Raw genomic sequence first — 72,089 nt, 5'->3', positions numbered from 1 at the left:
TCCCACCGCAACTCGAGAAAACCATGAGACGTCCCCCTCGCCGCAAAATGAGGCCCGATACCCTGCACTCCGTGCAGAGCAATTCCGTGTTGCACATCACACATGAAAGGAGACTTGATTTCCTTGATGGCACTCCAGAGAAACCCCAAGAACACTGTTTCAAGGCTAGAGGGATCCTGAGGTCACTGTAGCAACACGAAAGAGCTCCGTGGACCAAAAATCAACTCGAAATGAGAGGTTAGTCCCTGGCTTCGACTCCAGAGGAATACCACCTTACCACAAGCACCTCAAGAGGAGGCTTCTCTCAGCTCTAGGTATGTGAGAGGGACCCTGAGTTTGCGGCCTCAAGTGGAATGCACACCACGATGCCCTGACTCGAAATAAGGCCGGATATCCCTGCAGTGACTTGAATGCAGGCTCGTCTTGCATCTCCCAAGATGAAAGGATGTCTGAATCTCCTGTGGAGACCTCAGAGAAAGACCTAGTTCCCCACCTCATCGCGACCGGAGGCCTCACATCCTTTGAAAACTTCAGAGGTACGCGGAGATCAGTGCCTCCAAAGGAGACGATGCCTGACTCCTCGTGAAACTTGATAGGAGTCCCAGGATTCCTGTGGCACGTGGAAAGGGACCCTTGGTCTCCCGCCTCAGCTGGAGAGGCGTCCCAATTGCCCTGTCAAGCCTCGAGGAGAATCCCGAGTTGTCCCTCGCAACTAGGCAGGAGTCCTGACGTCCCTTAACAAACACGTGGGTGAAAGGGCCATCCCTGTCATAACTCGAGAATATACCCCAGGTTTCCGTCGCAACGCGAGAAAAACCATGAGACGTCCCCCTCGCCACGAGATGAGGCCCGATTCCCCTGCACTGCATGCAGAGCAATTCCGTGTTGCACATCACACATGAAAGGAGCCTTGATTTCCTTGATGGCACTCCAGAGAAACCCCAAGAACACTGTTTCAAGGCTAGAGGGATCCTGAGGTCACTGTAGCCACACGAAAGAGCGCCATGGACCAAAAATCAACTCGAGATGAGAGGTTAGTCCCTGGCTTCGACTCCAGAGGAATACCACCTTACCACAAGCACCTCAAGAGGAGGCTTCTCTCAGCTCTAGGTATGTGAGAGGGACCCTGAGTTTGCGGCCTCAAGTGGAATGGACACTGCGATGCCCTGACGCGATAAGGCCGGATATCCCTGCAGTGACTTGAATTCAGGCTCGTCTTTCATCTCCCAAGATGAAAGTATGTCTGAGTCCCCTGTGGAGACCACAGAGAAAGACCTAGTTCCCCACCTCATCGCGACCGGAGGCCTCATATCCTTTGAAAACTTCAGAGGTACGCGGAGATCAGTGCCTTCGAAGGAGACGATGCCTGACTCCTCGTGAAACTTGATAGGAGTCCCAGGATTTCTGTGGCACGTGTAAAGGGACCCTTGGTCTCCCGCCTCAGCTGGAGAGGCGACCCAATTGCCCTGCCAAGCATCGAGGAGAATCCCGAGTTGTCCCTCGCAACTAGGCAGGAGTCCTGACGTCGCTGAACAAACACGTGGGTGGAAGGGCCATCCCCGTCGTAACTCGAGAATATACCCCAGGTTCCCGCCGCAACTGGAGAGAACCATGAGACTTCCCCCTCGCCGCGAGATGAGGCCCGATTCCCCTGCACTGCGTGCAGAGCAATTCCGTGTTGCACATCACACATGAAAGGAGCCTTGATTTCCTTGATGGCACTCCAGAGAAACCCCAAGAACACTGTTTCAAGGCTAGAGGGATCCTGAGGTCACTGTAGCAACACGAAAGAGCTCCCTGGACCAAAAATCAACTTGAGATGAGAGGTTAGTCCCTGGCTTTGACTCCAGAGGAATACCACCTTACCACAAGCACCTCAAGAGGAGGCTTCTCTCAGCTCTAGGTATGTGAGAGGGACCCTGAGTTTGTGGCCTCAAGTGGAATGGACACCGCGATGCCCTGACTCGAAATACGGCCGGATATCCCTGCAGTGACTTGAAAGCAGGCTCGTCTTGCGTCTCCCACGACGAAAGGATGTCTGAATCCCCTGTGAAGACCACAGAGAAAGACCTGGTTCCCCACCTCATCGCGACATGAGGCCTCAAATCCTTTGAAAACTCCAGAGGTACGCGGAGATCAGTGCCTCCAATGGGGACGATGCCTGACTCCTCGTGAAACTTGATAGGAGACCCAGGATTCCTGTGGCACGTGGAAAGGGACACTTGGTCTCCCGCCTCAGCTGGAGAGGCATCCCAAATGCCCGGCAAGCCTCGAGGAGAATCCCGAGTTGTCCCTCGCAACTAGGCAGGAGTCCTGATGTCACTGAAAAAACACGTGTGTGGATGGGTCATCCCCGTCGTAACTCGAGAATATACCCCAGGTTCCCGCCGCAACTCGAGAGAAACCATGAGACTTCCCCCTTGCCGCGAGATGAGGCCTGATTCCCCTGCACTGCGTGCAGAGCAATTCCGTGTTGCACATCACACATGAAAGGAGCCTTGATTTCCTTGATGGCACTCCAGAGAAAACCCAAGAACACTGTTTCAAGGCTAGAGGGATCCTGAGGTCAATGTAGCAACAAAAAAGAGCTCCGTGGACCAAGAATCAACTCGAGAAGAGAGGTTAGTCCCTGGCTTTGACTCCAGAGGAATACCACCTTACCACAAGCACCTCAAGAGGAGGCTTCTCTCAGCTCTAGGTATGTGAGAGGGACCCTGAGTTTGCGGCCTCCAGTGGAATGGACACCGCGATGCCCTGTCTCGAAATAAGGCCGGATATCCCTGCAGTGACTTGAATGCAGGCTCGTCCTGCATCTCCCAAGACGAAAGGATGTCTGAATCCCCTGTGGAGACCACAGAGAAACACCTAGTTCCCCACCTCATCGCGACCGGAGGCCTCACATCCTTTGAAAACTCCAGAGGTACGCGGAGATCAGTGCCTCCAAAGGAGACGATGCCTGACACCTCGTGAAACTTGATAGGAGTCCCAGGATTCCTGTGGCACGTGGAAAGGGACCCTTGGTCTCCCGCCTCAGCTGGAGAGGCGTCCCAATTGCCCTGCCAAGCCTCGAGGAGAATCCCGAGTTGTCCCTCACAAGTAGGCAGGAGTCATGACGTGGCTGAACAAACACGTGTGTGGAAGGGCCATCCCCGTCGTAACTCGAGAATATACCCCAGGTTCCCGCCGCAACTCGAGAGAAACATGAGACTTCCCCCTCGCCGCGAGATGAGGCCCGATTCCCCTGCACTGCGTGCAGAGCAATTCCGTGTTGCACATCACACAGGAAAGGAGCCTTGATTTCCTTCATGGCACTCCAGAGAAACCCCAAGAACACTGTTTCAAGGCTAGAGGGATCCTGAGGTCACTGTAGCAACACGAAAGAGCTCCGTGGACCAAAAATCAACTCGAGATGAGAGGTTAGTCCCTGGCTTCGACTCCAGAGGAATACCACCTTACCCCAAGCACCACAAAAGGAGGCTTCTCTCAGCTCTAGGTATGTGAGAGGGACCCTGAGTGTGCGGCCTCAAGTGGAATGGACACCGCCATTCCCTGACTCGAAATAAGGCCGGATATCCCTGCAGTGACTTGAATGCAGGCTCGTCTTGCATCTCCGAAGATGAAAGGATGTTTGAATCCCCTGTGGAGACCACAGAGAAAGAACTAGTTCCCCACCTCATCGCGAACGGAGGCCTCACATCCTTTGAAAACTCCAGAGGTACGCGGTGATCAGTGCCTCCAAAGGAGACGATGCCTGACACCTAGTGAAACTTGATAGGAGTCCCAGGATTCCTGTGGCACGTGGAAAGGGACTCTTGGTCTCCCGCCTCAGCTGGAGAGGCGTCCCAATTGCCCTGTCAAGCCTCGAGGAGAATCCCGAGTTGTCCCTCGCAACTAGGCAGGAGTCCTGACGTCATTGATCAAACACGTGGGTGGAAGGGCCATCCCCGTCGTAACTCGAGAATATACCCCAGGTTCCCGCCGCAACTCGAGAAAAACCATGAGACTTCCCCCTCCCTGCGATATGAGGCCCGATTCCCCTGCACTGCGTGCAGAGCAATTCCGTGTTGCACATCACACATGAAAGGACCCTTGATTTCCTTGGTGGCACTCCAGAGAAACCCCAACAACACTGTTTCAAGGCTAGAGGGATCCTGAGGTCACTGTAGCAACACGAAAGAGCTCCGTGGACCAAAAATCAACTCGAGATGACAGGTTAGTCCCTGGCTTCGACTCCAGAGGAATACCACCTTACCACAAGCACGTCAAGAGGAGGCTTCTCTCAGCTCTAGGTATGTGAGAGGGACCCTGAGTTTACGGCCTAAAGTGGAATGGACACCACAATGCCCTGACTCGAAATCAGGCCGGATATTCCTGCAGTGACTTGAATGCAGGCTGGTCTTGCATCTCCCAAGACGAAAGGATGTCTGAATCCCCTGTAGAGACCACAGAGAAAGACCTAGTTCCCCACCTCATCGCGACCGAATGCCTCACATCCTTTGAAAACTCCAGAGGTACGCGGAGATCAGTGCCTCCAAAGGAGACGGTGCCTGACTCCTCGTGAAACTTGATAGGAGTCCCAGGATTCCTGTGGCACGTGGAAAGGGACCCTTGGTCTCGCGCCTCAGCTGGAGAGGCGTCCCAGTTGCCCTGCCAGGCCTCGAGGAGAATCCCGAGTTGTCCCTCGCAACTAGGCCGGAATCCTGACGTTGCTGAACAAACACGTGTGTGGAAGGGCCAACCCCGTCGTAACTCGAGAAAATACCCCAGGTTCCAGCCGCAACTCGAGAAAAACAATGAGACTTCCCCCTCACTGTGAGATGAGGCCCGAATCCCCTGCATTGCGTACAGAGCAATTCCGTGTTGCACATCACACATGAAAGGAGCCTTGATTTCCTTGATGGCACTCCAGATATACAACAAGAACACTGTTTCAAGGCTAGAGGGATCCTGAGGTCACTGTAGCAACATGAAAGAACTCTGTGGATCAAAAATCAACTGGAGATGAGAGGTTAGTCCCTGGTTTCGACTCCAGAGGAATAGCACCTTACCACAAGCACCTCAAAGAGGCTTCTCTCAGCTCTAGGTATGTGAGAGTGATCCTGAAATTGCGGACTCAAGTGGAATGGACACCGCGATGCCCTGACTCAAAATAAGGCCGGAAATCCCTGCAGTGACTTGAATGCAGGCTCGTCTTGCATCTTCCAAGACGAAAGGATGTCTGAATCCCCTGTGGAAACCACAGAGAAAGACCTAGTTCCCCACCTCATCCCGACCGGTAGCCTCACATCCTTTGAAAACTCCAGAGGTACGCGGAGATCAGTGCCGCCAAAGGAGACGATGCCTGACTCCTCGTGAAACTTGATAGGAGTCCCAGCATTCCTGTGGCAGGTGGAAAGGGACCCTTGGTCTCCCGCCTCAGCTGGAGAGGCGTCCCAATTGCCCTGCCAAGCCTCGAGGAGAATCCCGAATTTTCCCACGAAACTAGGCAGGAGTCCTGACGTCGCTGAACAAACACGTGTGTGGAAGGGCCATCCCCGTCGTAACTCGAGAATATACCCCAGGTTCCCGCCGCAACTCGAGAAAAACCATGAGACTTCCGCCTCGCTGCGAGATGAGGCCCGATTCCCCTGCTCTGCGTGCAGAGCAATTCCGTGTTGCACATCACACATGAAAGGAGCCTTGATTTCCTTGATGGCACTCCAGAGAAACCCCAAGAACACTGTTTCAAGGCTAGAGGGATCCTGAGGTCACTGTAGCAACACGAAAGAGCTCCGTGGGCCAAGAATCAACTCGAGATGAGAGGTTAGTCCCTGGCTTCGAGTCCAGAGGAATACCACCTTACCACAAGCACCTCAAGAGGAGGCTTCTCTCAGCTCTGTGTATGTGAGAGGGACCCTGATTTTGTGGCCTCATGTGGAATGAACACCGAGATGCCCTGACTCGAAATAAGGCCGGATATCCCTGCAGTGACTTGAATGCAGGCTCGTCTTGCATCTCCCAAGACGAAAGGATGTCTGAATCCCCTGTGGAGACCACAGAGAAAGACCTAGTTCCCCACCTCATCGCGACCGGAGGCCTCATATTCTTTGAAAACTCCAAAGGTACACGGAGATCAGTGCCTCCAAAGGAGACGATGCCTGCCTCCTCGTGAAACTTCTTAGGAGTCCCAGGATTCCTGTGACACGTGGAAAGGGACCCTTGGTCTCCCGCCTCATCTGGAGAGGCGTCCCAATTGCCCTGCCAAGCCTCGAGGAGAATCCCGAGTTGTCCCTTGCAACTAGGCAGGAGTTCTGACGTCGCTGAACAAACACATGTGTGGAAGGGCCCTCCCCGTCGTTACTCGAGAATATACCCCAGGTTCCCACTGCAACTTGAGAAAAACCATGAGACTTCCTCCTCGCGGCGAGATGAGGCCCGATTCCCCTGCACTGCGTGCAGAGCAATTCCGTCTTGAACATCACACATGAAAGGAGCCTTGATTTCCTTGATGGCACTCCAGAGAAAACCCAAGAACACTGTTTCAAGGCTAGAGGGAACCTGAGGTCACTGTAGCAACACAAAAGAGCTCCGTGGACCAAGAATCAACTCGAGATGAGAGGTAAGTCCCTGGCTTCGACTCCAGAGGAATACCACCTTACTACAAGCACCTCAAGAAGACTCTTCTCTCAGCTCTAGATATGTGCGAGGGACCCTGAGTTTGCGGCCTCAAGTGGAATGGACACTGCGATGCCCTGACTCGAAATAAGTCCGGATATCCCTGCAGTGACTTGAATGCGGGCTCGTCTTTCATCTCCCAAGACGAAAGGATGTCTGAATCCCCTGTGGAAACCACAGAGAAACACCTAGTTCCCTACCTCATCGCGACCGGAGGCCTCACATCCTTTGAAAACTCCAGAGGTATGCGGAGATCAGTGCCTCCAAAGGAGACGATGCCTGACTCCTCGTGAAACTTGATAGGAGTCCCAGGATTCCTGTGGCACGTGGAAAGGGACCCTTGGTCTCCTGCCTCAGATGGAGAGGCGTCCCAATTGCCCTGCGAAGCCTCGAGGAGAATCCCGAATTGTCCCATGCAACTAGGCAGGAGTCCTGACGTCGCTGAACAAACACGTGTGTGGAAGGGCCATCCCCGTCGAAACTCGAGAATATACCCCATGTTCCAGCCGCAACTCGAGAAAAAACATGAGACTTCCCCCTCACTGTGAGATGAGGCCCGATTCCCCTGCATTGCGTACATAGCAATTCCGTGTTGCACATCGCACATGAAAGGAGCCTTGATTTCCTTGACGGCACTCCAGAGAAAGCCCAAGAACACTGTTTCAAGGCTATAGGGATCCTGAGGTCACTGTAGCAACACGAAAGAGCTCCGTGGACCAAAAATCAACTCGAGATGAAAGGTTAGTCCCTGGCTTCGACTCCAGAGGAATACCACCTTACCACAAGCACCTCAAGAGGAGGCTTCTCTCAGCTCTAGGTATGGGAAAGGGACCCTGAGTTTGCGGCCTCAAGTGGAATGGACACCGCGATGCCCTGACTCGAAATAAGGCCGGATATCCCTGCAGTGACTTGAATGCAGGCTCGTCTTGCATCTCCCAAAAAGAAAGGATATCTGAATCCCCTTTGGAGACCGCAGAGAAACACCTAGTTCCCCACCTCATCGCGACTGGAGGCCTCACATCCTTTGAAAACTCCAGAGGTACACGGAGATCAGTGCCTCCAATGGAGACGATGCCTGACTCCTCGTGAAACTTGATAGGAGTCCCAGGATTCCTGTGGCACGTGGAAAGGGACACTTGGTCTCCCGCCTCAGCTGGAGAGGCGTCCCAATTGCCCTGCCAAGCCTCGAGGAGAATCCCGAGTTGTCCCTCGCAACTAGGCAGGAGTCCTGACGTCGCTGAACAAACACGTGGGTGGAAGGGCCATCCCCGTCGTAACTCGAGAATATACCCCAGGTTCCTGCCGCAACTCGAGAAAAACCATGAGACTTCCCCCTCACCGTGAGATGAGGCCCGATTCCCCTGCACTGCGTGCAGAGCATTTACGTGTTGCACATCACGCATGAAAGGAGTCTTGATTTCCTTGATGGCACTCCAGAGAAATCCCATGAACACTGTTTCAAGGCTAGAGGGATCCTGAGGTCACTGTAGCAACACGGAAAAGCTCCGTGGAACAACAATCAACACGAGATGAGCGGATTGTCCCTGGCTTTGACTCCAGAGGAATAACACCTTACCACAAGCACCTCAAGAGGAGGCTTCTCTCAGCTCTAGGTATGTGAGAGGGACCCTGAGTTTGCGGCCACAAGTGGAATGGACACCGCGATGCCCTGACTCGAAATACGGCCGGATATCCCTGCAGTGACTTGAATGCAGGCTCGTCTTGCCTCTCCCAAGACGAAAGGATGTCTGAATCCCCTGTGGAGACCACAGAGAAAGACCCAGTTTTCCACCTCATCACGACCGGAGGCCTCACATCCTTTGAAAACTCCAGAGGTACGTGGAGATCAGTGACTCCAATGGAGACGATGCCTGACTCCTCGTGAAACTTGATAGGAGTCCCAGGATTCCTGTGGCATGTGGAAAGGGACCTTTGGTCTCCCGCCTCAGCTGGAGAGGCATCCCAATTGCCCTGCCAAGCCTCGAGGAGAATCCCGAGTTGTCCCTCGCACCCTCTCAACTAGGCAGGAGTCCTGACGTGGCTGAACACACACGTGTGTGGAAGGGCCATCCCCGTCGTAACTCGAGAATATATCCCCAGGTTCCCGCCGCAACTCGAAAAAAACCATGAGATTTCCCCCTCGCCGCGAGATGAGGCCCGAATCCCCTGCATTGCGTACAGAGCAATTCCGTGTTGCACATCACACATAAAAGGAGCCTTTATTTCCTTGATGGCACTCCAGAGAAACCCCAAGAACACTGTTTCAAGGAAAGAGGGATCCTGAGGTCATTGTAGCAACACGAAAGAACTCTGTGGACCAAGAATCAACTCGAGATGAGAGGTTAGTCCCTGGCTTCGACTCCAGAAGAATACCACCTTACCACAAGCACCTCAAGAGGAGGCTTCTCTCAGCTCGAGGTATGTGAGAGGGACCTTGAGTTTGCGGCCTCAAGTGGAATGGACACCGCGAATCCCTGACTCGAAATAAGGCCGGATATCACTGCAGTGAATTGAATGCAGGCTCGTCTTGCATCTCCCAAGATGAAAGGATGTTTGAATCCCCTTTGGAGACCACAGAGAAAGACGTAATTCCCCACTTCATCGTGACCGGAGGCCTCAAATCCTTTGAAAACTCCAGAGGTACGCGGAGATCAGTGCCTCCAATGGAGACGATGCCTGACTCCTCATGAAACTTGATAGGAGTCCCAGGATTCCTGTGGCACGTGGTAAGGAACCCTTGGTCTCCCGCCTCAGCTGGAGAGGCGTCCCAATTACACTGCCAAGCCTCGAGGAGAATCCCGAGTTGTCCCTCGCAACTAGGCAGGAGTCCTGACGTCGCTGAACAGACACGTGTGTGGTCGGGCCATCCCCGTCGTAACTTGAGAATATACCCCAGGTTCCCGCCGCAACTCGAGAAAAAGCATGAGACTTCCCCCTCGCCGCGAGATGAGGCCCGATTCCCCTGCACTGCGTGCAGAGCAATTCCGTGTTGCACATCACACATGAAAGGAGCCTTGATTTCCTTGATGGCACTCCAGAGAAACCCCAAGAACACTGTTTCAAGGCTAGAGGGATCTTGAGGTCTCTGTAGCAACACGAAAGAGCCCCGTGGACCAAAAATCAACTCGAGATGAGAGGTTAGTCCCTGGCTTCGACTCCAGAGGAATACCACCTTACCACAAGCACCTCAAGAGGAGGCTTCTCTCAGCTCCAGGTAAGTGAGAGGGACCCTAGATTGCGGCCTCAAGTGGAATGGACACCGCGATGCCCTGACTCTAAATAAGGCCGGATATCCCTGCAGTGTCTTGAATGCAGGCTCGTCTTGCATCTCCCATGAAGAAAGTATGTCTGAATCCCCTGTGGAGACCACAGAGAAAGACCTATTTCCCCACCTCATCGCGACTGGAGGCCTCACATCCTTTGAAAACTCCAGAGGTACGCGGAGATCAGTGCCTCCAAAGGAGCCGATGCCTGACACCTCGTGAAACTTGATAGGAGTCCCAGGATTCCTGTGGCCCGTGGAATGGGACCCTTGGTCTCCCGCCTCAGCTGGAGAGCCGTCCCAATTGCCCTGCCAAGCCTCGAAGAGAATCCCGAGTTTTCCCTCGCAAGTAGGCAGGAGTCATGACGTGGCTGAACAAACACGTGTGTGGAAGGGCCATCCCCGTCGTAACTCGAGAATATACCACAGGTTCCCGCCGCAACTCGAGAAAAACATGAGACTTCCCCCTCGCCGCGAGATGAGGCCCGATTCCCCTGCACTGCGTACAGAGCAATTCCGTGTTGCACATCACACATGAAAGGAGCCTTGATTTCCTTGATGGCACTCCAGAGAAACCCCAAGAACACTGTTTCAAGGCTCGAGGGTTCCTGAGGTCACTGTAGCAACACGAAAGAGCTCCGTGGACCAAAAATCAACTCGAGATGAGAGGTTAGTAACTGGCTTCGACTCCAGAGGAATACCACCTTACCCCAAGCACCACAAAAGGAGGGTTTTCTCAGCTCTAGGTATGTGAGAGGGACCCTGAGTTTGCGGCCTCAAGTGGAATGGACACCGCGATGCCCTGACTCGAAATAAGGCCGCATATCCCTGCAGTGACTTGAATGCAGGCTCGTCTTGCATCTCCGAAGATGAAAGGATGTTTGAATCCCCTGTGGAGACCACAGAGAAAGATCTAGTTCCCCACCTCATCGCGACCGGAGGCCTCACATCCTTTGAAAACTCCAGAGGTACGCGGTGATCAGTGCCTCCAAAGGAGACGATGCCTGACACCTAGTGAAACTTGAGAGGAGTCCCAGGATTCCTGTGGCACGTGGAAAGGGACCCTTGGTCTCCCGCCTCAGCTGGAGAGGCATCCCAATTGCCCTGCCCAGCCTCGAGGAGAATCCCGAGTTGTCCCTCGCAACTAGGCAGGAGTCCTGACGTCGTTGATCAAACACGTGGGTGGAAGGGCCATCCCCGTCGTAACTCGAGAATATACCCCAGGTTCCCGCCGCAACTCGAGAAAAACCATGAGACTTCCCCCTCGCCGCAAGATGAGGCCCGATTCCCCTGCACTGCGTGCAGAGCAATTCCGTGTTGCACATCACACATGAAAGGAGCCTTGATTACCTTGATGGCACTCTGGAGAAACCGCAAGAACACTGTTTCAAGGCTAGAGGGATCCTGAGGTCACTGTAGCAACACGAAAGAGCTCCGTGGACCAAGAATCAACTCGAGATGAGAGGTTAGTCCCTGGCTTCGACTCCAGAGGAATACCACCTTACTACAAGCACCTCAAGAAGAGTCTTCTCTCAGCTCTTGATATGTGAGAGGGACCCTGAGTTTGCGGCCTCAAGTGGAATGGACACTGCGATGCCCTGACTCGAAATAAGTCCGGATATCCATGCAGTGACTTGAATGCGGGCTCGTCTTTCATCTCCCAAGACGAAAGGATGTCTGAATTCCCTGTGGAGACCACAGAGAAACACCTAGTTCCACACCTCATCGCGACCGGAGGCCTCACATCCTTTGAAAACTCCAGAGGTACGCGGAGATCAGTGCCTCCAAAGGAGACGATGCCTGACTCCTCGTGAAACTTGATAGGAGTCCCAGGATTCCTGTGGCACGTGGAAAGGGACCCTTGGTCTCCTGCCTCAGATGGAGAGGCGTCCCAATTGCCCTGCGAAGCCTCGAGGAGAATCCCGAATTGTCCCACGCAACTAGGCAGGAGTCCTGACGTCGCTGAACAAACACGTGTGTGGAAGGGCCATCCCCGTGGTAACTCGGGAATTTACCCCAGCTTCCCGCCGCAATTCGAGAAAAACCATGAGACTTCCCCCTCTCTGCGAGATGTGGCCCAATTCCCCTGCACTGCGTGCAGAGCAATTCTGTGTTGCACATCACGCATGAAAGGAGCCTTGATTTCCTTGATGGCACTCCAGAGAAACCCCAAGAACACTGTTTCAAGGCTAGAGGGATCCTGAGGTCACTGTAGCAACATGAAAGTGCTCCGTGGACCAATAATCAACTCGAAATGAGAGGTTAGTCCCTTGCTTCGACTCCGGAGGAATAACACCTTTCGACAAGCACCTCAAGAGGAGGCTTCTCCCAGCTCTAGGTATGTGAGAGGGACCCTGAGTTTGCGGCCTCAGTTGGAATGGACACCGCGATGCCCTGATTCGAAATAAGGCCGGATATCTCTACAGTGACGTGAATGCAGGCTAGTCTTGCATCTTCCAAGAGAAAAGGTTGTCTGAATCCCCTGTGGAGACCACAGAGAAAGACCTAGTTCCCCACCTCATCGCGACCGGAGGCCTCACATCCTTTGAAAACTCCAGAGGTACGCGGAGATCAGTGCCTCCGAAGGAGACGATGCCTGACTCCTCATGAAAGTTGATAGGAGTCCCAGGATTCCCGTGGCACGTGGGAAGGGATGCTTGGTCTCCCGCCTCAGCTGGAGAGGCGTCCCAATTGCCCTGCCAAGCCTCGAGGAGAATCCCAATTTGTCCCTCGCAGCCAGGCAGGAGTGCTGACGTCTCTGAACAAACACGTGGGTGGAAGGGCCATCGCCGTCGTAACTCGAGAATATACCCCAGGTTCCCGCTGCAACTCGAGAAAAAGCATGATACTTCCCCCTCGCCGCGAGATGAGGCCCGATTCCCCTGCACTGCGTGCAGAGCAATTCCGTGTTGCACATCACACAGGAAAGGAGCCTTGATTTCCTTGATGGCACTCCAGAGAAACGACAAGAACACTGTTTCAAGGCTAGAGGGATCCTGAGGTCACTGTAGCAACACGAAAGAGCTCCGTAGACCACAAATCAACTCGAGATGAGAGGTTAGTCCCTGGCTTCGACTCCAGAGGAATACCACCTTACCACAAGCACCTCAAGAGGAGGCTTCTCTCATCTCTAGGTATGTGACAGGGACCCTGAGTTTGCGGCCTCAAGTGGAATCGACACCGCGATGCCCTGACTCGAAATAAGGCCGGATATCCCTGCAGTGACTTGAATGCAGGCTCGTCTTGCATCTCCCAAGATGAAAGGATGTCTGAATCCCCTGTGGAAACCACAGAGAAACACCTAGTTCCCCACCTCATCGCGACCGGAGCCCTCACATCCTTTGAAAACTCCAGAGGTACGCGGAGATGAGTGCCTCCAAAGGAGACGATGCCTGACTCCTCGTGAAGCTTGTTAGGAGTCCCAGGATTTCAGTGGCACGTGGAAAGGGACACTTGGTGTCCCGCCTCAGCTGGAGAGGCGTCTCAATTGTCTGCCAAGCCTCGAGGAGAATCCCGAGTTGTCCCTCGCAACTAGGCAGGAGTCCTGCCGTCGCTGAACAAACACGTGGGTGGAAGGGCCATCCCCGACGTAACTCGAGAATATACCCCAGGTTCCCGCCGCAACTCGGGAAAAACCATGAGACTTCCCCCGCGCCGCGAGATGAGGCCCGATTCTCCTGCACTGCGTGCAGAGCAATTCCGTGTTGCACGTCACACATGAAAGGAGCCTTGATTTCCTTGATGGCACTCCAGAGAAACCCCAAGAACACTGTTTCAAGGCTAGAGGTATCCGAGGTCACTGTAGCAACACGAAAGATCTCCGTGGACCAAAAATCAACTCGAGATGTGACGTTAGTTCCTGGCTTCGACTCCAGAGGAATACCACCTTACCACAAGCACCTCAAGCGGAGGCTTCTCTCAGCTCTAGGTATGTGAGAGGGACCCGGAGTTTGCGGCCTCAAGTGGAATGGACACCGCGATGCCCTGACTCCAAATAATGCCGGATATCCCTGCAGTGACTTGAATGCAGGCTCGTCTTGCATCTCCCAAGACGAAAGAATGTCTGAATCCCCTGTGGAGACCACAGAGAAAGACCTAGTCTCCCACCTCATCGCGACAGGAGGCCTCACATCCTTTGAAAACTCCAGAGGTACGCGGAGATCAGTGCCTCCAACAGGGACGATGCCTGACTCCTCGTGAAACTTGATAGGATTCCAAGGATTCCTGTGGCACGTGGAAAGGGACCCTTGGTCTCCCGCCTCAGCTGGAGAGGCGTCCCAATTGCCCTGCCAAGCCTCCAGGAGAATCCCGAGTTGTCCCTCGCAACTAGGCAGGAGTCCTGACATCGGTGAACACACACGTGTGTGGAAGGGCCATCCCCGTCGTAACTCGAGAATATACCCCAGGTTTCCACCGCAACTCGAGAAAAACCATGAGACTTACCCCTCGCCGCAAAATGAGGCCCGATATCCTGAACTGCGTGCAGAGCAATTCCGTGTTGCACATCACACATGAAAGGAGCCTTGATTTCCTTGATGGCCCTCCAGAGAAACACCTAGAACACTGTTTCAAGGCTAGAGGGCACCTGAGGTCACTGTAGCAACAAGAAAGAGCTCCGCGGACCAAAAATCAACTCGAGATGAGAGGTTAGTCCCTGGCTTCGACTCCAGAGGAATACCACCTTACCACAAGCACCTCAAGAGGAGACTTCTCTCAGCTCTAGGTATGTGAGAGGGACCCTGAGTTTGCGGTCTCAAGTGAAATGGAGACCGCGACGCCGTGACTCGAAATAAGGCCGGATATCCCTGCAGTGACTTGAATGCAGGCTCGTCTTGCATCTCCCAAGACGAAAGGATGTCTGAATCCCCTGTGGAGACCACAGAGAAAGACCTAGTTCCCCACATCATCGCGACCGGAGGCCTCACATCCTTTGAAAACTTCAGAGGTACGCAGAGATAAGTGCCTCCAAAGGAGAGGATGCCTGACTCCTCGTGAAACTTGATAGGAGTCCCAGGATTCCTGTGGCACGTGGAAAGGGAAACTTGGTCTCCCGCCTCATCTGGAGAGGCATCCCAATTGCCCTGCCAAGCCTCGAGGAGATTACCGAGTTGTCCCTCGCAACTAGGCAGGAGTCCTGACGTCGCTGAACTAACACGTGAGTGGAAAGGCCATCCCCGTCGTAACTCGAGAATATACCCCAGGTTCCCGCCGCACCTCGAGAAAAACCATGAGACTTCCCCCTCGCAGCGAGATGAGGCCCGATTCCCCTGCACTGCGTGCAGAGCAATTCCGTGTTGCACATCACACATGAAACGAGCCTTGATTTCCTTGATGGCACTCCAGAGAAACCCCAAGAACACTGTTTCAAGGCTAGAGGGATCCTGAGGTCACTATAGAAACACGAAAGAGCTCCGTGGAACAAGAATCAACTCGAGATGAGAGGTTAGTCCCTGGCTTCGACTCCAGAGGAATACCACCTTACCACGAGCACCTCAAGAGGAGGCTTCTCTCAGCTCTAGGTATGTGAGAGGGACCCCGAGTTTGCGGCCTCAATGGAATGGACACTGCGATGCCCTGACGCGAAATAAGGCCGGATATCCCTGCAGTGACTTGAATGCAGGCTCGTCTTGCATCTCCCAAGACGAAAGGATGTCTGAATCCCCTGTGGAGACCACAGAGAAAGACCTAGTTCCCGACCTCATCGCGACCGGAGGCCTCACATCCTTTGAAAACTCCAGAGGTACGCGGAGATCAGTGCCTCCAAAGGAGACGATGCCTGACTCCTCGTGAAACTTGATAGGAGTCCCATGATTCCTGTGGCACGTGGAAAGGGACCTTTGGTCTCCCGCCTCAGCTGGAGAGGCGTCCCAATTGCCCTGCCAAGCCTCGAGGAGAATCCCGAGTTGTCCCTCGCAACTAGGCAGGAGTCCTGACGTCGCTGAACAAACACGTGGGTGGAAGGGCCATCCCCGACATAACTCGAGAATATACCCGAGGTTCCCGCCGCAACTCGAGAAAAATCATGAGACTTCCCCCTCGCCACGAGATGAGGCCTGATTCCCCTGCACTCTGTGCAGAGCAATTCCGTGTTGCACATCACACAAGAAAGGAGCCTTGATTTCCTTGATTGTACTCCAGAGAAACCCCAAGAACACTGTTTCAAGGCTACAGGGATCCTGAGGTCACTGTAGCAACACGAAATAGCTCCGTGGACCAAAAATCAACTCGAGATGAGAGGTTACTCCCTGGCTTCGACTCCAGAGGAATACCACCTTACCACAAGCACCTCAAGAGGAGGCTTCTCTCAGCTCTAGGTATGTGAGAGGGACCCTGAGTTTGCGGCCTCAAGTGGAATGGACACCGCGATGCCATGACTCGAAATAAGGCCGGGTATCCCTGCAGTGACTTGAATGCAGGCTCGTCTTGCATCGCCCAAGACGAAAGTATGTCTGAATCCCCTGTGGAGACCACAGAGAAAGACCTAGTTCCCCACCTCATCGCGACCGGAGGCCTCACATCCTTTGAAAAGTCCAGAGGTACGCGGAGATCAGGGCCTCCAAAGGAGACGATGCCTGATTCCTCGTGAAACTTGATAGGAGTCCCAGGATTCCTGTGGCACGTGGAAAGGGAACCTTGGTCTCCCGCCTCAGCTGGAGAGGCATCCCAATTGCCCTGCCAAGCCTCGAGGAGAATCCCGAGTTGTCCCTCGCAACTAGGCAGGAGTCCTGACGTCGCTGAACAAACACGTGGGTGGAAGGGCCATCCCCGACATAACTCGAGAATATACCCGAGGTTCCCGCCGCAACTCGAGAAAAACCATGAGACTTCCCCCTCGCCGAGAGATGAGGCCCGATTCCCCTGCACTGCGTGCAGAGCAATTCCGTGTTGCACATCACACATGAAAGGAGCCTTGATTTCCTTGATGGCACTCCAGAGAAACCCCAAGAACACTGTTTCAAGGCTAGAGGGATCCTGAGGTCACTGTAGCAACACGAAAGAGCTCCGTGGACCAAAAATCAACTCGAGATGAGAGGTTAGTCCCTGGCTTAGACTCCAGAGGAATACCACCTTACCACAAGCACCTCAAGAGGAGGCTTCTCTCAGCTCTAGTTATGTGAGAGGGACCCTGAGTTTGCGGCCTCAAGTGGAATGGACACCGCGATGCCCTGACTCGAAATAAGGCCGGATATCCCTGCAGTGACTTGAATGCAGGCTCGTCTTGCATCTCCCAAGACGAAAGGATGTCTGAATCCCCTGTGGAGACCACAGAGAAAGACCTAGTTCCCCACCTGATCGCGACCGGAGGCCTCACATCCTTTGAAAACTCCAGAGGTACGCGGAGATCAGTGCCTCCAAAGGAGACGATGCCTGACTCCTCGTGAAACTTGATAGGAGTCCCAGGATTCCTGTGGCACGTGGAAAGGGACACTTGGTCTCCCGCCTCAGCTGGAGAGGCGTCCCAATTGCCCTGCCAAGCCTCGAGGAGAATCGCGAGTTGTCCCTCGCAACTAGGCAGGAGTCCTGACGTCGCTGAACAAACACGTGTGTGGAAGGGCCATCCCCGTCGAAACTCGAGAATATACCCCATGTTCCCTCCGCAACTCGAGAAAAACCATGAGACTTCCCACTCGCCGTGAGATGAGGCCCGATTCCCCTGCACTGCATGCAGAGCAATTCCGTGTTGCACATCACACATGAAAGGAGCCTTGATTTCCTTGATGGCACTCCAGAGAAACCCCAAGAACACTGTTTCAAGGCTAGAGGGATCCTGAGCTCACTGTACCAACACGAAAGAGCTCCGTGGACCAAAAATCAACTCGAGATGAGAGGTTAGTCCCTGGCTTCGACTCCAGAGGTATACCACCTTACCACAGGCACCTCAAGAGGAGGCTTCTCTCAGCTCTAGGTATGTCAGAGGGACCCTGAGTTTGCGGCCTCAAGTGCAATGGACACCGCGATGCCCTGGCTCGAAATAAGGCCGGATATCCCTGCAGTGACTGGAATGCAGGCTCGTCTTGCATCTCCCAAGATGAAAGGATGTCTGAATCCCCTGTGGAGACCACAGAGAAAGACCTAGTTCCCCACCTCATCGCGACCGGAGGCCTCACATCCTTTGAAAACTCCAGAGGTACGCGGAGATCAGTGCCTCCAAAGGAGACGATGCCTGACTCCTCGTGAAACTTGATAGGAGTCCCAGGATTCCTGTGGCACGTGGAAAGGGACCCTTTGTCTCCCGCCTCAGCTGGAGAGGCGTCCCAATTGCCCTGCCAAGCCTCGAGGAGAATCCCGAGTTGTCCCTCGCAACTAGGCAGGAGTCCTGCCGTCGCTGAACAAACACGTGGGTGGAAGGGCCATCCCCGTCGTAACTCGAGAATATACCCCAGGTTCCCGTCGCAACTCGAGAAAAACCATGAGACTTCCCCCTCGCCGAGAGATGAGGCCCGATTCCCCTGCACTGCGTGCAGAGCAATTCCGTGTTGCACATCACACATGAAAGGAGCCTTGATTTCCTTGATGGCACTCCAGAGAAACCCCAAGAACACTGTTTCAAGGCTAGAGGGATCCTGAGGTCACTGTAGCAACACGAAAGAGCTCCGTGGACCAAAAATCAACTCAAGATGAGAGGTTAGTCCCTGGCTTCGACTCCAGAGGAATACCACCTTACCACAAGCACCTCAAGAGGAGGCTTCTCTCAGCTCTAGGTATGTGAGAGGGATCCTGAGTTTGCGGCCTAAAGTGGAATGGACACCGCGATGCCCTGGCTCGAAATAAGGCCGGATATCCCTGCAGTGACTTGAATGCAGGCTCGTCTTGCATCTCCCAAGACGAAAGGATGTCTGAATCCCCTGTGGAGACCACAGAGAAAGACCTAGTTCCCCACCTCATCGCGACCGGAGGCCTCACATCCTTTGAAAACTCCAGAGGTACGCGGAGATCAGTGCCTCCAAAGGAGACGATGCCTGACTCCTCGTGAAACTTGATAGGAGTCCCAGGATTCCTGTGGAACGTGGAAAGGGACCCTTGGTCTCCCGCCTCAGCTGGAGAGGCGTCCCAATTGCCCTGCCAAGCCTCGGGGAGAATCCCGAGTTGTCCCTATCAACTAGGCAGGAGTCCTGCAGTCGCTGAACAAACACGTGGGTATAAGGGCCATCCCCGTCGTAACTCGAGAATATACCCCAGGTTCTCGCCGCAACTCGAGAAAAACCATGAGACTTCCCCCTCGCCACGAGATGAGGCCCGATTCCCCTGCACTGCGTGCAGAGCAATTCCGTGTTGCACATCACACATGAAAGGAGCCTTGATTTCCTTGATGGCACTCCAGAGAAACCCCAAGAACACTGTTTCAAGGCTAGAGGGATCCTGAGGTCACTGTAGCAACATGAAAGAGCTCAGTGAAACAAAAATCAACTCGAGATGAGAGGTTAGTGCCTGGCTTCGACTCCAGAGGAATACCACCTTACCACAAGCACCTCAAGAGGAGGCTTCTCTCAGCTCTAGCTATGTGAGAGGGACCCTGAGTGTGTGGCCTCAAGTGGAATGGACACTGCGATATCCTGACTCGAAATAAAGCCGGATATCCTTGCAGTGACTTGAATGCAGGCTCGTCTTGCATCTCCCAAGACGAAAGGATGTCTGAATCCCCTGTGGAGACCACAGAGAAAGAACTAGTTCCCCACCTCATCGCGCCCGGAATCCTTACATCCTTTGAAAACTCCAGAGGTACGCGGAGATCAGTGCCTCCAAAGGAGACGATGCCTGACTCCTCGTGAAACTTGATAGGAGTCCCAGGATTCCTGTGGCACGTGGAAAGGGACCCTTGGTCTCCCGCCTCAGCTGGAGAGGCGTCCCAATTGCCCTGCCAAGCCTCGAGGAGAATCCCGAGTTGTCCCTCGCAACTAGGCAGGAGTCCTGACATGGCTGAACAAACACGTGGTTGGAAGGGCCATCTCCGTCGTAACTCGAGAATATACCCCAGATTCCCACCGCAACTCGAGAAAAACCATGAGACTTCCCCCTCGCCGCGAGATGAGGCCCGATTCCCCTGCACTGCGTGCAGAGCAATTCCGTGTTGCACATCACACATGAAAGGAGCCTTGATTTCCTTGGTGGCCCTCCAGAGAAACCCCAACAACACTGTTTCAAGGCTAGAGGGATCCTGAGGTCACTGTAGCAACACGAAAGAGCTCCGTGGACCAAAAATCCACTCTAGATGAGAGGTTAGTCCCTGTCTTCGACTCCAGAGGAATACCACCTGACCACAAGCACTTCAAGAGGAGGCTTCTCTCAGCTCTAGGTATGTGAGAGGGACCCTGAGTTTGCGGCCTCAAGTGGAATGGACACTGCGATTCCCTGACTGGAAATAAAGCCGGATATCCCTGCAGTGACTTGAATGCAGGCTTGTCTTGCATCTTCCAAGACGAAAGGATGTCTGAATCCCCTGTGGAGACCACAGAGAAAGACCTAGTTCCCCACCTCATCGCGACCGGAGGCCTCACATCCTTTGAAAACTCCAGAGGTACGCGGAGATCAGTGCCTCCAAAGGAGACGATGCCTGACTCCTCGTGAAACTTGATAGGAGTCCCAGGATTCCTGTGGCACGTGGAAAGGGACCCTTGGTCTCCCGCCTCAGCTGGAGAGGCGTCCCAATTGCCCTGCCAAGCCTCGAGGAGAATCTCGAGTTGTCCCTATCAACTAGGCAGGAGTCTGCAGTCGCTGAACAAACACGTGGGTGGAAGGGCCATCCCCGTCGTAACTCGAGAATATACCCCAGGTTCCCGCCGCAACTCGAGAAAAACCATGAGACTTCCCCCTCGCCGAGAGATGAGGCCCGATTCCCCTGCACTGCGTGCAGAGCAATTACGTGTTGCACATCACACATGAAAAGAGCCTTGATTTCCTTGATGGCACTCCAGAGAAACCCCAAGAACACTGTTTCAAGGCTAGAGGGATCCTGAGGTCACTGTAGCAACAGGAAAGAGCTCCGTGGACCAAAAATCAACTCGAGATGAGAGGTTAGTCCCTGGCTTCGACTCCAGAGGAATACCACCGTACCACAAGCACCTCAAGAGGAGGCTTCTCTCAGCTCCAGGTATGTGAGAGGGACCCTGAGTTTGCGGTCTCAAGTGGAATGGACACCGCGATGCCCTGACTCGAAATAAGGCCGGATATCCCTGCAGTGACTTGAATGCAGGCTCGTCTTCCATCTCGCAAGACGAAAGGATGTCTGAATCCCCTGTGGAGACCACAGAGAATGACCTACTTCCCCACATCATCGCGAACGGAGGCCTCACATCCTTTGAAAACTTCAGAGGTACGCAGAGATCAGTGCCTCCAAAGGAGACGATGCAAGACTCCTCGTGAATCTTGATAGGAGTCCCAGGATTCCTGTGCACGTGGAAAGGGACCCTTGGTCTCCCGCCTCAGCTGGAGAGGCGTCCCAACTGCCCTGCCAAGCCTCGAGGAGAATCCCGAGTTGTCCCTCACAACTAGGCAGGAGTCCTGACCTCGCTGAACAAACACGTGGGTGGAAGGGCCATCCCCGTCGTAACTCGAGAATATACCCCAGGTTCCCGCCGCAACTCGAGAAAAACCATGAGACTTCCCCCTCCCTGCGATATGAGGCCCGATTCCCATGCACTGCGTGCAGAGCAATTCCGTGTTGCACATCACACATGAAAGGAGCCTTGATTTCCTTGGTGGCTCTCCAGAGAATCCCCAACAACACTGTTTCAAGGCTAGAGGGATCCTGAGGTCACTGTAGCAACACGAAAGAGCTCCGTGGACCAAAAATCAACTCGAGATGAGAGGTTAGTCCCTGGCTTCGACTCCAGAGGAATACCACCTGACCACAAGCACCTCAAGAGGAGGCTTCTCTCAGCTCTAGGTATGTGAGAGGGACCCTGAGTGTGCGGCCTCAAGTGGAATGGACACTGCGATATCCTGACTCGAAATAAAGCCGGATATCCCTGCAGTGACTTGAATGCAGGCTCGTCTTGCATCTCCCAAGACGAAAGGATGTCTGAATCCCCTGTGGAGACCACAGAGAAAGACCTAGTTCCCCACCTCATCGCGACCGGAAGCCTTACATCCTTTGAAAACTCCAGAGGTACGCGGAGATCAGTGCCTCCAAAGGAGACGATGCCTGACTCCTCGTGAAACTTGATAGGAGTCCCAGGATTCCTGTGGCACGTGGAAAGGGACACTTGGTCTCCCGCCTCAGCTGGAGAGGCGTCCCAATTGCCCTGCCAAGCCTCGAGGAGAATCCCGAGTTGTCCCTCGCAACTAGGCAGGAGTCCTGACGTCGCTGAACAAACACGTGGTTGGAAGGGCCATCTCCGTCGTAACTCGAGAATATACCCCAGATTCCCACCGCAACTCGAGAAAAACCATGAGACTTCCCCCTCGCCGCGAGATGAGGCCCGATTCCCCTGCACTGCGTGCAGAGCAATTCCGTCTTGCACATCACACATGAAAGGAGCCTTGATTTCCTTGGTGGCCCTCCAGAGAAACCCCAACAGCACTGTTTCAAGGCTAGAATGATGCTGATGTCACTGTAGCAACACGAAAGAGCTCCGTGGACCAAAAATCCACTCTAGATGAGAGGTTAGTCCCTGTCTTCGACTCCAGAGGAATACCACCTGACCAGAAGCACTTCAAGAGGAGGCTTCTCTCAGCTCTAGGTATGTGAGAGGGACCCTGAGTTTGCGGCCTCAAGTGGAATGGACATTGCGATTCCCTGACTGGAAATAAAGCCGGATATCCCTGCAGTGACTTGAATGCAGGCTTGTCTTGCATCTTCCAAGACGAAAGGATGTCTGAATCCCCTGTGGAGACCACAGAGAAAGACCTAGTTCCCCACCTCATCGCGACCGGAGGCCTCACATCCTTTGAAAACTCCAGAGGTACGCGGAGATCAGTGCCTCCAAAGGAGACGATGCCTGACTCCTCGTGAAACTTGATAGGAGTCCCAGGATTCCTGTGGCACGTGGAAAGGGACCCTTGGTCTCCCGCCTCAGCTGGAGAGGCGTCCCAATTGCCCTGCCAAGCCTCGAGGAGAATCCCGAGTTGTCCCTATCAACTAGGCAGGAGTCCTGCAGTCGCTGAACAAACACGTGGGTGTAAGGGCCATCCCCGTCGTAACTCGAGAATATACCCCAGGTTCCCGCCGCAACTCGAGGAAAACCATGAGACTTCCCCCTCGCCGCGAGATGAGGCCCGATTCCCCTGCACTGCGTGCAGAGCAATTCCGTGTTGCACATCACACATGAAAGGAGCCTTGATTTCCTTGATGGCACTCCAGAGAAACCCCAAGAACACTGTTTCAAGGCTAGAGGGATCCTGAGGTCACTGTAGCAACACGAAAGAGCTCCGTGGACCAAAAATCAACTCGAGATGAGAGGTTAGTCCCTGGCTTCGACTCCAGAGGAATACCACCGTACCACAAGCACTTCAAGAGGAGGCTTCTCTCAGCTCCAGGTATGTGAGAGGGACCCTGAGTTTGCGGTCTCAAGTGGAATGGACACCGCGATGCCCTGACTCGAAATAAGGCCGGATATCCCTGCAGTGACTTGAATGCAGGCTCGTCTTGCATCTCGCAAGAGGAAAGGATGTCTGAATCCCCTGTGGACACCACAGAGAATGACCTACTTCCCCACATCATCGCGAACCGAGGCCTCACATCCTTTGAAAACTTCAGAGGTACGCAGAGATCAGTTCCTCCAAAGGAGACGATGCCTGACTCCTCGTGAATCTTGATAGGAGTCCAGGATTCCTGTGCACGTGGAAAGGGACCCTTGGTCTCCCGCCTCAGCTGGAGAGGCGTCCCAACTGCCCTGCCAAGCCTCGAGGAGAATCCCGAGTTGTCCCTCGCAACTAGGCAGGAGTCCTGACCTCGCTGAACAAACACGTGGGTGGAAGGGCCATCCCCGTCGTAACTCGAGAATATACCCCAGGTTCCCGCCGCAACTCGAGAAAACCATGAGACTTCCACCTCCCTGCGATATGAGGCCCGATTCCCCTGCACTGCGTGCAGAGCAATTCCGTGTTGCACATCACACATGAAAGGAGCCTTGATTTACTTGGTGGCACTCCAGAGAAACCCCAACAACACTGTTTCAAGGCTAGAGGGATCCTGAGGTCACTGTAGCAACACGAAAGAGCTCCGTGGACCAAAAATCAACTCGAGATGAGAGGTTAGTCCCTGGCTTCGACTCCAGAGGAATACCACCTGACCACAAGCACCTCAAGAGGAGGCTTCTCTCAGCTCTAGGTATGTGAGAGGGACCCTGAGTGTGCGGCCTCAAGTGGAATGGACACTGCGATATCCTGACTCGAAATAAAGCCGGATATCCCTGCAGTGACTTGAATGCAGGCTCGTCTTGCATCTCCCAAGACGAAAGGATGTCTGAATCCCCTGTGGAGACCACAGAGAAAGACCTAGTTCCCCACCTCATCGCGACCGGAAGCCTTACATCCTTTGAAAACTCCAGAGGTACGCGGAGATCAGTGCCTCCAAAGGAGACGATGCCTGACTCCTCGTGAAACTTGATAGGAGTCCCAGGATTCCTGTGGCACGTGGAAAGGGACCCTTGGTCTCCCGCCTCAGCTGGAGAGGCGTCCCAATTGCCCTGCCAAGCCTCGAGTAGAATCCCGAGTTGTCCCTCTCAACTAGGCAGGAGTCCTGACGTCGCTGAACAAACACGTGGTTGGAAGGGCCATCCCCGTCGTAACTCGAGAATATACCCCAGGTTCCCACCGCAACTCGAGAAAAACCATGAGACTTCCCCCTCGCCGCGAGATGAGGCCCGATTCCCCTGCACTGCGTGCAGAGCAATTCCGTGTTGCACATCACACATGAAAGGAGCCTTGATTTCCTTGGTGGCCCTCCAGAGAAACCCCAACAACACTGTTTCAAGGCTAGAGGGATCCTGAGGTCACTGTAGCAACACGAAAGAGCTCCGTGGACCAAAAATCCACTCTAGATGAGAGGTTAGTCCCTGTCTTCGACTCCAGAGGAATACCACCTGACCACAAGCACTTCAAGAGGAGGCTTCTGTCAGCTCTAGGTATGTGAGAGGGACCCTGAGTTTGCGGCCTCAAGTGGAATGGACACTGCGATTCCCTGACTGGAAATAAAGCCGGATATCCCTGCAGTGACTTGAATGCAGGCTTGTCTTGCATCTCCCAAGACGAAAGGATGTCTGAATCCCCTGTGGAGACCACAGAGAAAGACCTAGTTCCCCACCTCATCGCGACCGGAGGCCTCACATCCTTTGAAAACTCCAGAGGTACGCGGAGATCAGTGCCTCCAAAGGAGACGATGCCTGACTCCTCGTGAAACTTGATAGGAGTCCCAGGATTCCTGTGGCACGTGGAAAGGGACCCTTGGTCTCCCGCCTCAGCTGGAGAGGCGTCCCAATTGCCCTGCCAAGCCTCGAGGAGAATCCCGAGTTGTCCCTATCAACTAGGCAGGAGTCCTGCAGTCGCTGAACAAACACGTGGGTGTAAGGGCCATCCCCGTCGTAACTCGAGAATATACCCCAGGTTCCCACCGCAACTCGAGAAAAACCATGAGACTTCCCCCTCGCCACGAGATGAGGCCCGATTCCCCTGCACTGCGTGCAGAGCAATTCCGTGTTGCACATCACACATGAAAGGAGCCTTGATTTCCTTGATGGCACTCCAGAGAAACTCCAAGAACACTGTTTCAAGGCTAGAGGGATCCTGAGGTCACTGTAGCAACACGAAAGAGCTCCGTGGACCAGAAATCAACTCGAGATGAGAGGTTAGTCCCTGGCTTCGACTCCAGAGGAATACCGCCTTACCACAAGCACCTCAAGAGGAGGCTTCTCTCAGCTCCAGGTATGTGAGAGGGACGCTGAGTTTGCGGTCTCAAGTGGAATGGACACCGCGATGCCCTGACTCGAAATAAGGCCGGATATCCCTGCAGTGACTAGAATGCAGGCTCGTCTTGCATCTCCTAAGACGAAAGGATGTCTGAATCACCTGTGGAGACCACAGAGAATGACCTACTTCCCCACCTCATCGCGACCGGAGGCCTCACATCCTTTGAAAATTCCAGAGGTACGCAGAGATCAGTGCCTCCAAAGGAGACGATGCCTGACTCCTCGTGAATCTTGATAGGAGTCCCAGGATTCCTGTGCACGTGGAAAGGGACCCTTGGTCTCCCGCCTCAGCTGGAGAGGCGTCCCAATTGCCCTGCCAAGCCTCGAGGAGAATCCCGAGTTGTCCCTCTCAACTAGGCAGGAGTCCTGACGGCGCTGAACAAACACGTGGTTGGAAGGGCCATCCCCGTCGTAACTCGAGAATATACCCCAGGTTCCCACCGCAACTCGAGAAAAACCATGAGACTTCCCCCTCGCCGCGAGATGAGGCCCGATTCCCCTGCACTGCGTGCAGAGCAATTCCGTGTTGCACATCACACATGAAAGGAGCCTTGATTTCCTTGGTGGCCCTCCAGAGAAACCCCAACAACACTGTTTCAAGGCTAGAGGGATCCTGAGGTCACTGTAGCAACACGAAAGAGCTCCGTGGACCAAAAATCCACTCTAGATGAGAGGTTAGTCCCTGTCTTCGACTCCAGAGGAATGCCACCTGACCACAAGCACTTCAAGAGGAGGCTTCTGTCAGCTCTAGGTATGTGAGAGGGACCCTGAGTTTGCGGCCTCAAGTGGAATGGACACTGCGATTCCCTGACTGGAAATAAAGCCGGATATCCCTGCAGTGACTTGAATGCAGGCTTGTCTTGCATCTCCCAAGACGAAAGGATGTCTGAATCCCCTGTGGAGACCACAGAGAAAGACCTAGTTCCCCACCTCATCGCGACCGGAGGCCTCACATCCTTTGAAAACTCCAGAGGTACGCGGAGATCAGTGCCTCCAAAGGAGACGATGCCTGACTCCTCGTGAAACTTGATAGGAGTCCCAGGATTCCTGTGGCACGTGGAAAGGGACCCTTGGTCTCCCGCCTCAGCTGGAGAGGCGTCCCAATTGCCCTGCCAAGCCTCGAGGAGAATCCCGAGTTGTCCCTCGCAACTAGGCAGGAGTCCTGCAGTCGCTGAACAAACACGTGGTTGGAAGGGCCATCCCCGTTGTAACTCGAGAATATACCCCAGGTTCCCACCGCAACTCGAGAAAAACCATGAGACTTCCCCCTCGCCGCGAGATGAGGCCCGATTCCCCTGCACTGCGTGCAGAGCAATTCCGTGTTGCACATCACACATGAAAGGAGCCTTGATTTCCTTGATGGCACTCCAGAGAAACCCCAAGAACACTGTTTCAAGGCTAGAGGGATCCTGAGGTCACTGTAGCAACACGAAAGAGCTCCGTGGACCAGAAATCAACTCGAGATGAGAGGTTAGTCCCTGGCTTCGACTCCAGAGGAATACCACCTTACCAGAAGCACCTCAAGAGGAGGCTTCTCTCAGCTCCAGGTATGTGAGAGGGACCCTGAGTTTGCGGTCTCAAGTGGAATGGACACCGCGATGCCCTGACTCGAAATAAGGCCGGATATCCCTGCAGTGACTTGAATGCAGGCTCGTCTTGCATCTCCCAAGACGAAAGGATGTCTGATCACCTGTGGAGACCACAGAGAATGACCTACTTCCCCACCTCATCGCGACCGGAGGCCTCACATCCTTTGAAAATTCCAGAGGTACGCAGAGATCAGTGCCTCCAAAGGAGACGATGCCTGACTCCTCGTGAATCTTGATAGGAGTCCCAGGATTCCTGTGCACGTGGAAAGGGACCCTTGGTCTCCCGCCTCAGCTGGAGAGGCGTCCCAATTGCCCTGCCAAGCCTCGAGGAGAATCCCGAGTTGTTCCTCGCAACTAGGCCGGAGTCCTGACGTTGCTGAACAAACACGTGGGTGGAAGGGCCATCCCCGTCGTAACTCGAGAATATACCCCAGGTTCCCGCCGCAACTCGAGAAAAACCATGAGACTTCCCCCTCCCTGCGATATGAGGCCCGATTCCCCTGCACTGCGTGCAGAGCAATTCCGTGTTGCACATCACACATGAAAGGACACTTGATTTCCTTGGTGGCACTCCAGAGAAACCCCAACAACACTGTTTCAAGGCTAGAGGGATCCTGAGGTCACTGTAGCAACACGAAAGAGCTCCGTGGACCAAAAATCAACTGGAGATGAGAGGTTAGTCCCTGGCTTCGACTCCAGAGGAATACCACCTGACCACAAGCACCTCAAGAGGAGGCTTCTCTCAGCTCTAGGTATGTGAGAGGGACCCTGAGTGTGCGGCCTCAAGTGGAATGGACACTGCGATATCCTGACTCGAAATAAAGCCGGATATCCCTGCAGTGACTTGAATGCAGGCTCGTCTTGCATCTCCCAAGACGAAAGGATGTCTGAATCCCCTGTGGAGACCACAGAGAAAGACCTAGTTCCCCACCTCATCGCGACAGGAGGCCTCAAATCCTTTGAAAACTCCAGAGGTATGCGGAGATCAGTGCCTCCAAAGGAGACGATGCCTGACTCCTCGTGAAACTTGATAGGAGTCACAGGATTCCTGTGGCACGTGGAAAGGGACCCTTGGTCTCCCGCCTCAGCTGGAGAGGCGTCCCAATTGCCCTGCCAAGCCTCGAGGAGAATCCCGAGTTGTCCCTATCAACTAGGCAGGAGTCCTGCAGTCGCTGAACAAACACGTGGGTGTAAGGGCCATCCCCGTCGTAACTCGAGAATATACCCCAGGTTCCCGCCGCAACTCGAGAAAAAGCATGAGAATTCCCCCTCGCCGCGAGATGAGGCCCGATTCCCCTGCACTGCGTGCAGAGCAATTCCGTGTTGCACATCACACATGAAAGGAGCCTTGATTTCCTTGATGGCACTCCAGAGAAACCCCAAGAACACTGTTTCAAGGCTAGAGGGATCCTGAGGTCACTGTAGCAACACGAAAGAGCTCCGTGGACCAAAAATCAACTCGAGATGAGAGGTTAGTCCCTGGCTTCGACTCCAGAGGAATACCACCTTACCACAAGCACCTCAAGAGGAGGCTTCTCTCAGCTCTAGGTATGTGAGAGGGACCCTGAGTGTGCGGCCTCAAGTGGAATGGACACTGCGATATCCTGACTCGAAATAAAGCCGGATATCCCTGCAGTGACTTGAATGCAGGCTCGTCTTGCCTCTCCCAAGAAGAAAGGATGTCTGAATCCCCTGTGGAGACCACAGAGAAAGACCTAGTTCCCCACCTCATCGCGACCGGAAGCCTTACATCCTTTGAAAACTCCAGAGGTACGCGGAGATCAGTGCCTCCAAAGGAGACGATGCCTGACTCCTCGTGAAACTTGATAGGAGTCCCAGGATTCCTGTGGCACGTGGAAAGGGACCCTTGGTCTCCCGCCTCAGCTGGAGAGGCGTCCCAATTGCCCTGCCAAGCCTCGAGGAGAATCCCGAGTTGTCCCTCGCAACTAGGCAGGAGTCCTGACGTCGCTGAACAAACACGTGGTTGGAAGGGCCATCCCCGTCGTAACTCGAGAATATACCCCAGGTTCCCACCGCAACTCGAGAAAAACCATGAGACTTCCCCCTCGCCGCGAGATGAGGCCCGATTCCCCTGCACTGCGTGCAGAGCAATTCCGTGTTGCACATCACACATGAAAGGAGCCTTGATTTCCTTGGTGGCCCTCCAGAGAAACCCCAACAACACTGTTTCAAGGCTAGAGGGATCCTGAGGTCACTGTAGCAACACGAAAGAGCTCCGTGGACCAAAAATCCACTCTAGATGAGAGATTAGTCCCTGTCTTCGACTCCAGAGGAATACCACCTGACCACAAGCACTTCAAGAGGAAGCTTCTCTCAGCTCTAGGTATGTGAGAGGGACCCTGAGTTTGCGGCATCAAGTGGAATGGACACTGCGATTCCCTGACTGGAAATAAAGCCGGATATCCCTGCAGTGACTTGAATGCAGGCTTGTCTTGCATCTCCCAAGACGAAAGGATGTCTGAATCCCCTGTGGAGACCACAGAGAAAGACCTAGTTCCCCACCTCATCGCGACCGGAGGCCTCACATCCTTTGAAAACTCCAGAGGTACGCGGAGATCAGTGCCTCCAAAGGAGACGATGCCTGACTCCTCGTGAAACTTGATAGGAGTCCCAGGATTCCTGTGGCACGTGGAAAGGGACCCTTGGTCTCCCGCCTCAGCTGGAGAGGCGTCCCAATTGCCCTGCCAAGCCTCGAGGAGAATCCAGAGTTGTCCCTATCAACTAGGCAGGAGTCCTGCAGTCGCTGTACAAACACGTGGGTGTAAGGGCCATCCCCGTCGTAACTCGAGAATATACCCCAGGTTCCCACCGCAACTCGAGAAAAACCATGAGACTTCCCCCTCGCCGCGAGATGAGACCCGATTCCCCTGCACTGCGTGCAGAGCAATTCCGTGTTGCACATCACACATGAAATGACCCTTGATTTCCTTGGTGGCACTCCAGAGAAACCCCAACAACACTGTTTCAAGGCTAGAGGGATCCTGAGGTCACTGTAGCAACACGAAAGAGCTCCGTGGACCAAAAATCAACTCGAGATGAGAGGTTAGTCCCTGGCTTCGACTCCAGAGGAATACCACCTGACCACAAGCACCTCAAGAGGAGGCTTCTCTCAGCTCTAGGTATGTGAGAGGGACCCTGAGTGTGCGGCCTCAAGTGGAATGGACACTGCGATATCCTGACTCGAAATAAAGCCGGACATCCCTGCAGTGACTTGAATGCAGGCTCGTCTTGCATCTCCCAAGACGAAAGGATGTCTGAATCCCCTGTGGAGACCACAGAGAAAGACCTAGTTCCCCACCTCATCGCGACAGGAGGCCTCAAATCCTTTGAAAACTCCAGAGGTATGCGGAGATCAGTGCCTCCAAAGGAGACGATGCCTGACTCCTCGTGAAACTTGATAGGAGTCACAGGATTCCTGTGGCACGTGGAAAGGGACCCTTGGTCTCCCGCCTCAGCTGGAGAGGCGTCCCAATTGCCCTGCCAAGCCTCGAGGAGAATCCCGAGTTGTCCCTATCAACTAGGCAGGAGTCCTGCAGTCGCTGACCAAACACGTGGGTGTAAGGGCCATCCCAGTCGTAACTCGAGAATATACCCCAGGTTCCCGCCGCAACTCGAGAAAAAGCATGAGAATTCCCCCTCGCCGCGAGATGAGGCCCGATTCCCCTGCACTGCGTGCAGAGCAATTCCGTGTTGCACATCACACATGAAAGGACCCTTGATTTCCTTGATGGCACTCCAGAGAAACCCCAAGAACACTGTTTCAAGGCTAGAGGGATGCTGAGGTCACTGTAGCAACACGGAAGAGCTCCGTGGACCAAAAATCAACTCAAGATGAGAGGTTAGTCCCTGGCTTCGACTCCAGAGGAATACCACCTTACCACAAGCACCTCAAGAGGAGGCTTCTCTCAGCTCTAGGTATGTGAGAGGGACCCTGAGTGTGCGGCCTCAAGTGGAATGGACACTGCGATATCCTGACTCGAAATAAGGCCGGATATCCCTGCAGTGACTTGAATGCAGGCTCGTCTTGCATCTCCCAAGACGAAAGGATGTCTGAATCCCCTGTGGAGACCACAGAGAAAGACCTAGTTCCCCACCTCATCGCGACCGGAAGCCTTACATCCTTTGAAAACTCCAGAGGTACGCGGAGATCAGTGCCTCCAAAGGAGACGATGCCTGACTCCTCGTGAAACTTGATAGGAGTCCCAGGATTCCTGTGGCACGTGGAAAGGGACCCTTGGTCTCCCGCCTCAGCTGGAGAGGCGTCCCAATTGCCCTGCCAAGCCTCGAGGAGAATCCTGAGTTGTCCCTCGCAACTAGGCAGGAGTCCTGACGTCGCTGAACAAACACGTGGTTGGAAGGGCCATCCCCGTCGTAACTCGAGAATATACCCCAGGTTCCCACCGCAACTCGAGAAAAACCATGAGACTTCCCCCTCGCCGCGAGATGAGGCCCGATTCCCCTGCACTGCGGGCAGAGCAATTCCGTGTTGCACATCACACATGAAAGGAGCCTTGATTTCCTTGGTGGCCCTCCAGAGAAACCCCAACAACACTGTTTCAAGGCTAGAGGGATCCTGAGGTCACTGTAGCAACACGAAAGAGCTCCGTGGACCAAAAATCCACTCTAGATGAGAGGTTAGTCCCTGTCTTCGACTCCAGAGGAATACCACCTGACCACAAGCACTTCAAGAGGAGGCTTCTCTCAGCTCTAGGTATGTGAGAGGGACCCTGAGTTTGCGGCCTCAAGTGGAATGGACACTGCGATTCCCTGACTGGAAATAAAGCCGGATATCCCTGCAGTGACTTGAATGCAGGCTTGTCTTGCATCTCCCAAGACGAAAGGATGTCTGAATCCCCTGTGGAGACCACAGAGAAAGACCTAGTTCCCCACCTCATCGCGACCGGAGGCCTCACATCCTTTGAAAACTCCAGAGGTACGCGGAGATCAGTGCCTCCAAAGGAGACGATGCCTGACTCCTCGTGAAACTTGATAGGAGTCCCAGGATTCCTGTGGCACGTGGAAAGGGACCCTTGGTCTCCCGCCTCAGCTGGAGAGGCGTCCCAATTGCCCTGCCAAGCCTCGAGGAGAATCCCGAGTTGTCCCTATCAACTAGGCAGGAGTCCTGCAGTCGCTGAACAAACACGTGTGTGGAAGGGCCATCCCCGTCGTAACTCGAGAATATACCCCAGGTTCCCGCCGCAACTCGAGAAAAACCATGAGACTTCCCCCTCGCCGCGAGATGAGGCCCGATTCCCCTGCACTGCGTGCAGAGCAATTCCGTGTTGCACATCACACAGGAAAGGAGCCTTGATTTCCTTCATGGCACTCCAGAGAAACCCCAAGAACACTGTTTCAAGGCTAGAGGGATCCTGAGGTCACTGTAGCAACACGAAAGAGCTCCGGGGGCCAAAAATCAACTCGAGATGAGAGGTTAGTCCCTGGCTTCGACTCCAGAGGAATACCACCTTACCACAAGCACCTCAAGAGGAGGCTTCTCTCAGCTCTAGGTATGTGAGAGGGACCCTGAGTTTGCGGCCTCAAGTGGAATGGACACCGCGATGCCCTGACTCGAAATAAGGCTGGATATCCCTGCAGTGACTTGAATGCAGGCTCGTCTTGCATCTCCCAAGATGAAAAGATGTCTGAATCCCCTGTGGAGACCACAGAGAAACACCTAGTTCCCCACCTCATCGCGACCGGAGGCCTCACATCCTTTGAAAACTCCAGAGGTACGCGGAGATCAGTGCCTCCAAAGGAGACGATGCCTGACTCCTCGTGAAACTTGATAGGAGTCCCAGGATTCCTGTGGCACGTGGAAAGGGACCCTTGGTCTCCCGTCTCAGCTGGAGAGGCGTCCCAATTGCCTTGCCAAGCCTCGAGGAGAATCCCGAGTTGTGTCTCGCAACTAGGCAAGAGTCCTGACGTGACTGAACAAACACGTGTGTGGAAGGGCCATCCCCGTCGTAACTGGAGAATATACCCCAGGTTCCCGACGCAACTCGAGAAAAACCATGAGACTTCCCCCTCGCCGCGAAACGAGGCCCGATTCCCCTGCACTGCGTGCAGAGCAATTCTGTGTTGCACATCACACATGAAAGGAGCCTTGATTTCCTTCATGGCACTCCAGAGAAACCCCAAGATCACTGTTTCAAGGCTAGAGGGATCCTGAGGTCACTGTAGCAACACGAAAGAACTCTGTGGACCAAAAATCAACTCGAGATGAGAGGTTAGACCCTGGCTTCGACTCCCGAGGAATACCACCTTACCAGAAGCACCTCAAGAGGAGGCTTCTCTCAGCTCTAGGTATGTGAGAGGGATCCTGAGTTTGCGGCCTCAAGTGGAATGGACACCGCGATGCCCTGACTCGAAATAAGGCCGGATATCCCTGCAGTGACTTGAATGCAGGCTCGTCTTGCATCTCCCAAGACGAAAGGGTGTCTGAATCCCCTGTGGAGACCACAGAGAAAGACCTAGTTCCCCACCTCATCGCGACAGGAGGCCTCAAAATCTTTGAAAACTCCAGAGGTATGCGGAGATCAGTGCCTCCAAAGGAGACGATACCTGACTCCTCGTGAAACTTGATAGGAGACCCAGGATTCCTGTGGCACGTGGAAAGGGACTCTTGGTCTCCCGCCTCAGCTGGAGAGGCGTCCCAATTGCCCTGCAAAGCCTCGAGGAGAATCCCGAGTTGTCCCTCGCAACTAGGCAGGAGTCCTGACATGGCTGAACACACACGTGTGTGGAAGGGCCATCCCCGTCGTAACTCGAGAATATACCCCAGGTTCCCGCCGCAACTCGAGAAAAACCATGAGACTTCCCCCTCGCCGCGAGATGAGGCCCGATTCCCCTGCTCTGCGTGCAGAGCAATTCCGTGTTGCACATCACACATGAAAGGAGCCTTGATTTCCTTGATGGCACTCCAGAGAAACCCAAAGAACACTGTTTCAAGGCTAGAGGGATCCTGAGGTCACTGTAGCAACACGAAAGAGCTCCGTGGACCAAGAATCAACACGAGATGAGAGGTTAGTCCCTGGCTTCGACTCCTGAGGAATACCACCTTACCACAAGCACCTCAAGAGGAGGCTTCTCTCAGCTCTAGGTATGTGAGAGGGATCCTGAGTTTGCGGCCTCAAGTGGAATGGACACTGCGATGCCCTGACTCGAAATAAGGCCGGATATCCCTGCAGTGACTTGAATGCAGGCTCGTCTTGCATCTCCCAAGAAGCAAGGATGTCTGAATCCCCTGTGGAGACCACAGAGAAAGACCTAGTTCCCCACCTCATCGCGACCGGAGGCCTCACATCCTTTGAAAACTCCAGACGTACGCGGAGATCAGTGCCTCCAAAGGAGACGATGCCTGACTCCTCGTGAAACTTGATAGGAGTCCCAGGATTCTTGTGGCACGTGGAAAGGGACCCTTGGTCTCCCGCCTCAGCTGGAGAGGCATTCCAATTGCCCTGCCAAGCCTCGAGGAGAATCCCGAGTTGTCCCTCGCAACTAGGCAGGCGTCCTGACGTGGCTGAACAAACACGTGGGTGGAAGGGCCATCCCCGTCGTAACTCGAGAGTATACCCCAGGTTCCCGCCGCAACTCGAGAAAAACCATGAGACTTCCCCCTCGATGTGAGATGAGGCCCAATTCCCCTGTACTGCGTGCAGAGCAATTCCGTCTTGCACATCACACATGAAAGGAGCCTTGATTTCCTTGATGGCACTCCAGAGAAACCCCAAGAACACTGTTTCAAGGATAGAGGGATCCTGAGGTCACTGTAGCAACACGAAAGAACTCTGTGGACCAAAAATCAACTCGAAAAGAGAGGTTAGTCCCTGGATTCGTCTCCAGAGGAATACCACCTTACCACAAGCACCTCAAGAGGAGGCTTCTCTCAGCTCTAGGTATGTGAGAGGGACCCTGAGTTTGCGGCCTCAAGTGGAATGGACACCGCGATGCCCTGACTCGAAATAAGGCCGGATATCCCTGTAGTGACTTCAATGCAGGCTCGTCTTGCATCTCCCAGGACGAAAGGATGTCTGAATCCCCTGTGGAAAGCACAGAGAAAGACTTAGTTCCCCACCTCATCGCGACCGATAGCCTCACATCCTTTGAAAACTCCAGAGGTACGCGGAGATCAGTGCCTCCAAAGGAGACGATGCCTGACTCCTCGTGAAACTTGATAGGAGTCCCAGGATTCCTGTGGCACTTGGAAAGGGACACTTGGTCTCCCGCCTCAGCTGGAGAGGCGTCCCAATTGCCCTGCCAAGCCTCGAGGAGAATCCCGAGTTGTCCCTCGCAACTAGGCAGGAGTCCTGACGTCGCTGAAGAAACACGTGTGTGGAAGGGCCATCCCCGTCGTAACTCGAGAATATACCCCAGGTTCCCGCCGCAACTCGAGAAAAACCATGAGACTTCCCCCTCGCCGCCAGATGAGGCCCGATTCCCCTGCACTGCGTGCAGAGCAATTCCGTGTTGCACATCACACATGAAAGGAGCCTTGATTTCCTTGATGGCACTCCAGAGAAACCCCAAGAACACTGTTTCAAGGCTAGAGGGATCCTGAGGTCACTGTAGCAACACGAAAGAGCTCCGTGGACTAAGAATCAACACGAGATGAGAGGTTAGTCCCTGGCTTCGACTCCTGAGGAATACCACCTTACCACAAGCACCTCAAGAGGAGGCTTCTCTCAGCTCTAGGTATGTGAGAGGGATCCTGAGTTTGCGGCCTCAAGTGGAATGGACACCGCGATGCCCTGACTCGAAATAAGGCCGGATATCCCTGCAGTGACTTGAATGCAGGCTCGTCTTGCATCTCCCAAGATGAAAGGATGTCTGAATCCCCTGTGGAGACCACAGAAAAAGACCTAGTTCCCCACCTCATCGCGACCGGAGGCCTCACATCCTTTGAAAACTCCAGAGGTACGCGGAGATCAGTGCCTTCAAAGGAGACGATGCCTGACTCCTCGTGAAACTTGATAGGAGTCCCAGGATTCTTGTGGCACGTGGAAAGGGACCCTTGGTCTCCCGCCTCAGCTGGAGAGGCGTTCCAATTGCCCTGCCAAGCCTCGAGGAGAATCCCGAGTTGTCCCTCGCAACTAGGCAGGAGTCCTGACGTGGCTGAACAAACACGTGGGTGGAAGGGCCATCCCCGTCGTAACTCGAGAATATACCCCAGGTTCCCGCCGCAACTCGAGAAAAACCATGAGACTTCCCCCTCGATGCGAGATGAGGCCCAATTCCCCTGTACTGCGTGCAGAGCAATTCCGTCTTGCACATCACACATGAAAGGAGCCTTAATTTCCTTGATAGCACTCCAGAGAAACCCCAAGAACACTGTTTCAAGGATAGAGGGATCCTGAGGTCACTGTAGCAACACGAAAGAACTCTGTGGACCAAAAATCAACTCGAAAAGAGAGGTTAGTCCCTGGCTTCGACTCCAGAGGAATACCACCTTACCACAAGCACCTCAAGAGGAGGCTTCTCTCAGCTCTAGGTATGTGAGAGGGACCCTGAGTTTGCGGCCTCAAGTGGAATGGACACCGCGATGCCCTGACTCGAAATAAGGCCGGATATCCCTGCAGTGACTTCAATGCAGGCTCGTCTTGCATCTCCCAGGACGAAAGGATGTCTGAATCCCCTGTGGAAAGCACAGAGAAAGACTTAGTTCCCCACCTCATCGCGACCGGAGGCCTCACATCCTTTGAAAACTCCAGAGGTACGCGGAGATCAGTGCCTCCAAAGGAGACGATGCCTGACACCTAGTGAAACTTGATAGGAGTCCCAGGATTCCTTTGGCACTTGGAAAGGGACACTTGGTCTCCCGCCTCAGCTGGAGAGGCGTCCCAATTGCCCTGCCAAGCCTCGAGGAGAATCCAGAGTTGTCCCTCGCAACTAGACAGGAGTCCTGACGTCGCTGAAGAAACACGTGTGTGGAAGGGCCATCCCCGTCGTAACTCGAGAATATACCCCAGGTTCCCGCCGCAACTCGAGAAAAACCATGAGACTTCCCCCTCGCCGCGAGATGAGGCCCGATTCCCCTGCACTGCGTGCAGAGCAATTCCGTGTTGCACATCACACATGAAAGGAGCCTTGATTTCCTTCATGGCACTCCAGAGAAACCCCAAGAACACTGTTTTAAGGCTAGAGGGATCCTGAGGTCACTGTAGCAACACGAAAGAGCTCCGTGGGCCAAAAATCAACTCGAGATGAGAGGTTAGTCCCTGGCTTCGACTCCAGAGGAATACCACCTTACCACAAGCACCTCAAGAGGAGGCTTCTCTCAGCTCTAGGTATGTGAGAGGGACCCTGAGTTTGAGGCCTCAAGTGGAATGGACACCGCGATGCCCTGACTCGAAATAAGGCTGGATATCCCTGCAGTGACTTGAATGCAGGCTCGTCTTGCATCTCCCAAGATGAAAGGATGTCTGAATCCTCTGTGGAGACCACAGAGAAAGACCTAGTTCCCCACCTCATCGCGACCGGAGGCCTCACATCCTTTGAAAACTCCAGAGGTACGCGGAGATCAGTGCTTCCAAAGGAGCCGATGCCTGACTCCTCGTGAAACTTGATAGGAGTCCCAGGATTCCTGTGGCACGTGGAAAGGGACCCTTGGTCTCCCGCCTCAGCTGGAGAGGCGTCCCAATTGCCCTGCAAAGCCTCGAGGAGAATCCCGAGTTGTCCCTCGCAACTAGGCAGGAGTCCTGACATGGCTGAACACACACGTGTGTGGAAGGGCCATCCCCGTCGTAACTCGAGAATATACCCCAGGTTCCCGCCGCAACTCGAGAAAAACCATGAGACTTCCCTCTCGCCGCGAGATGAGGCCGGATTCCCCTGCACTGCGTGCAGAGCAATTCCGTGTTGCACATCATACATGAAAGGAGCCTTGATTTCCTTGATGGCACTCCAGAGAAACCCCAAGAACACTGTTTCAAGGCTAGAGGGATCCTGAGGTCACTGTAGCAACACGAAAGAGCTCCGTGGACCAAGAATCAACACGAGATGAGAGGTTAGTCCCTGGCTTCGACTCCTGAGGAATACCACCTTACCACAAGCACCTCAAGAGGAGGCTTCTCTCAGCTCTAGGTATGTGAGAGGGATCCTGAGTTTGCGGCCTCAAGTGGAATGGACACCGCGATGCCCTGACTCGAAATAAGGCCGGATATCCCTGCAGTGACTGGAATGCAGGCTCGTCTTGCATCTCCCAAGACGAAAGGTTGTCTGTATCCCCTGTGGAGACCACAGAGAAAGACCTAGTTCCCCACCTCATGGCGACCGGAGGCCTCACATCCTTTGAAAACTCGAGAGGTACGCGGAGATCAGTGCCTCCAAAGGAGACGATGCCTGACTCCTCGTGAAACTTGATGGGAGACCCAGGATTCCTGTGGCACGTGGAAAGGGACCCTTGGCCTCCCGCCTCACCTGGAGAGGCGTCCCAATTGCCCTGCAAAGCCTCGAGGAGAATCCCGAGTTGTCCCTCGCAACTAGGCAGGAGTCCTGACGTCGCTGAAGAAACACGTGGGTGGAAGGGCCATCCCCGTCGTAACTCGAGAATATACCCCAGGTTCCCGCCACAACTCGAGAAAAACCTTGAGACTTCCCCCTCGCCGCGAGATGAGGCCCGATTCCCCTGCACTGCGTGCAGAGCAATTCCGTGTTGCACATCACACATGAAAGGAGCCTTGATTTCCTTGATGGCACTCCAGAGAAACCTCAAGAACACTGTTTCAAGGCTAGAGGGATCCTGAGGTCACTGTAGCAACACGAAAGAGCTCCGTGGACCAAGAATCAACACGAGATGAGAGGTTAGTCCCTGGCTTCGACTCCTGAGGAATACCACCTTACCACAAGCACCTCAAGAGGAGGCTTCTCTCAGCTCTAGGTATGTGAGAGGGATCCTGAGTTTGCGGCCTCAAGTGGAATGGACACCGCGATGCCCTGACTCGAAATAAGGCCGGATATCCCTGCAGTGACTTGAATGCAGGCTCGTCTTGCATCTCCCAAGAAGAAAGGATGTCTGAATCCTCTCTGGAGACCACAGAGAAAGACCTAGTTCCCCACCTCATCGCGACCGGAGGCCTCACATCCTTTGAAAACTCCAGAGGTACGCGGAGAACAGTGCCTTCAAAGGAGACGATGCCTGACTCCTCGTGAAACTTGATAGGAGTCCCAGGATTCTTGTGGCACGTGGAAAGGGACCCTTGGTCTCCCGCCTCAGCTGGAGAGGCGTTCCAATTGCCCTGCCAAGCCTCGAGGAGAATCCCGAGTTGTCCCTCGCAACTAGGCAGGAGTCCTGACGTGGCTGAACAAACACGTGGGTGGAAGGGCCATCCCCGTCGTAACTCGAGATTATACCCCAGGTTCCCGCCACAACTCGAGAAAAACCATGAGACTTCCCCCTCGATGCGAGATGAGGCCCAATTCCCCTGTACTGCGTGCAGAGCAATTCCGTCTTGCACATCACACATGAAAGGAGCCTTGATTTCCTTGATGGCACTCCAGAGAAACCCCAAGAACACTGTTTCAAGGATAGAGGGATCCTGAGGTCACTGTAGCAACACGAAAGAACTCTGTGGACCAAAAATCAACTCGAAAAGAGAGGTTAGTCCCTGGATTCGTCTCCAGAGGAATACCACCTTACCACAAGCACCTCAAGAGGAGGCTTCTCTCAGCTCTAGGTATGTGAGAGGGACCCTGAGTTCGCGGCCTCAAGTGGAATGGACACCGCGATGCCCTGACTCGAAATAAGGCCGGATATCCCTGCAGTGACTTCATGCAGGCTCGTCTTGCATCTCCCAGGACGAAAGGATGTCTGAATCCCCTGTGGAAAGCACAGAGAAAGACTTAGTTCCCCACCTCATCGCGACCGGAGGCCTCACATCCTTTGAAAACTCCAGAGGTACGCGGAGATCAGTGCCTCCAAAGGAGACGATGCCTGACTCCTCGTGAAACTTGATAGGAGTCCCAGGATTCCTGTGGCACTTGGAAAGGGACACTTGGTCTCCCGCCTCAGCTGGAGAGGCGTCCCAATTGCCCTGCAAAGCCTCGAGGAGAATACAGAGTTGTCCCTCGCAACTAGGCAGGAGTCCTAACGTGGCTGAACAAACACGTGGGTGGAAGGGCCATCCCCGTCGTAACTCGAGAATATACCCCAGGTTCCCGCCGCAACTCGAGAAAAACCATGAGACTTCCCCCTCGCCGCGAGATGAGGCCCGATTCCCCTGCACTGCGTGCAGAGCAATTCCGTCTTGCACATCACACATGAAAGGAGCCTTGATTTCCTTGATGGCACTCCAGAGAAACCCCAAGAACACTGTTTCAAGGCTAGAGGGATCCTGAGGTCACTGTAGCAACACGAAAGAGCTCCGTGGGCCAAAAATCAACTCGAGATGAGAGGTTAGTCCCTGGCTTCGACTCCAGAGGAATACCACTTTACCACAAGCACCTCAAGAGGAGGCTTCTCTCAGCTCTAGGTATGTGAGAGGGACCCTGAGTTTGCGGCCTCAAGTGGAATGGACACCGCGATGCCCTGACTCGAAATAAGGCTGGATATCCCTGCAGTGACTTGAATGCAGGCTCGGCTTGCATCTCCCAAGATGAAAGGATGTCTGAATCCCCTGTGGAGACCACAGAGAAAGACCTAGTTCCCCACCTCATCGCGACCGGAGGCCTCACATCCTTTGAAAACTCCAGAGGTACGCGGAGATCAGTGCCTCCAAAGGAGACGATGCCTGACTCCTCGTGAAACTTGATAGGAGTCCCAGGATTCCTGTGGCACGTGGAAAGGGACCCTTGGTCTCCCGCCTCAGCTGGAGAGGCGTCCCAATTGTCTTGCCAAGCCTCGAGGAGAATCCCGAGTTGTGTCTCGCAACTAGGCAAGAGTCCTGACGTGGCTGAACAAACACGTGTGTGGAAGGGCCATCCCCGTCGTAACTGGAGAATATACCCCAGGTTCCCGCCTCAACTCGAGAAAAACCATGAGACTTCCCCCTCGCAGCGATATGAGGCCCGATTCCCCTGCACTGCGTGCAGAGCAATTCTGTGTTGCACATCACACATGAAAGGAGCCTTGATTTCCTTCATGGCACTCCAGAGAAACCCCAAGATCACTGTTTCAAGGCTAGAGGGATTCTAGGGCACTGTAGCAACACGAAAGAACTCTGTGGACCAAAAATCAAATCGAGATGAGAGGTTAGTCCCTGGCTTCGACTCCTGAGGAATGCCACCTTACCACAAGCACCTCAAGAGGAGGCTTCTCTCAGCTCTAGGTATGTGAGAGGGACCCTGAGTTTGCGGCCTCAAGTGGAATGGACACCGCGATGCCCTGACTCGAAATAAGGCCGGATATCCCTGCAGTGACTTCAATGCAGGCTCGTCTTGCATCTCCCAGGACGAAAGGATGTCTGAATCCCCTGTGGAAAGCACAGAGAAAGACTTAGTTCCCCACCTCATCGCGACCGGAGGCCTCACATCCTTTGAAAACTCCAGAGGTACGCGGAGATCAGTGCCTCCAAAGGAGACGATGCCTGACTCCTCATGAAACTTGATAGGAGTCCCAGGATTCCTGTGGCACTTGGAAAGGGACACTTGGTCTCCCGCCTCAGCTGGAGAGGCGTCCCAATTGCCCTGCCAAGCCTCGAGGAGAATCCAGAGTTCTCCCTCGCAACTAGGCAGGAGTCCTGACGTGGCTGAACAAACACGTGGGTGGAAGGGCCATCCCCGTCGTAACTCGAGAATATACCCCAGGTTCCCGCCGCAACTCGAGAAAAACCATGATACTTCCCCCTCGCCACGAGATGAGGCCCGATTCCCCCGCACTGCGTGCAGAGCAATTCCGGGGTGAACATCACACATGAAAGGAGCCTTGATTTCCTTGATGGCACTCCAGAGAAACCCCAAGAACACAGTTTCAAGGCTAGAGGGATCCTCAGGTCACTGTAACAACACGAAAGAGCTCCGTGGGCCAAAAATCAACTCGAGATGAGAGGTTAGTCCCTGGCTTCGACTCCAGAGGAATACCACCTTACCACAAGCACCTCAAGAGGAGGCTTCTCTCAGCTCTAGGTATGTGAGAGGGACCCTGAGTTTGCGGCCTCAAGTGGAATGGACACCGCGATGCCCTGACGCGAAATAAGGCTGGATATCCCTGCAGTGACTTGAATGCAGGCTCGTCTTGCATCTCCCAAGATGAAAGGATGTCTGAATCCCCTGTGGAGACCACAGAGAAAGACCTAGTTCCCCACCTCATCGCGACCGGAGGCCTCACATCCTTTGAAAACTCCAGAGGTACGCGGAGATCAGTGCCTCCAAAGGAGACGATGCCTGACTCCTCGTGAAACTTGATAGGAGTCCCAGGATTCCTGTGGCACGTGGAAAGGGACCCTTGGTCTCCCGCCTCAGCTGGAGAGGCGTCCCAATTGCCTTGCCAAGCCTCGAGGAGAATCCCGAGTTGTGTCTCGCAACTAGGCAAGAGTCCTGACGTGGCTGAACAAACACGTGTGTGGAAGGGCCATCCCCGTCGTAACTCGAGAATATACCCCAGGTTCCCGCCTCAACTCGAGAAAAACCATGAGACTTCCCCCTCGCCGCGAGATGAGGCCCGATTCCCCTGCACTGCGTGCAGAGCAATTCTGTGTTGCACATCACACATGAAAGGAGCCTTGATTTCCTTGATGGCACTCCAGAGAAACCCCAAGAACACTGTTTCAAGGCTAGAGGGATCCTGAGGTCACTGTAGCAACACGAAAGAGCTCCGTGGACCAAAAATCAACTCGAGATGAGAGGATAGTCCCTGGCTTCGACTCCAGAGGAATACCACCTTACCACAAGCACCTCAAGAGGAGGCTTCTCTCAGCTCTAGGTATGTGAGAGGGACCCTGAGTTTGCGGCCTCAAGTGGAATGGACACCGCGATGCCCTGACTCGAAATAAGGCCGTATATCCCTGCAGTGACTGGAATGCAGGCTCGTCTTGCATCTCCCAAGACGAAAGGGTGTCTGAATCCCCTGTGGAGACCACAGAGAAAGACCTAGTTCCCCACCTTATCGCGACAGGAGGCCTCAAATCCTTTGAAAACTCCAGAGGTTTGCGGAGATCAGTGCCTCCAAAGGAAACGATGCCTGACTCTTCGTGAAACTTGATAGGAGACCCAGGATTCCTGTGGCACGTGGAAAGGGACCCTTGGTCTCCCGTCTCAGCTGGAGAGGCGTCCCAATTGCCCTGCAAAGCCTCGAGGAGAATCCCGAGTTGTCCCTCGCAACTAGGCAGGAGTCCTGACATGGCTGAACACACACGTGTGTGGAAGGGCCATCCCCGTCGTAACTCGAGAATATACCCCAGGTTCCCGCCGCAACTCGAGAAAAACCATGAGACTTCCCCCTCGCCGCGAGATGAGGCCCGATTCCCCTGCACTGCGTGCAGAGCAATTCCGTGTTGCACATCACACATGAAAGGAGCCTTGATTTCCTTGATGGCACTCCAGAGAAACCCCAAGAACACTGTTTCAAGGCTAGAGGGATCCTGAGGTCACTGTAGCAACACGAAAGAGCTCCGTGGACCAAGAATCAACATGAGATGAGAGGTTAGTCCCTGGCTTCGACTCCTGAGGAATACCACCTTACCACAAGCACCTCAAGAGGAGACTTCTCTCTGCTCTAGGTATGTGAGAGGGATCCTGAGTTTGCGGCCTCAAGTGGAATGGACACCGCGATGCCCTGACTCGAAATAAGGCCGGATATCCCTGCAGTGACTTGAATGCAGGCTCGTCTTGCATCTCCCATGAAGAAAGGATGTCTGAATCCCCTGTGGAGACCACAGAGAAAGACCTAGTTCCCCACCTCATCGCGACCGGAGGCCTCACATCCTTTGAAAACTCCAGAGGTACGCGGAGATCAGTGCCTCCAAAGGAGACGATGCCTGACTCCTCGTGAAACTTGATAGGAGTACCAGGATTCTTGTGGCACGTGGAAAGGGACACTTGGTCTCCCGCCTCAGCTGGAGAGGCGTTCCAATTGCCCTGCCAAGCCTCGAGGAGAATCCCGAGTTGTCCCTCGCAACTAGGCAGGAGTCCTGACGTGGCTGAACAAACACGTGGGTGGAAGGGCCATCCCCGTCGTAACTCGAGAATATACCCCAGGTTCCCGCCGCAACTCGAGAAAAACCATGAGACTTCCCCCTCGATGGGAGATGAGGCCCGATTCCCCTTTACTGCGTGCAGAGCAATTCCGTCTTGCACATCACACATGAAAGGAGCCTTGATTTCCTTGATGGCACTCCAGAGAAACCCCAAGAACACTGTTTCAAGGATAGAGGGATCCTGAGGTCACTGTAGCAAGACGAAAGAACTCTGTGGACCAAAAATCAACTCGAAAAGAGAGGTTAGTCCCTGGATTCGTCTCCAGAGGAATACCACCTTACCACAAGCACCTCAAGAGGAGGCTTCTCTCAGCTCTAGGTATGTGAGAGGGACCCTGAGTTTGCGGCCTCAAGTGGAATGGACACCGCGATGCCCTGACTCGAAATAAGGCCGGATATCCCTGCAGTGACTTCAATGCAGGCTCGTCTTGCAATCCCAGAACGAAAGGATGTCTGAGTCCCCTGTGGAAAGCACAGAGAAAGACTTAGTTCCCCACCTCATCGCGACCGATAGCCTCACATCCTTTGAAAACTCCAGAGGTACGCGGAGATCAGTGACTCCAAAGGAGACGATGCCTGACTCCTCGTGAAACTTGATAGGAGTCCCAGGATTCCTGTGGCACTTGGAAGGGACACTTGGTCTCCCGCCTCAGCTGGAGAGGCGTCCCAATTGCCCTGCCAAGCCTCGAGGAGAATCCAGAGTTGTCCCTCGCAACTAGGCAGGAGTCCTGACGTCGCTGAAGAAACACGTGTGTGGAAGGGCCATCCCCGTCGTAACTCGAGAATATACCCCAGGTTCCCGCCGCAACTCGAGAAAAACCATGAGACTTCCCCCTCGCCGCCAGATGAGGCCCGATTCCCCTGCACTGCGTGCAGAGCAATTCCGTGTTGCACATCACACATGAAAGGAGCCTTGATTTCCTTGATGGCACTACAGAGAAACCCCAAGAACACTGTTTCAAGGCTAGAGGGATCCTGAGGTCACTGTAGCAACACGAAAGAGCTCCGTGGACTAAGAATCAACACGAGATGAGAGGTTAGTCCCTGGCTTCGACTCCTGAGGAATACCACCTTACCACAAGCACCTCAAGAGGAGGCTTCTCTCAGCTCTAGGTATGTGAGAGGGACCCTGAGTTTGCGGCCTCAAGTGGAATGGACACCGCGATGCCCTGACTCGAAATAGGGCCGGATATCCCTGCAGTGACTTGAATGCAGGCTCGTCTTGCATCTCCCAGGACGAAAGGATGTCTGAATCCCCTGTGGAAAGCACAGAGAAAGACTTAGTTCCCCACCTCATCGCGACCGGAGGCCTCACATCCTTTGAAAACTCCAGAGGTACGCGGAGATCAGTGCCTCCAAAGGAGCCGATGCCTGACTCCTCGTGAAACTTGATAGGAGTCCCAGGATTCCTGTGGCACGTGGAAAGGGACCCTTGGTCTCCCGCCTCAGCTGGAGAGGCGTCCCAATTGCCTTGCCAATCCTCGAGGAGAATCCCGAGTTGTGTCTCGCAACTAGGCAAGAGTCCTGACGTGGCTGAACAAACACGTGTGTGGAAGGGCCATCCCCGTCGTAACTGGAGAATATAGCCCAGGTTCCCGCCGCAACTCGAGAAAAACCATGAGACTTCCCCCTCGCCGCGAGATGAGGCCCGATTTCCCTGCACTGCGTGCAGAGCAATTCTGTGTTGCACATCACACATGAAAGGAGCCTTGATTTCCTTGATGGCACTCCAGAGAAACCCCAAGATCACTGTTTCAAGGCTAGAGGGATCCTGAGGTCACTGTAGCAACACGAAAGAGCTCCGTGGACCAAAAATCAACTCGAGATGAGAGGTTAGTCCCTGGCTTCGACTCCAGAGGAATACCACCTTACCACAAGCACCTCAAGAGGAGGCTTCTCTCAGCTCTAGGTATGTGAGAGGGACCCTGAGTTTGCGGCCTCAAGTGGAATGGACACCGCGATGCCCTGACTCGAAATAAGGCCGTATATCCCTGCAGTGACTGGAATGCAGGCTCGTCTTGCATCTCCCAAGACGAAAGGGTGTCTGAATCCTCTGTGGAGACCACAGAGAAAGACCTAGTTCCCCACCTTATCGCGACAGGAGGCCTCAAATCCTTTGAAAACTCCAGAGGTTTGCGGAGATCAGTGCCTCCAAAGGAAACGATGCCTGACTCTTCGTGAAACTTGATAGGAGACCCAGGATTCCTGTGGCACGTGGAAAGGGACCCTTGATCTCCCGTCTCAGCTGGAGAGGCGTCCCAATTGCCCTGCAAAGCCTCGAGGAGAATCCCGAGTTGTCCCTCGCAACTAGGCAGGAGTCCTGACATGGCTGAACACACACGTGTGTGGAAGGGCCATCCCCGTCGTAACTCGAGAATATACCCCAGGTTCCCGCCGCAACTCGAGAAAAACCATGAGACTTCCCCCTCGCCGCGAGATGAGGCCCGATTCCCCTGCACTGCGTGCAGAGCAATTCCGTGTTGCACATCACACATGAAAGGAGCCTTGATTTCCTTGATGGCACTCCAGAGAAACCCCAAGAACACTGTTTCAAGGCTAGAGGGATCCTGAGGTCACTGTAGCAACACGAAAGAGCTCCGTGGACCAAGAATCAACATGAGATGAGAGGTTAGTCCCTGGCTTCGACTCCTGAGGAATACCACCTTACCACAAGCACCTCAAGAGGAGACTTCTCTCAGCTCTAGGTATGTGAGAGGGATCCTGAGTTTGCGGCCTCAAGTGGAATGGACACCGCGATGCCCTGACTCGAAATAAGGCCGGATATCCCTGCAGTGACTTGAATGCAGGCTCGTCTTGCATCTCCCAAGAAGAAAGGATGTCTGAATCCCCTGTGGAGACCACAGAGAAAGACCTAGTTCCCCACCTCATCGCGACCGGAGGCCTCACATCCTTTGAAAACTCCAGAGGTACGCGGAGATCAGTGCCTCCAAAGGAGACGATGCCTGACTCCTCGTGAAACTTGATAGGAGTCCCAGGATTCTTGTGGCACGTGGAAAGGGACACTTGGTCTCCCGCCTCAGCTGGAGAGGCGTTCCAATTGCCCTGCCAAGCCTCGAGGAGAATCCCGAGTTGTCCCTCGCAACTAGGCAGGAGTCCTGACGTGGCTGAACAAACACGTGGGTGGAAGGGCCATCCCCGTCGTAACTCGAGAATATACCCCAGGTTCCCGCCGCAACTCGAGAAAAACCATGAGACTTCCCCCTCGATGGGAGATGAGGCCCGATTCCCCTTTACTGCGTGCAGAGCAATTCCGTCTTGCACATCACACATGAAAGGAGCCTTGATTTCCTTGATGGCACTCCAGAGAAACCCCAAGAACACTGTTTCAAGGATAGAGGGATCCTGAGGTCACTGTAGCAAGACGAAAGAACTCTGTGGACCAAAAATCAACTCGAAAAGAGAGGTTAGTCCCTGGATTCGTCTCCAGAGGAATACCACCTTACCACAAGCACCTCAAGAGGAGGCTTCTCTCAGCTCTAGGTATGTGAGAGGGACCCTGAGTTTGCGGCCTCAAGTGGAATGGACACCGCGATGCCCTGACTCGAAATAAGGCCGGATATCCCTGCAGTGACTTCAATGCAGGCTCGTCTTGCAATCCCAGAACGAAAGGATGTCTGAATCCCCTGTGGAAAGCACAGAGAAAGACTTAGTTCCCCACCTCACCGCGACCGATAGCCTCACATCCTTTGAAAACTCCAGAGGTACGCGGAGATCAGTGACTCCAAAGGAGACGATGCCTGACTCCTCGTGAAACTTGATAGGAGTCCCAGGATTCCTGTGGCACTTGGAAAGGGACACTTGGTCTCCCGCCTCAGCTGGAGAGGCGTCCCAATTGCCCTGCCAAGCCTCGAGGAGAATCCAGAGTTGTCCCTCGCAACTAGGCAGGAGTCCTGACGTCGCTGAAGAAACACGTGTGTGGAAGGGCCATCCCCGTCGTAACTCGAGAATATACCCCAGGTTCCCGCCGCAACTCGAGAAAAACCATGAGACTTCCCCCTCGATGGGAGATGAGGCCCGATTCCCCTGCACTGCGTGCAGAGCAATTCCGTGTTGCACATCACACATGAAAGGAGCCTTGATTTCCTTGATGGCACTCCAGAGAAACCCCAAGAACACTGTTTCAAGGCTAGAGGGATCCTGAGGTCACTGTAGCAACACGAAAGAGCTCCGTGGACTAAGAATCAACACGAGATGAGAGGTTAGTCCCTGGCTTCGACTCCTGAGGAATACCACCTTACCACAAGCACCTCAAGAGGAGGCTTCTCTCAGCTCTAGGTATGTGAGAGGGACCCTGAGTTTGCGGCCTCAAGTGGAATGGACACCGCGATGCCCTGACTTGAAATAGGGCCGGATATCCCTGCAGTGACTTCAATGCAGGCTCGTCTTGCATCTCCCAGGACGAAAGGATGTCTGAATCCCCTGTGGAAAGCACAGAGAAAGACTTAGTTCCCCACCTCATCGCGACCGGAGGCCTCACATCCTTTGAAAACTCCAGAGGTACGCGGAGATCAGTGCCTCCAAAGGAGACGATGCCTGACTCCTCGTGAAACTTGATAGGAGTCCCAGGATTCCTTTGGCACTTGGAAAGGGACACTTGGTCTCCCGCCTCAGCTGGAGAGGCGTCCCAATTGCCCTGCCAAGCCTCGAGGAGAATCCAGAGTTGTCCCTCGCAACTAGGCAGGAGTCCTGACGTCGCTGAAGAAACACGTGTGTGGAAGGGCCATCCCCGTCGTAACTCGAGAATATACCCCAGGTTCCCGCCGCAACTCGAGAAAAACCATGAGACTTCCCCCTCGCCGCGAGATGAGGCCCGATTCCCCTGCACTGCGTGCAGAGCAATTCCGTGTTGCACATCACACATGAAAGGAGCCTTGATTTCCTTCATGGCACTCCAGAGAAACCCCAAGAACACTGTTTCAAGGCTAGAGGGATCCTGAGGTCACTGTAGCAACACGAAAGAGCTCCGTGGGCCAAAAATCAACTCGAGATGAGAGGTTAGTCCCTGGCTTCGACTCCAGAGGAATACCACCTTACCACAAGCACCTCAAGAGGAGGCTTCTCTCAGCTCTAGGTATGTGAGAGGGACCCTGAGTTTGCGGCCTCAAGTGGAATGGACACCGCGATGCCCTGACTCGAAATAAGGCTGGATATCCCTGCAGTGACTTGAATGCAGGCTCGTCTTGCATCTCCCAAGATGAAAGGATGTCTGAATCCCCTGTGGAGACCACAGAGAAAGACCTAGTTCCCCACCTCATCGCGACCGGAGGCCTCAAATCCTTTGAAAACTCCAGAGGTACGCGGAGATCAGTGCCTCCAAAGGAGCCGATGCCTGACTCCTCGTGAAACTTGATAGGAGTCCCAGGATTCCTGTGGCACGTGGAAAGGGACCCTTGGTCTCCCGCCTCAGCTGGAGAGGCGTCCCAATTGCCTTGCCAAGCCTCGAGGAGAATCCCGAGTTGTGTCTCGCAACTAGGCAAGAGTCCTGACGTGGCTGAACAAACACGTGTGTGGAAGGGCCATCCCCGTCGTAACTGGAGAATATACCCCAGGTTCCCGCCGGAACTCGAGAAAAACCATGAGACTTCCCCCTCGCCGCGAGATGAGGCCCGATTTCCCTGCACTGCGTGCAGAGCAATTCTGTGTTGCACATCACACATGAAAGGAGCCTTGATTTCCTTGATGGCACTCCAGAGAAACCCCAAGATCACTGTTTCAAGGCTAGAGGGATCCTGAGGTCACTGTAGCAACATGAAAGAACTCTGTGGACCAAAAATCAACTCGAGATGAGAGGTTAGTCCCTGGCTTCGACTCCAGAGGAATACCACCTTACCAGAAGCACCTCAAGAGGAGGCTTCTCTCAGCTCTAGGTATGTGAGAGGGATCCTGAGTTTGCGGCCTCAAGTGGAATGGACACCGCGATGCCCTGACTCGAAATAAGGCCGGATATCCCTGCAGTGACTTGAATGCAGGCTCGTCTTGCATCTCCCAAGACGAAAGGGTGTCTGAATCCCCTGTGGAGACCACAGAGAAAGACCTAGTTCCCCACCTCATCGCGACAGGAGGCCTCAAAATCTTTGAAAACTCCAGAGGTTTGCGGAGATCAGTGCCTCCAAAGGAGACGATGCCTGACTCCTCGTGAAACTTGATCTGAGACCCAGGATTCCTGTGGCACGTGGAAAGGGACCCTTGGTCTCCCGCCTCAGCTGGAGAGGCGTCCCAATTGCCCTGCAAAGCCTCGAGGAGAATCCCGAGTTGTCCCTCGCAACTAGGCAGGAGTCCTGACATGGCTGAACACACACGTGTGTGGAAGGGCCATCCCCGTCGTAACTCGAGAATATACCCCAGGTTCCCGCCGCAACTCGAGAAAAACCATGAGACTTCCCCCCCGCCGCGAGATGAGGCCCGATTCCCCTGCACTGCGTGCAGAGCAATTCCGTGTTGCACATCACACATGAAAGGAGCCTTGATTTCCTTGATGGCACTCCAGAGAAACCCCAAGAACACTGTTTCAAGGCTAGAGGGATCCTGAGGTCACTGTAGCAACACGAAAGAGGTCCGTGGACCAAGAATCAACACGAGGTGAGAGGTTAGTCCCTGGCTTCGACTCCTGAGGAATACCACCTTACCACAAGCACCTCAAGAGGAGGCTTCTCTCAGCTCTAGGTATGTGAGAGGGATCCTGAGTTTGCGGCCTCAAGTGGAATGGACAGCGCGATGCCCTGACTCGAAATAAGGCCGGATATCCCTGCAGTGACTTGAATGCAGGCTCGTCTTGCATCTCCCAAGAAGAAAGGATGTCTGAATCCCCTGTGGAGACCACAGAGAAAGACCTAGTTCCCCACCTCATCGCGACCGGAGGCCTCACATTCTTTGAAAACTCCAGAGGTACGCGGAGATCAGTGCCTCCAAAGGAGACGATGCCTGACTCCTCGTGAAACTTGATAGGAGTCCCAGGATTCCTGTGACACGTGGAAAGGGACACTTGGTCTCCCGCCTCAGCTGGAGAGGCGTCCCAATTGCCCTGCCAAGCCTCGAGGAGAATCCAGAGTTGTCCCTCGGAACTAGCCAGGAGTCCTGACGTCGCTGAAGAAACACGTGTGTGGAAGGGCCATCCCCGTCGTAACTCGAGAATATACCCCAGGTTCCCGCCGCAACTCGAGAAAAACCATGAGACTTCCCCGTCGCCGCCAGATGAGGCCCGATTCCCCTGCATTGCGTGCAGAGCAATTCCGTGTTGCACATCACACATGAAAGGAGCCTTGATTTCCTTGATGGCACTCCAGAGAAACCCCAAGAACACTGTTTCAAGGCTAGAGGGATCCTGAGGTCACTGTAGCAACACGAAAGAGCTCCGTGGACCAAGAATCAACACGAGATGAGAGGTTAGTCCCTGGCTTCGACTCCTGAGGAATACCACCTTACCACAAGCACCTCAAGAGGAGGCTTCTTTCAGCTCTAGGTATGTGAGAGGGATCCTGAGTTTGCGGCCTCAAGTGGAATGGACACCGCAATGCCCTGACTCGAAATAAGGCCTGATATCCCTGCAGTGACTTCAATGCAGGCTAGTCTTGCATCTCCCAAGATGAAAGGATGTCTGAATCCCCTGTGGAGACCACAGAGAAAGACCTAGTTCCCCACCTCATCGCGACCGGAGGCCTCACATCCTTTGAAAACTCCAGAGGTACGCGGAGATCAGTGCCTTCAAAGGAGACGATGCCTGACTCCTCGTGAAACTTGATAGGAGTCCCAGGATTCCTGTGGCACGTGGAAAGGGACCCTTGGTCTCCGGCCTCAGCTGGAGAGGCGTTCCAATTGCCCTGCCAAGCCTCGAGGAGAATCCCGAGTGGTCCCTCGCAACTAGGCAGGAGTCCTGACGTGGCTGAACAAACACGTGGGTGGAAGGGCCATCCCCGTCGTAACTCGAGAATATACCCCAGGTTCCCGCCGCAACTCGAGAAAAACCATGAGACTTCCCCCTCGCCGCGAGATGAGGCCCGATTCCCCTGCACTGCGTGCAGAGCAATTCCGTCTTGCACATCACACATGAAAGGAGCCTTGATTTCCTTGATGGCACTCCAGAGAAACCCCAAGAACACTGTTTCAAGGCTAGAGGGATCCTGAGGTCACTGTAGCAACAAGAAAGAGCTCCGTGGACCAAGAATCAACACGAGATGAGAGGTTAGTCCCTGGCTTCGACTCCTGAGGAATACCACCTTAACACAAGCACCTCAAGAGGAGGCTTCTCTCAGCTCTAGGTATGTGAGAGGGACCCTGAGTTTGCGGCCTCAAGTGGAATGGACACCGCGATGCCCTGACGCGAAATAAGGCCGGATATCCCTGCAGTGACTTGAATGCAGGCTCGTCTTGCATCTCCCAAGACGAAAGGGTGTCTGAATCCCCTGTGGAGACCACAGAGAAAGACCTAGTTCCCCACCTCATCGCGACAGGAGGCCTCAAATCCTTTGAAAACTCCAGAGGTATGCGGAGATCAGTGCCTCCAAAGGAGACGATGCCTGACTCCTCGTGAAACTTGATAGGAGACCCAGGATTCCTGTGGCACGTGGAAAGGGACCCTTGGTCTCCCGCCTCAGCTGGAGAGGCGTCCCAATTGCCCTGCAAAGCCTCGAGGAGAATCCCGAGTTGTCCCTCGCAACTAGGCAGGAGTCCTGACATGGCTGAACACACACGTGTGTGGAAGGGCCATCCCCGTCGTAACTCGAGAATATACCCCAGGTTCCCGCCGCAACTCGAGAAAAACCATGAGACTTCCCCCTCGCCGCCAGATGAGGCCCGATTCCCCTGCACTGCGTGCAGAGCAATTCCGTGTTGCACATCACACATGAAAGGAGCCTTGATTTCCTTGATGGCACTCCAGAGAAACCCCAAGAACACTGTTTCAAGGCTAGAGGGATCCTGAGGTCACTGTAGCAACACGAAAGAGCTCTGTGGACCAAGAATCAACACGAGATGAGAGGTTAGTCCCTGGCTTCGACTCCTGAGGAATACCACATTACCACAAGCACCTCAAGAGGAGGCTTCTCTCAGCTCTAGGTATGTGAGAGGGACCCTGAGTTTGCGGCCTCAAGTGGAATGGACACCGCGATGCCCTGACTCGAAATAAGGCCGGATATCCCTGCAGTGACTTGAATGCAGGCTCGTCTTGCATCTCCCAAGAAGAAAGGATGTCTGAATCCCCTGTGGAGACCACAGAGAAAGACCTAGTTCCCCACCTCATCGCGACCGGAGGCCTCACATCCTTTGAAAACTTCAGAGGTACGCGGAGATCAGTGCCTCCAAAGGAGACGATGCCTGACTCCTCGTGAAACTTGATAGGAGTCCCAGGATTCTTGTGGCACGTGGAAAGGGACACTTGGTCTCCCGCCTCAGCTGGAGAGGCGTTCCAATTGCCCTGCCAAGCCTCGAGGAGAATCCCGAGTTGTCCCTCGCAACTAGGCAGGAGTCCTGACGTGGCTGAACAAGCACGTGGGTGGAAGGGCCATCCCCGTCGTAACTCGAGAATATACCCCAGTTTCCCCCCGCAACACGAGAAAAACCATGAGACTTCCCCCTCGATGGGAGATGAGGCCCGATTCCCCTGTACTGCGTGCAGAGCAATTCCGTGTTGCACATCACACATGAAAGGAGCCTTGATTTCCTTGATGGCACTCCAGAGAAACCCCAAGAACACTGTTTCAAGGATAGAGGGATCCTGAGGTCACTGTAGCAACACGAAAGAACTCTGTGGACCAAAAATCAACTCGAAAAGAGAGGTTAGTCCCTGGATTCGTCTCCAGAGGAATACCACCTTACCACAAGCACCTCAAGAGGAGGCTTCTCTCAGCGCTAGGTATGTGAGAGGGACCCTGAGTTTGCGGCCTCAAGTGGAATGGACACCGCGATGCCCTGACTCGAAATAAGGCCGGATATCCCTGCAGTGACTGGAATGCAGGCTCGTCTTGCATCTCCCAAGACGAAAGGGTGTCTGAATGCCCTGTGGAGACCACAGAGAAAGACCTAGTTCCCCACCTCATCGCGACAGGAGGCCTCAAATCCTTTGAAAACTCCAGAGGTATGCGGAGATCAGTGCCTCCAAAGGAGACGATGCCTGACTCCTCGTGAAACTTGATAGGAGACCCAGGATTCCTGTGGCACGTGGAAAGGGACCCTTGGTCTCCCGTCTCAGCTGGAGAGGCGTCCCAATTGCCCTGCAATGCCTCGAGGAGAATCCCGAGTTGTCCCTCGCAACTAGGCAGGAGTCCTGACATGGCTGAACACACACGTGTGTGGAAGGGCCATCCCCGTCGTAACTCGAGAATATACCCCAGGTTCCCGCCGCAACTCGAGAAAAACCATGAGACTTCCCCCTCGCCGCGAGATGAGGCCCGATTCCCCTGCACTGCGTGCAGAGCAATTCCGTGTTGCACATCACACATGAAAGGAGCCTTGATTTCCTTAATGGCACTCCAGAGAAACCCCAAGAACACTGTTTCAAGGCTAGAGGGATCCTGAGGTCACTGTAGCAACACGAAAGAGCTCCGTGGACCAAGAATCAACACGAGATGAGAGGTTAGTCCCTGGCTTCGACTCCTGAGGAATACCACCATACCACAAGCACCTCAAGAGGAGGCTTCTCTCAGCTCTAGGTATGTGAGAGGGATCCTGAGTTTGCCGCCTCAAGTGGAATGGACACCGCAATGCCCTGACTCGAAATAAGGCCGGATATCCCTGCAGTGACTTGAATGCAGGCTCGTCTTGCATCTCCCAAGAAGAAAGGATGTCTGAATCCCCTGTGGAGACCACAGAGAAAGACCTAGTTCCCCACCTCATCGCGACCGGAGGCCTCACATCCTTTGAAAACTCCAGAGGTACGCGGAGATCAGTGCCTCCAAAGGAGACGATGCCTGACTCCTCGTGAAACTTGATAGGAGTCCCAGGATTCTTGTGGCACGTGGAAAGGGACCCTTGGTCTCCCGCCTCAGCTGGAGAGGCGTCCCAATTGCCGTGCCAAGCCTCGAGGAGAATCCCGAGTTGTCCCTCGCAACTAGGCAAGAGTCATGACGTGGCTGAACAAACACGTGGGTGGAAGGGCCATCCCCGTGGTAACTCGAGAATATACCCCAGGTTCCCGCCGCAACTCGAGAAAAACCATGAGACTTCCCCCTCGCCGCGAGATGAGGCCCGATTCCCCTGCACTGCGTGCAGAGCAATTCCGTCTTGCACATCACACATGAAAGGAGCCTTGATTTCCTTGATGGCACTCCAGAGAAACCCCAAGAACACTGTTTCAAGGATAGAGGGATCCTGAGGTCACTGTAGCAACACGAAAGAGCTCCGTGGGCCAAAAATCAACTCGAAAAGAGAGGTTAGTCCCTGGATTCGTCTCCAGAGGAATACCACCTTACCACAAGCACCTCAAGAGGAGGCTTCTCTCAGCTCTAGGTATGTGAGAGGGACCCTGAGTTTGCAGCCTCAAGTGGAATGGACACCGCGATGCCCTGACTCGAAATAAGGCCGGATATCCCTGCAGTGACTTCAATGCAGGCTCGTCTTGCATCTCCCAGGACGAAAGGATGTCTGAATCCCCTGTGGAAAGCACAGAGAAAGACTTAGTTCCCCACCTCATCGCGACCGATAGCCTCACATCCTTTGAAAACTCCAGAGGTACGCGGAGATCAGTGCCTCCAAAGGAGACGTTGCCTGACTCCTCATGAAACTTGATAGGAGTCCCAGGATTCCTGTGGCACTTGGAAAGGGACACTTGGTCTCCCGCCTCAGCTGGAGAGGCGTCCCAATTGCCCTGCCAAGCCTCGAGGAGAATCCAGAGTTGTCCCTCGCAACTAGGCAGGAGTCCTGACGTCGCTGAAGAAACACGTGGGTGGAAGGGCCATCCCCGTCGTAACTCGAGAATATACCCCAGGTTCCCGCCGCAACTCGAGAAAAACCATGAGACTTCCCCCTCGCCGCCAGATGAGGTCCGATTCCCCTGCACTGCGTGCAGAGCAATTCCGTGTTGCACATCACACATGAAAGGAGCCTTGATTTCCTTGATGGCACTCCAGAGAAACCCCAAGAACACTGTTTCAAGGCTAGAGGGATCCTGAGGTCACTGTAGCAACACGAAAGAGCTCCGTGGGCCAAAAATCAACTCGAGATGAGAGGTTAGTCCCTGGCTTCGACTCCAGAGGAATACCACCTTACCACAAGCACCTCAAGAGGAGGCTTCTCTCAGCTCTAGGTAAGTGAGAGGGACCCTGAGTTTGCGGCCTCAAGTGGAATGGACACCGCGATGCCCTGACGCGAAATAAGGCTGGATATCCCTGCAGTGACTTGAATGCAGGCTCGTCTTGTATCTCCCAAGATGAAAGGATGTCTGAATCCCCTGTGGAGACCACAGAGAAAGACCTAGTTCCCCACCTCATCGCGACCGGAGGCCTCACATCCTTTGAAAACTCCAGAGGTACGCGGAGATCAGTGCCTCCAAAGGAGACGATGCCCGACTCCTGGTGAAACTTGATAGGAGTCCCAGGATTCCTGTGGCACGTGGAAAGGGACCCTTGGTCTCCCGCCACAGCTGGAGAGGCGTCCCAATTGCCTTGCCAAGCCTCGAGGAGCATCCCGAGTTGTGTCTCGCAACTAGGCAAGAGTCCTGACGTGGCTGAACACACTCATGGGTGGAAGGGCCATCCCCGTCGTAACTCGAGAATATACCCCAGGTTCCCGCCGCAACTCGAGAAAAACCATGAGACTTCCCCCTCGCCGCCAGATGAGGCCCGATTCCCCTGCACTGCGTGCAGAGCAATTCCGTGTTGCACATCACACATGAAAGGAGCCTTGATTTCCTTGATGGCACTCCAGAGAATCCCCAAGAACACTGTTTCAAGGCTAGAGGGATCCTGAGGTCACTGTAGCAACACGAAAGAACTCCGTGGGCCAAAAATCAACTCGAGATGAGAGGTTAGTCCCTGGCTTCGACTCCAGAGGAATACCACCTTACCACAAGCACCTCAAGAGGAGGCTTCTCTCAGCTCTACGTATGTGAGAGGGACCCTGAGTTTGCGGCCTCAAGTGGAATGGACACCGCGATGCCCTGACTCGAAATAAGGCCGGATATCCCTGCAGTGACTTGAATGCAGGCTCGTCTTGCATCTCCCAAGAAGAAAGGATGCCTGAATCCCCTGTGGAGACCACAGAGAAACACCTAGTTCCCCCCTCATCGCGACCGGAGGCCTCACATCCTTTGAAAACTCCAGAGGTACGCGGAGATCAGTGCCTCCAAAGGAGACGATGCCTGACTCCTCGTGAAACTTGATAGGAGTCCCAGGATTCCTGTGGCACGTGGAAAGGGACCCTTGGTCTCCCGCCTCAGCTGGAGAGGCGTCACAATTGCCTTGCCAAGCCTCGAGGCGAATCCCGAGTTGTGTCTCGCAACTTGGCAAGAGTCCTGACGTGGCTGAACAAACACGTGGGTGGAAGGGCCATCCCCGTCGTAACTCGAGAATATACCCCAGGTTCCCGCCGCAACTCGAGAAAAGCCATGAGACTTCCCCCTCGCCGTGAGACGAGGCCCGATTCCCCTGCACTGCGTGCAGAGCAATTCTGTGTTGCACATCACACATGAAAGGAGCCTTGATTTCCTTCATGGCACTCCAGAGAAACCCCAAGAACACTGTTTCAAGGCTAGAGGGATCCTGAGGTCACTGTAGCAACACGAAAGAGCTCCGTGGACCAAAAATCAACTCGAGATGAGAGGTTAGTCCCTGGCTTCGACTCCAGAGGAATACCACCTTACCACAAGCACCTCAAGAGGAGGCTTCTCTCAGCTCTAGGTATGTGAGAGGGACCCTGAGTTTGCGGCCTCAAGTGGAATGGACACCGCGATGCCCTGACTCGAAATAAGGCCGGATATCCCTGCAGTGACTGAAATGCAGGCTCGTCTTGCATCTCCCAGGACGAAAGGGTGTCTGAATCCCCTATGGAGACCACAGAGAAAGACCTAGTTCCCCACCTCATCGCGACAGGAGGCCTCAAATCCTTTGAAAACTCCAGAGGTATGCGGAGATCAGTGCCTCCAAAGGAGACGATGCCTGACTCCTCGTGAAACTTGATAGGAGACCGAGGATTCCTGTGGCACGTGGAAAGGGACCCTTGGTCTCCCGTCTCAGCTGGAGAGGCGTCCCAATTGCCCTGCCAAGCCTCGAGGCGAATCCCGAGTTGTCCCTCGCAACTAGGCAGGAGTCCTGACATGGCTGAACACACACGTTGGTGGAAGGGCCATCCCCGTCGTAACTCGAGAATATACCCCAGGTTCCCGCCGCAACTCGAGAAAAACCATGAGACTTCCCCCTCGCCGCGAGATGAGGCCCGATTCCCCTGCACTGCGTGCAGAGCAATTCCGTGTTGCACATCACACATGAAAGGAGCCTTGATTTCCTTCATGGCACTCCAGAGAAACCCCAAGAACACTGTTTCAAGGCTAGAGGGATCCTGAGGTCACTGTAGCAACACGAAAGAGCTCCGTGGACCAAGAATCAACACGAGATGAGAGGTTAGTCCTTGGCTTCGACTCCTGAGGAATACCACCTTACCACAAGCACCTCAAGAGGAGCCTTCTCTCAGCTCTAGGTATGTGAGAGGGATCCTGAGTTTGCGGCCTGAAATGGAATGGACACCGCGATGCCCTGACTCGAAATAAGGCCGGATATCCCTGCAGTGACCTGAATGCAGGCTCGTCTTGCATCTCCCAAGAAGAAAGGATGTCTGAATCCCCTGTGGAGACCACAGAGAAACACCTAGTTCCCCACCTCATCGCGACCGGAGGCCTTACATCCTTTGAAAACTCCAGAGGTACGCGGAGATCAGTGCCTCCAAAGGACACGATGCCTGACTCCTCGTGAAACTTGATAGGAGACCCAGGATTCCTGTGGCACGTGGAAAGGGACCCTTGGTCTCCCGTCTCAGCTGGAGAGGCGTCCCAATTGCCCTGCAAAGCCTCGAGGAGAATCCCGAGGTGTCCCTCGCAACTAGGCAGGAGTCCTGACGTCGCTGAAGAAACACGTGGGTGGAAGGGCCATCCCCGTCGTAACTCGAGAATATACCCCAGGTTCCCGCCGCAACTCGAGAAAAACCATGAGACTTCCCCCTCGCCGCGAGATGAGGCCCGATTCCCCTGCACTGCGTGCAGAGCAATTCCGTGTTGCACATCACACATGAAAGGAGCCTTGATTTCCTTGATGGCACTCCAGAGAATCCCCAAGAACACTGTTTCAAGGCTAGAGGGATCCTGAGGTCACTGTAGCAACACGAAAGAACTCCGTGGGCCAAAAATCAACTCGAGATGAGAGGTTAGTCCCTGGCTTCGACTCCAGAGGAATACCACCTTACCACAAGGACCTCAAGAGGAGGCTTCTCTCAGCTCTAGGTATGTGAGAGGGACCCTGAGTTTGCGGCCTCAAGTGGAATGGACACCGCGATGCCCTGACTCGAAATAAGGCCGGATATCCCTGCAGTGACTTGAATGCAGGCTCGTCTTGCATCTCCCAAGAAGAAAGGATGCCTGAATCCCCTGTGGAGACCACAGAGAAACACCTAGTTCCCCACCTCATCGCGACCGGAGGCCTCACATCCTTTGAAAACTCCAGAGGTACGCGGAGATCAGTGCCTCCAAAGGAGACGATGCCTGACTCCTCGTGAAACTTGATAGGAGTCCCAGGATTCTTGTGGCACGTGGAAAGGGACCCTTGGTCTCCTGCCTCAGCTGGAGAGGCGTTCCAATTGCGGTGCCAAGCCTCGAGGAGAATCCCGAGTTGTCCCTCGCAACTAGGCAGGAGTCCTGACGTGGCTGAACAAACACGTGGGTGGAAGGGCCATCCCCGTCGTAACTCGAGAATATACCCCAGGTTCCCGCCGCAACTCGAGAAAAACCATGAGACTTCCCCCTCGATGCGAGATGAGGCCCGATTCCCCTTTACTGCGTGCAGAGCAATTCCGTCTTGCACATCACACATGAAAGGAGCCTTGATTTCCTTGATGGCACTCCAGAGAAACCCCAAGAACACTGTTTCAAGGCTAGAGGGATCCTGAGGTCACTGTAGCAACACGAAAGAACTCTGTGGACCAAAAATCAACTCGAAAAGAGAGGTTAGTCCCTGGATTCGTCTCCAGAGGAATACCACCTTACCACAAGCACCTCAAGAGGAGGCTTCTCTCAGCTCTAGGTATGTGAGAGGGACCCTGAGTTTGCGGCCTCAAGTGGAATGGACACCGCGATGCCCTGACTCGAAATAAGGCCGGATATCCCTGCAGTGACTTCAATGCAGGCTCGTCTTGCATCTCCCAGGACGAAAGGATGTCTGAATCCCCTGTGGAAAGCACAGAGAAAGACTTAGTTCCCCACCTCATCGCGACCGATAGCCTCACATCCTTTGAAAACTCCAGAGGTACGCGGAGATCAGTGCCTCCAAAGGAGACGATGCCTGACTCCTCGTGAAACTTGATAGGAGTCCCAGGATTCCTGTGGCACGTGGAAAGGGACCCTTGGTCTCCCGCCTCAGCTGGAGAGGCGTCCCAATTGCCTTGCCAAGCCTCGAGGAGAATCCCGAGTTGTGTCTCGCAACTAGGCAAGAGTCCTGACGTGGCTGAACAAACACGTGTGTGGAAGGGCCATCCCCGTCGTAACTCGAGAATATACCCCAGGTTCCCGCCGCAACTCGAGAAAAACCATGAGACTTCCCCCTCGCCGCGAGATGAGGCCCGATTCCCATTCACAGCGTGCAGAGCAATTCTGTGTTGCACATCACACATGAAAGGAGCCTTGATTTCCTTCATGGCACTCCAGAGAAACCCCAAGAACACTGTTTCAAGGCTAGAGGGATCCTGAAGTCACTGTAGCAACACGAAAGAGCTCCGTGGACCAAAAATCAACTGGAGATGAGAGGTTAGTCCCTGGCTTCGACTCCAGAGGAATACCACCTTACCACAAGCACCTCAAGAGGAGGCTTCTCTCAGCTCTAGGTATGTGAGAGGGACCCTGAGTTTGCGGCCTCAAGTGGAATGGACACCGCGATGCCCTGATTCGAAATAAGGCCGGATATCCCTGCAGGTACTGGAATGCAGGCTCGTCTTGCATCTCCCAGGACGAAAGGGTGTCTGAATGCCCTGTGGAGACCACAGAGAAAGACAAAGTTCCCCACCTCATCGCGACAGGAGGCCTCAAATCCTTTGAAAACTCCAGAGATATGCGGAGATCAGTGCCTCCAAAGGAGACGATGCCTGACTCCTCGTGAAACTTGATAGGAGACCCAGGATTCCTGTGGCACGTGGAAAGGGACCCTTGGTCTCCCGTCTCAGCTGGAGACGCGTCCCAATTGCCCTGCCAAGCCTCGAGGAGAATCCCGAGTTGTCCCTCGCAACTAGGCAGGAGTCCTGACATGGCTGAACACACACGTGGGTGGAAGGGCCATCCCCGTCGTAACTCGAGAATATACCCCAGGTTCCCGCCGCAACTCGAGAAAAACCATGAGACTTCCCCCTCGCCGCGAGATGAGGCCCGATTCCCCTGCACTGCGTGCAGAGCAATTCCGTGTTGCACATCACACATGAAAGGAGCCTTGATTTCCTTGATGGCACTCCAGAGAAACCCCAAGAACACTGTTTCAAGGCTAGAGGGATCCTGAGGTCACTGTAGCAACACGAAAGAGCTCCATGGACCAAGAATCAACACGAGATGAGAGGTTAGTCCCTGGCTTCGACTCCAGAGGAATACCACCTTACCACAAGCACCTCAAGAGGAGGCTTCTCTCAGCTCTAGGTATGTGAGAGGGACCCTGAGTTTGCCGCCTGAAGTGGAATGGACACCGCGATGCCCTGACTCGAAATAAGCCCGGATATCCCTGCAGTGACCTGAATGCAGGCTCGTCTTGCATCTCCCAAGAAGAAAGGATGTCTGAATTCCCTGTGGAGACCACAGAGAAACACCTAGTTCCCCACCTCATCGCGACCGCAGGCCTTACATCCTTTGAAAACTCCAGAGGTACGCGGAGATCAGTGCCTCCAAAGGAGACAATGCCTGACTCCTCATGAAAGTTGATAGGAGTCCCAGGATTCTTGTGGCACGTGGAAAGGGACCCTTGGTCTCCCGCCTCAGCTGGAGAGGCGTTCCAATTGCCCTGCCAAGCCTCGAGAAGAATCCCGAGTTGTCCCTCGCAACTAGGCAGGAGTCCTGACGTGGCTGAACAAACACGTGGGTGGAAGGGCCATCCCCGTCGTAACTCGAGAATATACCCCAGGTTCCCGCCGCAACTCGAGAAAAACTATGAGACTTCCCCCTCGATGCGAGATGAGGCCCGATTCCCCTGTACTGCGTGCAGAGCAATTCCGTCTTGCACATCACACATGAAAGGAGCCTTGATTTCCTTGATGGCACTCCAGAGAATCCCCAAGAACACTGTTTCAAGGCTAGAGGGATCCTGAGGTCACTGTAGCAACACGAAAGAACTCCGTGGGCCAAAAATCAACTCGAGATGAGAGGTTAGTCCCTGGCTTCGACTCCAGAGGAATACCACCTTACCACAAGGACCTCAAGAGGAGGCTTCTCTCAGCTCTAGGTATGTGAGAGGGACCCTGAGTTTGCGGCCTCAAGTGGAATGGACACCGCGATGCCCTGACTCGAAATAAGGCCGGATATCCCTGCAGTGACTTGAATGCAGGCTCGTCTTGCATCTCCCAAGAAGAAAGGATGCCTGAATCCCCTGTGGAGACCACAGAGAAACACCTAGTTCCCCACCTCATCGCGACCGGAGGCCTCACATCCTTTGAAAACTCCAGAGGTACGCGGAGATCAGTGCCTCCAAAGGAGACGATGCCTGACTCCTCGTGAAACTTGATAGGAGTCCCAGGATTCTTGTGGCACGTGGAAAGGGACCCTTGGTCTCCTGCCTCAGCTGGAGAGGCGTTCCAATTGCGGTGCCAAGCCTCGAGGAGAATCCCGAGTTGTCCCTCGCAACTAGGCAGGAGTCCTGACGTGGCTGAACAAACACGTGGGTGGAAGGGCCATCCCCGTCGTAACTCGAGAATATACCCCAGGTTCCCGCCGCAACTCGAGAAAAACCATGAGACTTCCCCCTCGATGCGAGATGAGGCCCGATTCCCCTGTACTGCGTGCAGAGCAATTCCGTCTTGCACATCACACATGAAAGGAGCCTTGATTTCCTTGATGGCACTCCAGAGAAACCCCAAGAACACTGTTTCAAGGCTAGAGGGATCCTGAGGTCACTGTAGCAACACGAAAGAACTCTGTGGACCAAAAATCAACTCGAAAAGAGAGGTTAGTCCCTGGATTCGTCTCCAGAGGAATACCACCTTACCACAAGCACCTCAAGAGGAGGCTTCTCTCAGCTCTAGGTATGTGAGAGGGACCCTGAGTTTGCGGCCTCAAGTGGAATGGACACCGCGATGCCCTGACTCGAAATAAGGCCGGATATCCCTGCAGTGACTTCAATGCAGGCTCGTCTTGCATCTCCCAGGACGAAAGGATGTCTGAATCCCCTGTGGAAAGCACAGAGAAAGACTTAGTTCCCCACCTCATCGCGACCGATAGCCTCACATCCTTTGAAAACTCCAGAGGTACGCGGAGATCAGTGCCTCCAAAGGAGACGATGCCTGACTCCTCGTGAAACTTGATAGGAGTCCCAGGATTCCTGTGGCACGTGGAAAGGGACCCTTGGTCTCCCGCCTCAGCTGGAGAGGCGTCCCAATTGCCTTGCCAAGCCTCGAGGAGAATCCCGAGTTGTGTCTCGCAACTAGGCAAGAGTCCTGACGTGGCTGAACAAACACGTGTGTGGAAGGGCCATCCCCGTCGTAACTCGAGAATATACCCCAGGTTCCCGCCGCAACTCGAGAAAAAACATGAGACTTCCCCCTCGCCGCGAGATGAGGCCCGATTCCCATTCACAGCGTGCAGAGCAATTCTGTGTTGCACATCACACATGAAAGGAGCCTTGATTTCCTTCATGGCACTCCAGAGAAACCCCAAGAACACTGTTTCAAGGCTAGAGGGATCCTGAAGTCACTGTAGCAACACGAAAGAGCTCCGTGGACCAAAAATCAACTCGAGATGAGAGGTTAGTCCCTGGCTTCGACTCCAGAGGAATACCACCTTACCACAAGCACCTCAAGAGGAGGCTTCTCTCAGCTCTAGGTATGTGAGAGGGACCCTGAGTTTGCGGCCTCAAGTGGAATGGACACCGCGATGCCCTGATTCGAAATAAGGCCGGATATCCCTGCAGGTACTGGAATGCAGGCTCGTCTTGCATCTCCCAGGACGAAAGGGTGTCTGAATGCCCTGTGGAGACCACAGAGAAAGACAAAGTTCCCCACCTCATCGCGACAGGAGGCCTCAAATCCTTTGAAAACTCCAGAGATATGCGGAGATCAGTGCCTCCAAAGGAGACGATGCCTGACTCCTCGTGAAACTTGATAGGAGACCCAGGATTCCTGTGGCACGTGGAAAGGGACCCTTGGTCTCCCGTCTCAGCTGGAGAGGCGTCCCAATTGCCCTGCCAAGCCTCGAGGAGAATCCCGAGTTGTCCCTCGCAACTAGGCAGGAGTCCTGACATGGCTGAACACACACGTGGGTGGAAGGGCCATCCCCGTCGTAACTCGAGAATATACCCCAGGTTCCCGCCGCAACTCGAGAAAAACCATGAGACTTCCCCCTCGCCGCGAGATGAGGCCCGATTCCCCTGCACTGCGTGCAGAGCAATTCCGTGTTGCACATCACACATGAAAGGAGCCTTGATTTCCTTGATGGCACTCCAGAGAAACCCCAAGAACACTGTTTCAAGGCTAGAGGGATCCTGAGGTCACTGTAGCAACACGAAAGAGCTCCATGGACCAAGAATCAACACGAGATGAGAGGTTAGTCCCTGGCTTCGACTCCAGAGGAATACCACCTTACCACAAGCACCTCAAGAGGAGGCTTCTCTCAGCTCTAGGTATGTGAGAGGGACCCTGAGTTTGCCGCCTGAAGTGGAATGGACACCGCGATGCCCTGACTCGAAATAAGCCCGGATATCCCTGCAGTGACCTGAATGCAGGCTCGTCTTGCATCTCCCAAGAAGAAAGGATGTCTGAATTCCCTGTGGAGACCACAGAGAAACACCTAGTTCCCCACCTCATCGCGACCGCAGGCCTTACATCCTTTGAAAACTCCAGAGGTACGCGGAGATCAGTGCCTCCAAAGGAGACAATGCCTGACTCCTCATGAAACTTGATAGGAGTCCCAGGATTCTTGTGGCACGTGGAAAGGGACCCTTGGTCTCCCGCCTCAGCTGGAGAGGCGTTCCAATTGCCCTGCCAAGCCTCGAGAAGAATCCCGAGTTGTCCCTCGCAACTAGGCAGGAGTCCTGACGTGGCTGAACAAACACGTGGGTGGAAGGGCCATCCCCGTCGTAACTCGAGAATATACCCCAGGTTCCCGCCGCAACTCGAGAAAAACTATGAGACTTCCCCCTCGATGCGAGATGAGGCCCGATTCCCCTGTACTGCGTGCAGAGCAATTCCGTCTTGCACATCACACATGAAAGGAGCCTTGATTTCCTTGATGGCACTCCAGAGAACCCCCAAGAACACTGTTTCAAGGATAGAGGGATCCTGAGGTCACTGTAGCAACACAAAAGAACTCTGTGGACCAAAAATCAACTCGAAAAGAGAGGTTAGTCCCTGGATTCGTCTCCAGAGGAATACCACCTTACCACAAGCACCTCAAGAGGAGGCTTCTCTCAGCTCTAGGTATGTGAGAGGGACCGTGAGTATGCGGCCTCAAGAGGAATGGACACCGCGATGCCCTGACTCGAAATAAGGCCGGATATCCCTGCAGTGACTGGAATGCAGGCTCGTCTTGCATCTCCCAAGACGAAAGGGTGTCTGAATGCCCTGTGGAGACCACAGAGAAAGACCTAGTTCCCCACCTCATCGCGACAGGAGGCCTCAAATCCTTTGAAAACTCCAGAGGTATGCGGAGATCAGTGCCTCCAAAGGAGACGATGCCTGACTCCTCGTGAAACTTGATAGGAGACCCAGGATTCCTGTGGCACGTGGAAAGGGACCCTTGGTCTCCCGTCTCAGCTGGAGAGGCGTCCCAATTGCCCTGCAATGCCTCGAGGAGAATCCCGAGTTGTCCCTCGCAACTAGGCAGGAGTCCTGACATGGCTGAACACACACGTGTGTGGAAGGGCCATCCCCGTCGTAACTCGAGAATATACCCCAGGTTCCCGCCGCAACTCGAGAAAAACCATGAGACTTCCCCCTCGCCGCGAGATGAGGCCCGATTCCCCTGCACTGCGTGCAGAGCAATTCCGTGTTGCACATCACACATGAAAGGAGCCTTGATTTCCTTGATGGCACTCCAGAGAAACCCCAAGAACACTGTTTCAAGGCTAGAGGGATCCTGAGGTCACTGTAGCAACACGAAAGAGCTCCGTGGACCAAGAATCAACACGAGATGAGAGGTTAGTCCCTGGCTTCGACTCCTGAGGAATACCACATTACCACAAGCACCTCAAGAGGAGGCTTCTCTCAGCTCTAGGTATGTGAGAGGGACCGTGAGTATGCGGCCTCAAGAGGAATGGACACCGCGATGCCCTGACTCGAAATAAGGCCGGATATCCCTGCAGTGACTTCAATGCAGGCTCGTCTTGCATCTCCCAGGACGAAAGGATGTCTGAATCCCCTGTGGAAAGCACAGAGAAAGACTTAGTTCCCCACCTCATCGCGACCGATAGCCTCACATCCTTTGAAAACTCCAGAGGTACGCGGAGATCAGTGCCTCCAAAGGAGACGTTGCCTGACTCCTCATGAAACTTGATAGGAGTCCCAGGATTCCTGTGGCACTTGGAAAGGGACACTTGGTCTCCCGCCTCAGCTGGAGAGGCGTCCCAATTGCCCTGCCAAGCCTCGAGGAGAATCCAGAGTTGTCCCTCGCAACTAGGCAGGAGTCCTGACGTCGCTGAAGAAACACGTGGGTGGAAGGGCCATCCCCGTCGTAACTCGAGAATATACCCCAGGTTCCCGCCGCAACTCGAGAAAAACCATGAGACTTCCCCCTCGCCGCCAGATGAGGTCCGATTCCCCTGCACTGCGTGCAGAGCAATTCCGTGTTGCACATCACACATGAAAGGAGCCTTGATTTCCTTGATGGCACTCCAGAGAAACCCCAAGAACACTGTTTCAAGGCTAGAGGGATCCTGAGGTCACTGTAGCAACACGAAAGAGCTCCGTGGGCCAAAAATCAACTCGAGATGAGAGGTTAGTCCCTGGCTTCGACTCCAGAGGAATACCACCTTACCACAAGCACCTCAAGAGGAGGCTTCTCTCAGCTCTAGGTAAGTGAGAGGGACCCTGAGTTTGCGGCCTCAAGTGGAATGGACACCGCGATGCCCTGACGCGAAATAAGGCTGGATATCCCTGCAGTGACTTGAATGCAGGCTCGTCTTGTATCTCCCAAGATGAAAGGATGTCTGAATCCCCTGTGGAGACCACAGAGAAAGACCTAGTTCCCCACCTCATCGCGACCGGAGGCCTCACATCCTTTGAAAACTCCAGAGGTACGCGGAGATCAGTGCCTCCAAAGGAGACGATGCCCGACTCCTGGTGAAACTTGATAGGAGTCCCAGGATTCCTGTGGCACGTGGAAAGGGACCCTTGGTCTCCCGCCACAGCTGGAGAGGCGTCCCAATTGCCTTGCCAAGCCTCGAGGAGCATCCCGAGTTGTGTCTCGCAACTAGGCAAGAGTCCTGACGTGGCTGAACACACTCATGGGTGGAAGGGCCATCCCCGTCGTAACTCGAGAATATACCCCAGGTTCCCGCCGCAACTCGAGAAAAACCATGAGACTTCCCCCTCGCCGCCAGATGAGGCCCGATTCCCCTGCACTGCGTGCAGAGCAATTCCGTGTTGCACATCACACATGAAAGGAGCCTTGATTTCCTTGATGGCACTCCAGAGAATCCCCAAGAACACTGTTTCAAGGCTAGAGGGATCCTGAGGTCACTGTAGCAACACGAAAGAACTCCGTGGGCCAAAAATCAACTCGAGATGAGAGGTTAGTCCCTGGCTTCGACTCCAGAGGAATACCACCTTACCACAAGCACCTCAAGAGGAGGCTTCTCTCAGCTCTACGTATGTGAGAGGGACCCTGAGTTTGCGGCCTCAAGTGGAATGGACACCGCGATGCCCTGACTCGAAATAAGGCCGGATATCCCTGCAGTGACTTGAATGCAGGCTCGTCTTGCATCTCCCAAGAAGAAAGGATGCCTGAATCCCCTGTGGAGACCACAGAGAAACACCTAGTTCCCCCCTCATCGCGACCGGAGGCCTCACATCCTTTGAAAACTCCAGAGGTACGCGGAGATCAGTGCCTCCAAAGGACACGATGCCTGACTCCTCGTGAAACTTGATAGGAGTCCCAGGATTCCTGTGGCACGTGGAAAGGGACCCTTGGTCTCCCGCCTCAGCTGGAGAGGCGTCACAATTGCCTTGCCAAGCCTCGAGGAGAATCCCGAGTTGTGTCTCGCAACTTGGCAAGAGTCCTGACGTGGCTGAACAAACACGTGGGTGGAAGGGCCATCCCCGTCGTAACTGGAGAATATACCCCAGGTTCCCGCCGCAACTCGAGAAAAGCCATGAGACTTCCCCCTCGCCGTGAGACGAGGCCCGATTCCCCTGCACTGCGTGCAGAGCAATTCTGTGTTGCACATCACACATGAAAGGAGCCTTGATTTCCTTCATGGCACTCCAGAGAAACCCCAAGAACACTGTTTCAAGGCTAGAGGGATCCTGAGGTCACTGTAGCAACACGAAAGAGCTCCGTGGACCAAAAATCAACTCGAGATGAGAGGTTAGTCCCTGGCTTCGACTCCAGAGGAATACCACCTTACCACAAGCACCTCAAGAGGAGGCTTCTCTCAGCTCTAGGTATGTGAGAGGGACCCTGAGTTTGCGGCCTCAAGTGGAATGGACACCGCGATGCCCTGACTCGAAATAAGGCCGGATATCCCTGCAGTGACTGAAATGCAGGCTCGTCTTGCATCTCCCAGGACGAAAGGGTGTCTGAATCCCCTATGGAGACCACAGAGAAAGACCTAGTTCCCCACCTCATCGCGACAGGAGGCCTCAAATCCTTTGAAAACTCCAGAGGTATGCGGAGATCAGTGCCTCCAAAGGAGACGATGCCTGACTCCTCGTGAAACTTGATAGGAGACCGAGGATTCCTGTGGCACGTGGAAAGGGACCCTTGGTCTCCCGTCTCAGCTGGAGAGGCGTCCCAATTGCCCTGCCAAGCCTCGAGGCGAATCCCGAGTTGTCCCTCGCAACTAGGCAGGAGTCCTGACATGGCTGAACACACACGTTGGTGGAAGGGCCATCCCCGTCGTAACTCGAGAATATACCCCAGGTTCCCGCCGCAACTCGAGAAAAACCATGAGACTTCCCCCTCGCCGCGAGATGAGGCCCGATTCCCCTGCACTGCGTGCAGAGCAATTCCGTGTTGCACATCACACATGAAAGGAGCCTTGATTTCCTTCATGGCACTCCAGAGAAACCCCAAGAACACTGTTTCAAGGCTAGAGGGATCCTGAGGTCACTGTAGCAACACGAAAGAGCTCCGTGGACCAAGAATCAACACGAGATGAGAGGTTAGTCCTTGGCTTCGACTCCTGAGGAATACCACCTTACCACAAGCACCTCAAGAGGAGCCTTCTCTCAGCTCTAGGTATGTGAGAGGGATCCTGAGTTTGCGGCCTGAAATGGAATGGACACCGCGATGCCCTGACTCGAAATAAGGCCGGATATCCCTGCAGTGACCTGAATGCAGGCTCGTCTTGCATCTCCCAAGAAGAAAGGATGTCTGAATCCCCTGTGGAGACCACAGAGAAACACCTAGTTCCCCACCTCATCGCGACCGGAGGCCTTACATCCTTTGAAAACTCCAGAGGTACGCGGAGATCAGTGCCTCCAAAGGACACGATGCCTGACTCCTCGTGAAACTTGATAGGAGACCCAGGATTCCTGTGGCACGTGGAAAGGGACCCTTGGTCTCCCGTCTCAGCTGGAGAGGCGTCCCAATTGCCCTGCAAAGCCTCGAGGAGAATCCCGAGGTGTCCCTCGCAACTAGGCAGGAGTCCTGACGTCGCTGAAGAAACACGTGGGTGGAAGGGCCATCCCCGTCGTAACTCGAGAATATACCCCAGGTTCCCGCCGCAACTCGAGAAAAACCATGAGACTTCCCCCTCGCCGCGAGATGAGGCCCGATTCCCCTGCACTGCGTGCAGAGCAATTCCGTGTTGCACATCACACATGAAAGGAGCCTTGATTTCCTTGATGGCACTCCAGAGAATCCCCAAGAACACTGTTTCAAGGCTAGAGGGATCCTGAGGTCACTGTAGCAACACGAAAGAACTCCGTGGGCCAAAAATCAACTCGAGATGAGAGGTTAGTCCCTGGCTTCGACTCCAGAGGAATACCACCTTACCACAAGGACCTCAAGAGGAGGCTTCTCTCAGCTCTAGGTATGTGAGAGGGACCCTGAGTTTGCGGCCTCAAGTGGAATGGACACCGCGATGCCCTGACTCGAAATAAGGCCGGATATCCCTGCAGTGACTTGAATGCAGGCTCGTCTTGCATCTCCCAAGAAGAAAGGATGCCTGAATCCCCTGTGGAGACCACAGAGAAACACCTAGTTCCCCACCTCATCGCGACCGGAGGCCTCACATCCTTTGAAAACTCCAGAGGTACGCGGAGATCAGTGCCTCCAAAGGAGACGATGCCTGACTCCTCGTGAAACTTGATAGGAGTCCCAGGATTCTTGTGGCACGTGGAAAGGGACCCTTGGTCTCCTGCCTCAGCTGGAGAGGCGTTCCAATTGCGGTGCCAAGCCTCGAGGAGAATCCCGAGTTGTCCCTCGCAACTAGGCAGGAGTCCTGACGTGGCTGAACAAACACGTGGGTGGAAGGGCCATCCCCGTCGTAACTCGAGAATATACCCCAGGTTCCCGCCGCAACTCGAGAAAAACCATGAGACTTCCCCCTCGATGCGAGATGAGGCCCGATTCCCCTGTACTGCGTGCAGAGCAATTCCGTCTTGCACATCACACATGAAAGGAGCCTTGATTTCCTTGATGGCACTCCAGAGAAACCCCAAGAACACTGTTTCAAGGCTAGAGGGATCCTGAGGTCACTGTAGCAACACGAAAGAACTCTGTGGACCAAAAATCAACTCGAAAAGAGAGGTTAGTCCCTGGATTCGTCTCCAGAGGAATACCACCTTACCACAAGCACCTCAAGAGGAGGCTTCTCTCAGCTCTAGGTATGTGAGAGGGACCCTGAGTTTGCGGCCTCAAGTGGAATGGACACCGCGATGCCCTGACTCGAAATAAGGCCGGATATCCCTGCAGTGACTTCAATGCAGGCTCGTCTTGCATCTCCCAGGACGAAAGGATGTCTGAATCCCCTGTGGAAAG

This window comes from Cervus elaphus, chromosome 32 (assembly GCF_910594005.1).
Source record: "Cervus elaphus chromosome 32, mCerEla1.1, whole genome shotgun sequence".
Classification (NCBI taxonomy): Eukaryota; Metazoa; Chordata; class Mammalia; order Artiodactyla; family Cervidae; genus Cervus; species Cervus elaphus.
This window is presented reverse-complemented; position numbering follows the sequence as displayed.